Source organism: Arvicola amphibius, chromosome 2 (assembly GCF_903992535.2).
Source record: "Arvicola amphibius chromosome 2, mArvAmp1.2, whole genome shotgun sequence".
In the NCBI taxonomy this organism is placed as follows: Eukaryota; Metazoa; Chordata; class Mammalia; order Rodentia; family Cricetidae; genus Arvicola; species Arvicola amphibius.
In genome coordinates this window covers 76,228,538-76,295,627 of record NC_052048.2, presented here as the reverse complement: position 1 = coordinate 76,295,627, position 67,090 = coordinate 76,228,538, and the positions used below count along the sequence as shown (strand labels likewise).

The following is a 67,090-nucleotide window of genomic DNA, read 5'->3' as shown; positions in this document are numbered from 1 at the left end:
AGAAGAGAAACAGTGAACGGGGACCTGAGATAGCTTCAGGAAGAGGACAGGGAGGAGGGGCAAGGAGCTGGAAGGAAAGCATGGCTCTGAACGGGACAGACGGGGAGCAGAGCAGCGGTGTTCTGAGGTATGACAGAATGTGAGGTGAACGAGGGCCATTGAGACGGCTCAGGAGGTTAGGGCACTGCTGCCCATCCTGAAGACCTGAGTTTCATCCTCAGGATCCATGTGCTGGAAAGTGAACACCAGCTCCAGGATGTCTTCTGACCCCTACACACGCCACATTTGAGCACACAAAATAAATACTGAAAAGGAGAGATGAATGGAAAGGGGAGGTCAGGTGTGGGGTCTGATTATAGTGGAAGGCCCATATTCAGGCACCCTCTCCACTATTGCTGGGAGTCTTAGCTGGGGTCATCCTTGTGGATTCCTGGGAATTTCCTTAGCATCAGGTTTTTCCCTAACCCTGTAATGGCTCCCTCTATCAAGATATCTCTTTCATTGCTCTCCCCCTGCCCCTCCCCCAATTCAGCCTTCTTAATCCCTCACATTCTCATCCCTTCCCTTCTACCCCCCTGCCAGTTTACCCAGGAGATCTTAACTATCTCCCCTTCCTGGGGCCCCCTATCCGTGTCCCTCTTAAGGTCTTCCTTTTTAGCTAGCTTCTCTGGGGTTGTGGATTACAGCCTGGTTATTCTTTGCTTTATGTCTAATATCCACTTATGAGTTTGTCTTTTTGGGTCTGGGTTACCTCACTTAGGATGGTTTTTTCTATTTGCCTGCAAATTTCCTGATGTCATTGTTTTTTTAACCACTGACTAATACTCAAAGATGTAAATATACCACATTTTCTTTATCCATTCTTTGGTTGAGGGGCTTCTAGGCTGTTTCCAGGTTCTAGCTATTACAAATAATGCCGCTATGAACATAGTTGAACAAATGTCCTTGTAGCATGATTGGGCATCATTTGGGTATATGCCCAAAAGTGGTATCACTGGATCTTGAGGTAGATCAATTCCCAGTTTTCTGAGAAACTGCCATATTGGTTTCCAAAGGGGCTGTACAAGTTTACATTCCCACCAGCAATGCAGAAGTGTTCCCTCTACTCCACATCTTCCCCCAGCATAAGCTGTCATCAGTGTTTTTGATCTTAGTCATTCTTACAGGTGTAAGATGGTATCTTGAAGTCATTTTAATTTGCATTTCCCTGATGACTAAGGATGTTAAGAAATTCCTTAAATGTCTTTCAGCCATTGGAGGTTCTTCTATTGAAAATTCTCTGTTTAAATGTGTACCTCATTTTTTAATTGGATTATTTTGTATTTTGGTGTCTAGTTTCTAGAGTTCTTTATATATTTTGGAGATAAGTCCTTTGTCTGATGTGGGATTGGTGACGATCTTTTCCCATTCTGTAGGCTGCCATTTTGCAATATTACCCTTTGTTTTACAGAAGCTTCTCAGTTTCAGGAGGTCCCATTTATTTATTGTTGCTCTCATTGTCTGTGTTACTGGTATTATATTTAGGAAGTGATCTGTGCTCATGTGTTCAAGGCTACTTCCCACTTTCTCTTCAATCAGGTTCAGTGTAACTGGATTTATGTTGGACTTGAGTTTTGTGAATGGCGACAGATATGGATCTATCTACATTCTTCTACATGCTGACATCCAGTTATGCCAGCACCATTTGTTGGAGTTGTTTTCCTTTTTTCCATTGTACAAATTTTGGCTTCTTTGTAAAAAAAAAAAAATCAGGTGTTCATAGGTGTGGGGATTGATATCAGGGTCTTCAATTTGATTCCAATGATCCGTGGGCCATGGCAACTCTTATAAAGAAAAACATTAAATTAGGGCTGGCTTATCATCATGTTGGGAAGCATGGCAGCAAGCAAGTAGGCATGGTGCTGGAGAAGGAGCTGAGAGTTCTGTGTTGAGATACTGGGTTATCTGAAGCATAGGAGACCTCAAAGCCTGCCTCCTCAGTGCTACTCTTCCTCCAACAAGATCACACCTACTCCACCAAGGCCACACCTCCTAATAGTGTCACTCTCTTGAGTTATGGGGGCCAATTACATTCAAACTACCACATTGTCCATTGAAGACAGAAGACAAATTTATCCATCAACTACCCCAGCCCACACCCCATGAGTAAAGAAAGTTTCACTGCACAGTGTGTTAAAGTAGCATTCTTCCATGCTGCAGGTGACAACTCAGTGGAATTCTATAGATTGCACAAAGTATGTCAAAAAATGCTCCTGGTACAAAACAAGAAGCTAGTTCAGATGCTGTCGGACTATCCCACACAGAAGTGCAGCACTGGTTTCTACTTTGGTCACTGTTACAGCAGGCAGTGCTGAGAGCTTTTGAGGTGCTCATGATGGCATCACAAACAGAAAGCTGTGGGAACCCAGGTCAGGAATGTACATTCTTGTTAGGTTTTCAGTTTTGGTTTTGCTTTGTTTTAATGAAGTTGCTTTTAGTAGTTTGAGGTGTGCCCTGGAGAAATACTAAACATAGGTTATATTAGAGTACTCTAGAGGAACAAAATTGACAGAATGGATATGTGTGTGTGTGTGTGTGTGTACACATATATCCATATATATTATCAAATTACATACATGATATAGTCTAGGGAGTCCAACAATGGTTGCCTCACACTGGAGAGTCAGGGAATGCAGTAGCTGCTCAGTCCATGAGGCCAGATGCCTCAGTAGTCCCAGTCTGGTGCCAGAGGAGAGGCCTGGAGGATTCTTGGGTAGCCATTGGAAGCCCAAAGTGGCTGAGTTCTGATGTCTGTGAAGAGTCGTATCAGTTGAAGTTGAGGAAGATGAATCTGCCAGCATTACAAGAAGGCAAGCAGGCAAAAATCCCAAAAGTTTTTTTTCTCTGACTTCCTCTGCTTTTTGGCCTGGGTAGGGGAGAGGGATGTTGCTGCCATATTTAGTGTGTTTCTTTTCACTTCAATGAAAACAACCAAGAAAATCCCCTACTGGCATGCTGAAAGACTATCTGTTGTTGATTTCAGATCCGGTCAAGTTGACAACCAAGATAATCATCACAGAGGTAAACCCCTCAGCCCCAGAGATGGTCCAGGGAGAGAGAGGCTGCCAGAGGAGAGAAACACAAGAGAACAGACCTGGATCAAAGGGAGGGCCACCGGGCTGGGCCCCAAGAACACTACCTGTGGGCACTGCAGGACCAGTCCCAGGCACAGGCAAGAAGGCTGACCTAAGCCACAACCTCTGGTCCCTCCTTCTGGTCTGCCTTTCTGCTTGTGCTGCCTGGTTTTGGAGCACCTCTGTCTGTGGTAGCAGCAGAAAGCCCATCACCATGCCTGACATGGTGGCTCTGCCTTTTCCTATTCTCAGGAAACCAAGTTCAGACTGGTTACTGGGGTCATGGTAGTGGCACCAGGTCTCATCTGCCTCTTTTGTACCCGGGTACCTATTACTCTAGAAGTTGCTAAAGAGACTAAGTAGGAGGGGCTAGTTGGGCAGCAGTAGTGGGGTTCTTTAACCATTTTGTCAAGTGTGCTACATTTTGCAGCCCCTGGACATTATCTCCCCCTCCGCCTCTTCCTCCTTCAGGATCTTGTACATAGATAAGTACCCAACCACTAAGCAACATTGGATTTTTTGAGAGAGGAACCACAATAGCTCAGACTGCTTTTTAGTTCACAATCCTCCTGTCTGCCACATACTAAGTGCTGGGGTTACAGACATGTGCCACCAAACATTACATCTTATATCATGGCAGCAGGACCTGCAAGACTCAGAGAAATCTACCATAGAACCCACAGTCACATGGGAGAGGATCAGATGTCTGCATTTACAAAGCTATTTGGGGTACAGAGTTGGAAGATGCATGAGCATAGTTGGGAGGTTCTTTTGTTAATACTTTCAATCTTGGCAATTTGGAACATTTATACTGTGTCTTGTGTGCCTATCCACTCTCCACTCGCTTAACTCATTAACAGGTCCCCAAGAAACCCAGGACAAATGGCTAACTATGGCGCCTATTAACATGCCAGGGTGGACAGTGGCCACCAGGCTCACTCAGTGTCTGTGGCTCCTCTCAGCACCTCTCACCCCTGCACACTACCCTAAACCTCGCTGACCCAGGGGCTTCCCTTCCCTTCCTCCAGCTTCTTATTCCTGTATAAACCTGTCGCTTCCGCCATGCCTTCTCTTTGTGCTCTTGGTTCTTGTGGACCCCTCTCCTTTGCTCCCTCTGTGTTCTCTTCCTCTTTTCCTCCCTCCCTCTCTCTTCTCTTGGCCAGTTCAGTCTGCTGGCCAAGTTCAGTCTGCCACTTTTCCTCCCTGCACTGGGCTCTTCCAGCTGCCTCTGGCCGTGTTCTCTCTCTTCATAGCTACAGTAACAACCTTCTCCTCAACCAGACCTTGGAGCGGTCACGCCCTCATTTTCATTCACATACCCATCTCCCACTGCTGCTGATGTCCTTCTCCTTCCCAACCACCCCTCCTACCCTCAAGTTTAATATTTATTGTCATTGTATTTGTGGTGCCTGAGAGTCAAAGGAAACATGCCGCAGTTTGCAGGTGGAGACCTAAGGGCAATTTCCACAGAGCTGTTCCTCCAGTCTTCATATTGATTCCAGGGACCGAGCACTGGTCATCAGGCCTTCGTGACAAGTACCCATAACTATTGAGCCATCTTGTCACCCCTCGTGGTTTGTGTGTGTGTGTGTGTGTGTGCGCGCTCACGCGTGCGCGCGAGCAGGCTTTGTGCAGGTATCCTAGCCGCTGTGTGGTCATGGCTGCAATGACGCTGCCTAGAAGACAGTATTCCACAGCCTTCCTCTCCATCCTCCAGCGTTTATAATCTTTTCACTCTCTCTTCCTCAGTGCTGGCCGGCCCTTGGAGCGGGTGATGGAGATTTGGAGGACTAAACACCCACCACCGTGTGTTCGCAGCACTTTGGCCAGTCAGAAGTCTCTCCATTAATTACCTACTCAGAAAGATGCTTCTCCAACCAGATGCTACTCGACGGGGATGAACACCAATATTTAGATGATCATGTGGTTTTTATTTTTCAGTTTGTTTATGTGGTGGATCACACTGACAGATTTTCGTATGTTGAACCATCCCTGCATCTCTGGGATAGAGCCGACTTGGTCATGGTGGATGGTGGTTCTGATGGAGCACCAATGTTTAGAAAGCAGTCTGATTCCACGTCCGTTCAGCAAGACATCAGCAGCACATTCTTCCCTGTGGGCCTCCCCTGCCACACGCACCCCACTCTCAGCTGACTGCTCTCACTTTGACCCTGTCTAAGCAGCCCAAGGCCCCATGGCACCTTCTTCTTCTTTGGTTTCACACAGATCAGCCCCATCGTTTCCCGCTTCCTTCCCCAGCTCCTTGATGAGTGTCTCTTGCCTAATGTATTGTTTTAAACTTTTTATTGTTTCTGAAAACATGAGTTTTGCACGCAGACAGGTCTTGTTTCAATCCTGCTTCTGCTACTTCCTGCTCTGGGTCTCTGGCAGGTCACTTGCCTGATCCACTGTGTGAGAGCAGGCCTTGTTCTGAAACTTACAAACAGCCCCAGGACATTTTGGCTGTCACATCTCCTATCAAAACACAGCTTATTCTTGGTTTGTAGGAGCGGTTTCACTGAGCAGCAGGATGTTTCTGGGCGAATAATTCAGAACCATGAAGCCATTGAGCCAGGTGTTATTGCAGCTGTAGATCAGTGAAGTGGTCAGGTGACAGTCCCACTTGCTAGGGGTTGGCACTCTAGCTATGCACTATTAGACAATTCACACACAGTGAGTGAATTCATTAAAGTTGATAAGTTCGGCGGAAAAAAAAATTGGGACATTAGATTAGTAAGTGGCCTGGGAAAGAGACAGCATAAGAAAAAATCATCTTAAGCCAGAGAGGGGGAAGGTGTCTAGAGGAGGTGACAGAGCTGAGAATGATGGATGAAAGTGAGTTGATGGGTGTATCAGTTACCTACTGCCATGTAACAAATTATCCTGCAATGTGCAGTGATAAATAGCAAACATGATCCCCATGTTCTAGTTTCATTCCTGTTGCTGTAACAAATACCGAGACCAAAAGAGAGTCTGGGGAGAAAAGGTTTATTTGGCTTACATTTCCAGGTTACAGTCCACTATGGAGGGAAGTCAAGACAGGAACTCAAGAAGCTAGTCACATGACGTCCATAGTCAAGAGCAAGAGAAAAGACAGAATAAACACCATTTTGCTTGCTTCATCTAGCTTCCTCCTTTCTTCCATGGGTCATGTCACCCTGCCTAGGGAATGGTGCTACCTACCCACAATGGATTGAGTCCTCCTATGTCAATCACTAACTAAGACAGTCCCTCAAGGTCATGCCCACAGGTTAACAAGATGTAGACAATTCCTCTTGAAGATATCTTCTTAGGAGATTCTAGGTCACGTCAAGTTGACAACAAAAGCCAGTCTGCATCTCTACTGTTTCTGGGAGGCTGTGATCAGGCGTGGTTGAGTTGGGTGCTTCTATGTAGTCTCTCAGGACACTGGATTCCAGGTTCCAGATGAATGTGTGGTCAACGCGAAGAGTAAGAGTGGAGAAACGAGGATGAGTTCTCGTGCTCACCCTGTGGCTGCTGGTCAGAGCTCAGCCCACCTCAGCAGGCTGAAAGCAGAAGGACCACAAGTTCAAGGTCAGATAGGCTATGTAATGAGACCATGTTTCAAAATGAAAATGCTTCTGGGGATGTGATGAGTGGCAGGAAGGAATCCTTACTCATTGTTGCTGGGAACATGAACCAGTGCAACTGCTGCGGGAAACATTACATAGGTTCACACACACACACACACACACACACACACACACACACACACACAGTAAAACAAAAAACAAACAAACAACAACAGAAAGTCAAAACCTAAAACAAGATCCAGCTGTACCTTTCCTGGGATCTACCGAAAGAAATGAAAGCACACACACAATAGAGATAGTGCAGTGCTATTCACAGAATCAGGGTCTCCATTAGTGGATGAATGGATAAAGAAACACAAGATATATATCCTATTTTCATGTACAAAATGAAGAATTATTCAGCCATAAAGAAAAATGAAGTCAGCTGGGCAGTGGTGGTCCACACCTTTAATCCCAGCACTCGGGAGGAAGAGGCAGGTGGATCTCTATGAGTTTGAAGCCAACCTGGTCTACAGAGGGAGTTCCAGTACAGCCAGAACTACATAGAGAAATAGCTTAGGCTTGTTTCTAACTAGCTCCTGTAACTTAAATTAACCTATCTCTATTAATTTGCTTTCTGCTTCAAGACTTTATTATTTCATCTCCATAGTGTCCATCCTGCTTGCACTGTGTCTCATGGTGTCTCTTCTTCTTCCCAGCATCCTCTCTACCCTGAAAATCCTGCTAGCTATTGGCCATTCAGCTCTTTATTAAACCAGTCTGAATGACACATCTTCACAGTGTACAAAACGATTATTCCACAGTACCTGACTGTCCTGAACCTCATCCTTAGACCAGCCTAGCCTCAAACTCAGAGATCAGCTTCCTAAGTGCTGAGATTAAAGATGTATGCCACCAATACCCAGATGTTTTCCTATTTTTTCAGAACATATATAAATGAATATAGAAATAAATTTACATGTCTGAATATGTATTTTCAAATATACTTATATGTCTTAGTTCCATATTGAGAAAAAAAGTAAAAGTCGATGTGAACATGTTCCCAAAGTCAAATCTGAGACTAGATCAACAAAAATAAGACTGGCTGTGAGTTATAGTTCATAGAATAAAAATGAATATCTTTGGGTACATGCTACGATAAGAGCTGAATAAGTAAATAAGTGGAGAAAAATGAATGACTCTTATTTGAAGCAAAATTCTAGATACTAAGTATAGACAAGAAAGATCCATTTGTTAAACACCAAAGTCATAACTATTGGAGGCAAGAAACACGAGAGAATGCTGTAATAATCGTGAAGGAGGCAGGACATCGGTTAGTTTTTAGGTTTCTCTCCACAAGGAATGTATTAATTATCCAGAAAACAATACTAAGTCTCATCAGATATACACTGATCTGTATATATGTATATGTGCATATATACATAGATCAGTCTTTCTATTACATAATTGTATTCCATTTATGGATATGTTACAGCTCATTCATTCACCTGTTAACGGGTAATGAGGTTGTTTCTATTTTCCAGCGGTGACAGTAGCATCTGGGAGAACCTTTGTACAGAAGACTTTGTGTAGTTACAAATTAGCGTAAGTGTCTAGAAGTGGATTGGTGGCTCATGGCTCACTCTGGCTTATTGCGCGTTTAAGCTGCCAAGTTATTCTGCAGGTGGGTTGGGTCATCTGTGTTGTCAGAGAGGCTCACAGGCATCCTGCACCCTCCATGTTCTCACATGTGGGTGGCCAGTCTTACAGATTTTGTTTCCATTATTCTAGTAGATATATCATCTTAAAGGTATGATCCATGGTGGTGAGCAGCTTTGGCATGTTTACTTGCCATCCATGTATTTAAAATAGTTTAAATCTTTTTAAAAATTTTTTATTATTTAAATTTATATATGCATGTCTGTGTGTGGGTATGTGCACATGAATGCAGGTGCCACAAAGGTTAGAGGAGTTGGATGCCCTGGAACTAGAGATACAGATAGTTGTGGGAATCAAACTCAGATCCTCTGGAAGAGCAGTTCATATTTTTAACCACTGGACCATATCTCTGGCCTCTGTTTAAACCCTTTGATTAGTTTTTTTTTTATTGCTTTGCTTGTTAGTTGAGTGTTGAGCTTTGAGGGCATAATTCTGGATTATCAGACATACATTTTGCAAATATTTTTTCCTTTGACATATCTTGTCTCTCATGAGTTTAAGGATGTCTTTTAGGGCCATGAGGTCATACTCAATGAGCAAGCCAGATGACCTGAGCTTAACCTCTAGAACTTGTATAAAGATGGAGGAGGAGGACCAGCCCCACAAAGCTGCCCTCTGGCCTCCATGTGTGTGCAGTGGCACAGACACTGTGGGCACAACCCTACAAACTAAGAATAAAATTTTTAAAGAGTTAATGAATTTTATATTTGTCTTAATTTTTAATGAATATGTTTTAATGTTAATAAAATTATAATTAATTAATTAATTAATTAAAAGATTTTGCTTTGGTGGCATCTAAGAGATATTTGCCTTAAGAATACTGATTTTTCTTTCCATCTTACAACCTGTAAGAATGGCCAAGATCAAAAACACTGATGACAACTTATGCTGGAGAGGATGTGGGGTAAAGGGAACACTTGCACATTTCTGGTGGGAGTGCAAACTGGTACAGACCCTCTGGATGTCAGTATGGTGATTTCTCAGGAAATTAGGAAACAATTTTCCTCAAGACCCAGTAATACCACTTCTGGGTATATAGCCAAAGGATGCTCAATCGTACTACAAGGACATGTGCTCAACTATGTTCATAGCAGCATTGTTTGTCATAGCCAGAACATGGAAACAAACTAAATGTCCCTTGACCGAAGAATAGATAAGGGAAATGTGGTACATTTACACAATGGGGTACTACACAGTTGAACAAAATAATGACATCTTGAAATTTGCAGGTAAATAGATGGATCTAGAAAACAACATATTGAGTGAGGTAACTCAGACCCAGAAAGACAAATATTATATGTACTCACTCATAAGTGGCTTTTAGACATAAAGCAATAAAAACCAGCCTACAATTCACAGTCCCAGAGAACCTAGAAAACAATGAGGACCCTAAGAGAGACATACATGGATCTAATTTACATGGGAAGTAGAAAAAGACAAGATCACCTGAGTAAATTGGGAGCATGGGGACCATGGGAGGGAGTTGAAGGGGAGGTGAGAGGCAGGAAGGGGAGCAGAGAAAAATGTATAGCTCAATAAAATCAATTAAAAAAAAAGAACACTGGTTTTTGCCTATGCTGTCTTCTAAAGGTTTTCTAGAAATGTGACTTCCAAGGTTCTGGGATTCTTTAATTAAATGACTAGTTCTAAGCTGCCTGTATTTTCTTTACTTGGGAAACAGACACAGAAAGCTAGCCTAGGCTACACAATGACTTCCAGGCCAACCCAGGCTACATAGCGAGTTCCAGGCCAGTCAAGGCAGAAAAATAGCCTAAGCTACACAGTGAATTCCAGGCCAGCCCAGGCTGCACAGCGAATTCCAGGCCAACGGAGGCTACACAGTGAGTTCCAGGCCAGCCCAGGCTGCACAGCGAATTCCAGGCCAACGGAGGCTACACAGTGAATTCCAGGCCAGCCCAGGCTGCACAGTGAATTCCAGGCCAGTCCAGGCTGCTCACTAAGTTCTAAGCCAGCCAAGGTGCACAGCGAGGCCATCTCAAAAGAAGTTATTATTTCTAGCACCTTCCCTTTCAGCATTCATATGCAGATGATCATGGCATCTATGAAAACACTTCTCCCTTCTCTTTGTCTTTTCCATGTTAGCCCATTCTTAATTCCTTTGATATTTCTCTACACGATTTAGTTTTCTCTCTGAAACTGTATTCATCAGACTTTATGGGTCTTTTTCTTTGACTATGTGCTTGATTAAAATGAAGGAACATTTTAAATTACTCCAGATTAACAGCCTTGAGATTTAAAAAAAAAAGACTTTCACAGGTTCTCTTGTAACAACACAGTTACATTTGCATTAAATTTCACCTAAAATAGTAGTTCTCAACCTGTGGGTCGTGACCCCAGTGGAGTTAAGACACAGACACTTACATTATGACTCATAACAGTAGCAAAATTACAGTTATAAAGTAGCAACAAAAATAGTTTTATGGTTGGGGTCAGCACAACACGAGGAACTGTATTCAAGAGTGGCAGCTTTAGGAAGACTGAGAACCACTGACCTCAAACATCTGTTAGCCAGACTGACCCTTGAGAGGAAAGGAGAGCTGGCTCTAAGCCTCAGCCGGAGGAAGGTGTTGCCATTCCCATGGACTGTGCCGGCTCTGATGGAGTGCACCAACTACATACTAGCCCTGAACTTCCGTGTGTTTGTGGTGTACAGTGGAAAAGGGAGGAGCTGGCTGCCTCAGCAGGAGGTCTCGTAGTGGAGCAGTCTTAGCCTGTAATTATCCTGGAGGAGGAAGCCGCAGTTGTCAGTTTTTGCCCAAACTGGTCAGTCCTTGGTAATCACTTGCACACCTTGCCAGCATTCACACTCAGACCAGAGGAAGGCTTTGCCGTCCCTCTGAACCTCACCCAAAGGAAGGCTTTGCCATGTCTGTGGGTCTGAGAACTTGATCCTTAACATGGTTCTGCCCATATCAACAGTACACATTCTCTCAGGGCCTCCTCAGCAGCCACACTTGCTCCTACAGGGACCAGCTTCAGGGTACCAGAAAAGCAACTTGCTACCAGTATCATGACATTGGGCAATTCAATGAGGTCATTGCTACATGGCAAGACAGGATAGACATTTCTCACGGTCACAGCAGAATCCATACCTGGAGGAGGCATGCTGAGGCAGCTGGGTTGTTTCTCACAGTAACAATAAACAGTAATAGGTAGCTACTTGCCTAAGGGCTCAATCTAAACTCTTCTTTTTCAGTGACTATAAATATTACATTGAAATCAACTGTACATGTAATTATACCCTGTCTAACGGTAAGATCTCAAATATAAACCAGCTAGTTAGGGTGGCACATGCCTGAAATCTCAGCACATGGTAAAGGCAAGACGATTGTCAAGGCCAGTCTGGGCTACCTATGAGACCTCCTATCAAAAACAAAGTTATTTTGTCTAACTATTGGACAGCTTCCCTCAGAAAGAGGGCTGATGGGAGAATCCAGGTGAGTGTCACAGGGATTGATGTGTATTCTTTACTGGTACCATTTCATGGCAGAGGTTTTCTTGGCAAAGATCTCTCAGGGCAACCTGTTGAGAGGGAGTGCCTCTATATGAAGGGCTCCCACTCTGTTATTTTTAGTATTTGTTATTAAATTAACTCTTATGACTGTAAAAGTTATTTTTCCTATTGCTGTGTTAAACAGCACAGCAAAAAGTAACCTGGGGAAAAAAGGGTTTATTTAACGTAAAGATATAGTCCATCCTCGAGGTAAAGAGGACTCTGGGGGCAGGAACTGAGGCAGTTTACTGCTTCCTGGCATGCTCAGTTTGCTTTCGTTTTTGTTCTTGTTTTGTTTTGTTTATTTTTTGTTTTTCAAGACAGGGTTTTTCTGTAGCTTCGGAGCCTGTCCTGGAACTAGCTCTTGTAGACCAGGTTAGCCTGGAACTCACAGAGATCCGCCTGCTTCTGCCTCCCGAGTGCTGGGATTAAAGGCGTGCTAACCTGGTGGAGGCAATTCCCCAGTCGAGGTTTCCTCTTCTCAAGTAACTTAAGTTTGTGTCAAGGTGGCAAAAACCAACCAGCACAATAACTCAGAGGGGAATATAGCTCTGTGGTAGAGCATGTACTTAACACACAATGACTTTGTCGTTCCAGACCCAGCACCACACACACACACACACACACACACGCATGTACATGCATGTACACAAGCATGCACACACGCATGCCCGTCCCAGAAGTGAGAAATATTAAATATGCTAGTATTCTGGGCTATATGCTAAATACAGACTTAAAACTGTTCTCTTGCCCATGTCAAATCGTACTGCCAGACACAAGATGATAACATTTAGACAATCTAAGTAGAACTTAGATCTCTGTCTGCTTTCCTTGTCTCCCCAGAAGGAAAATCACGTTGGCATTATTTTATTTTATCTTATGTTTTGAGACACGGCCTCACCATGCAGCCAAGCTGGCAGCAGCACTTCTGTCTGTGCCTCCCAGCGCGGAAACTACATCTGTGCACCATCAGCAACAGCAGAGATTCTTTGACTTCTATCTGCTGTCTACCATTTTCAGGTTGCTACAAACCCCATTATTACATCACTGACTCTTTGCAACTGATTGTGTCTTAGATAAACAGAGAATTGTGATAATAGAAAACAAGACAACTCCTCCACAAAAAAGAAAAAATAGGTATACGGACTGTCAAGTTGGGTCAGCAAGTAAAGGCGCTTTCCACCAAGCATGATGACCTGAGTTTGATGCCTAGAAGCCACAGAGTAGAAGTTCTCGCAAGTGGCCCTCTGGCCTACACATGGGCCCCATGGCACACACACATCTGCACACAATAATTAAATAAAAATGTAACGATTTTGGATGACTTAAAAAAAATAGACACGGAAGCTGAGAACAAAGCTCAGGTCCTGGGGCCTCGTTGTTTAACCTACAGTTCCGGTACAGTGCAGACGTTTAGGACTGGTGGGATTCCACTCCCTTTCCTGGCCACCCACCCTGGTGAGAGATAGAGACTGGCCTACGTGGAGTGTGTATCACTTCTACTAGTCTCCCATTAACCACAATTCAGTCACTTACCCAGCCTAACAGCCAGAAAGGGCACAGATTATGGTCTGTCCAGGCTTCTAGGAAGAAACAGTGGCATAGGAGTCTGGCTGCCACAGAACTCAAGTAAAGTTCAGAATTTGGGAGCACAACACTTCGAAAGCCTAATGAGGAGTATGGGGTTGAAAACTAGAGGTTTGCTCCAAGTTCTGTGAACTTATTCTTACTTATGAATGTCTGGCCTTAGCTTGGCTTGTTTCCAGTCAGATTTTCTAAATTAAATTATCCTGCTTCTCTTTAACTACAATTACCTCTCTTTATTCTGTAGATGAAATTTTCTGTCCTGCCCAGTCCCACAGCCGTTCAGTCCCAAAGAAACACACAGAGGCTTATATTAATTATAAACTATTTGACCTATTAGCTCAGGCTTATTGTTAACTATTTTACAATTTAAATTAACCCATAATTCTTGTCTGTGTTTGGTCACAGTAAGGCATTTTCATCTTGCTTCCTAGGAGCCTGGCTGGTGACTGACTCGTTCTTTTCCTTTCATCTTCCCAAAATTCTAGTCTGGTCGCCCTCCCTCATACTTCATACTTAGCTACTAGACAACCAACATTTTATTAAACCAATATGAGGAACAAATCTTTACAGTACACAAGAGCACTATCCCACAGCATTATTCTATATATCTTGCTTTCCTTCTTACTCCATGGCTGATTGTGTGGCTGTGTAGCTGGCCCCTAGCATCCTCCTCTCCTTCTCCTCTTCTTGCTCCTTCTCAAGCCTAGACTTCTCTTCCTATTTATCCGCTCTGCCTGGAAGCCCTACCTATCCCTTCTCCTGCCTAGGTATTGACCATTCAGCTCTTTATGAGACCAATCAGGTGTTTTAGGCAGGCAAAGTAATACAACTTTACAGAGTTAAAACAACATAAAGAAATGCAACACATCTTTGCATCATTTAAAGAAATGTTCCATAGCATAAAAGAATGTAACATGTCTTAGAATTATAATCTACAACATTTCCCCTTTTTGTCTAAATAAAAATGAAAGGTCTTAACTTCAACCTAGTAAAACTATATACAACAAAAACAGTTACCAAGTAAGAATTACATTTACAATATTCAGTCCATTTGTATTTAGCAAATTCAGAGAAAATACTCCACTATCTATCTTATCTTAGTGATTCCATCTATCATAATTAACAATAAGTCTATTTTCTTTTTAACTCCATCAAAGACCCCAGAAGGATATAATATTACCTAACAACAGAGACATCTGGTTGCCTGGACAGTCACCCAAAATTCCTCTGCAATCTTGAGGCTTCCATCTTCACTTACAGGCCCAGAGTATCTAGCAAACTATTCTGTGAAACAGGAATCTTGAAGGAGTGCTCTACCTTTCTTGTCAAAGTTTAAAAGTCTTTTTCTTGTGTCCTGCTTGTCCAGTCTGTACAATATATTGTCAGCAGTCAAGGCAAGTGGAGTTTCCTGTCCAAACACGTTGAAGGCAAATTTCTATGGAGTTTCTTTGATGCCCATCATTCTTTTATGAAGTAAATTAGTACTGCCAGGAACAGATGTGTATTATTGTCATGAGAAACCTTAGGTTATTAAAAAATCTTAAATGCCATATTCTGTAAATCTTTGAAATGTTTGAAAATCATCTATGTCTAAAATATATGTTTAAAAAAAAATAAAATATATGTTTAACCTTGAAAAGCTACCTAATGTGACTACAAGTTTGATTATTACATATTAACTACCAACCTCACTTCTTAATTATGCATTACATTTTAAGTGAGCTGCATAGGTACAATACCTCAAACAAGAATATATATATATATATATATATATATATATATATACATACATACATATATACAGTATAGCAAAGATAACTTTAAATTTGTATCAGTATACCAAAACCTATACCAATGTAAAATATTTTAGGTTAGTAGTTGTATTTTATCCTATATGCTTACATTCCACTAAATATAGCAATATCCATAACCCACCAAGTAACCAAACATCAACCACTCCATTTCTTGGTGATGTGGGTGTCATCTTCTCTAGACTGTTTCCTGTTGTCTATGGGTGAAGGCAGCTTTAAGGGTACCTGAGAAAACTGAGATATTGGCCAAGTCCTGGGAAGACCAGCTGTAAACTTTGTTGATACATCCTGTCATGATTCAGGAGGTCTCCCTGATCAAATCTGATCCATATTAACCTGGAACAAATAAATTCACAGTCTCTCATTCCCTATAGAAACAAAAGCAAAACCTCTTCCCCAGAGAAACATATTTTTGACTTTATTTTTAAAGTTAATTAGTCCTAAGTATCTAGGTTGGTTCAACTTAGCAGTCCAGTTCACAATCCCTTGTCTGTCAGCAGCTCTCGTTCACTCATTAGCATTCACAAATTTCAAGGTCAGTACAGCAATGTACAGGATCCACACTCCCTGTGTATTTTCCATCTCTATGTAGCTTATTATTTTTATATATTACTTTACTTCTCTCTTTAAAGACTTTATTATTTTTAAACTGTTTTTTACTGTAACTGCCTATATCCTTTCTCTTTTCTTTCTTAAGCCTACACACATTGTTAAATGCACTGTAACCTGTTTAGAGGTATTTCTGTCTAGATCTGTCTTTATTGTGTATCTCTGTCCCTTTCTGACTGTATGAGCCTTTAAAATATTAAGCAGTATGGCTAGGACCCTCCACTGTGGCTTTGACAACTGGCCCTGCCTGCTTCTCCAGTCAGAGGTAGGTGACCAAGAACTGCATTCACCCCCCAGATCTGGATACCAGTGCCCTGCACTGTAGCAGGCAGCTTCATTTAATTTTTTGTCTCTACTTAGCATGTTTAAATGCTCTGCTGACAGCAGAACTTCTTAAAAGAGACATACCTATTTTTTATTTTTTGTTTTCTAAGCTTTCTCAGGCCCTATGAGAATTTGAGCTGCATGTTGGAATGCCAAAATGTAGTTGCTTTTTTTTTTAAACTCTTCAGGGGCCCACCACCAAGCTCTCAAATAAACACGCAGAGACTTATTCTTACTTATGAGTAACTGACCTTAGCTTGCCTTGTTTCTAGCCAGCTTTTCTAACTTAAATTATCCCATTTCCCTGTAACTACATTTAACTCTTGGCTTTTTATCTCTTTATTTTATATATCTTGCTTTCCTTCCTCTGTGGCTATGTGACTGGGTAGCTGGCCCCTGGTATCCTCCCCTTCTCCTTTTCTTGCTCCTCCTCTCCTCTTGAACCAAGATTTCTCCTCCTATTTCTCTGCCTGGCAGCCCCACTTATTTCTCTTCTGCCTTGCTATTGGCCATTCATTGGTCTTTTAGACCAATCAGGTGTTTTAGACAGGAAAAGTAACACAGCCTTACTGAGTTAAACAAATGTAACATAGAAGAATGCAACAAATCTTTGCATCATTAAACAAATGTTCCACAGCATAAACGAATGTAACACATCTTAAACTAACATTCCATAACAGTTTAATTTTCTTGTGGCTGGGACAAAGTGCCTGACAAAACATTTAGTGAAGGTAGCTGGAGAGATGGCTCAGCGGTTAAGAGCATTACCTGCTCTTCCAAAGGTCCTGAATTCAATTCCCGGCAACCACATGGTGGCTCATAACCATCTATAATGAGGTCTGGTGCCCTCTTCTGGTCTTCAGACAGAATATTGTATACATATACATAATAAGTAAATAAATAAATATTTTAAAAAGATATTTAGTGAAGGGCAGATGTGTTGTGGCTCACAGCATGGAGGTACAGTTCATCACGGCAGACCACAGCTCGTTTACCACCAGAAAGCAGAGACAGAAGAATAATGGAACTCAGCTCACTTTCCTCTTTTTATCCAGCCTAGGAACCCAGCCCAGTGGTATCTGGAACTAGTCACTCTACCTCCGTTACCCTAATCTAGCATGCTGCCCCAACTCATAGTGCTTAGAGTCTCTTAGTGCTGTGGGACAATGGTCTGTACCCTGTCAATTGTATTTTAATAAATTGCCAATTGGCCAGTTGTCATGCAGGGGAATGAGAAAAGGAGGATTCTGAGAAGAGAAAAGATTCAGTCTGCAGTTGTCATCCAGACACAGAGGAAGCAAGAAGAGACTGCCTCGCTGATAAAGGTACCAAGCCACGTGGCTAACACAGACAAGAATAATGGGTTAATATAAATTATAAGAGCTAATAAGAAGCCTGAGCTAATGGGCCAATCATTTTACATCTAATGTAGACTCTCTGTGTGATTTTCTCTGGGACTAAATGGCTGGGGACCGGGCAGACAGAAATCCCAACAAGCAGGCCCTGCATGTTACAATATTCCATTGTGTGAATGTACTACATTTTCTTTATTAATTTGTCAGCTGAGGATCATCTAGGTTGCTTCCAGATTCTAACTACTATAAATAATGATGCTATGAACATCGTTGAGCAAGTGTTTTTGTGGTATGAATGAGCATCCTTTGGGTATATGCCCAAGAGTGGTATTGCTGGGTCTTAAGGTAGATATATTCCTAATTTTCTGAGAAACCACCATACTGATTTCCAAAGTTTGCACTCCCACCAGCAATGGACTCCTAGCAATAATGGATAGGTAGCCTGAACTGGCTGGTCATCTCCTATAATCAGATCGGTGACTACCCTAATTGTCATCAGAGAGCCTTCGTGCACTAACTGATGGAAGCAGATGCAGAGATCCACAGCCAAGCACTGAGCCAAGCTCCGGGAATCCTGTTGAAGAGAGGGAGGAAGGATTGTATGAGCCAGGGGGTCAAGGTCATCACAAGGGAACGCAGAGAGCTAAGGAGCCCCCATGGGACTGACCTAGGTCCTCTACATATGAGACAGTTGTATAACTTGGTCTACTTGTGGGACTCCTAGCAGTAGGAGCAGGGCCTGTCCTTGATGCTTTGGCAGGCTTTTGGGAACCTAGTCCTCATACTGGGTTGCCTACCAAGCCTTAAAGCAAGGGGAGGAGTTTAGTCCTACCCCAACTTGTTAGGCCATGCTTTGTTGATACCCACAGGAGGCCTGCCCCTTTCTGAACAGAAACAAAGGAGGAGTGGATGGGGGGCCAGGAAGAAGAGAAGAGGGGAGTAGGAGGAGAGGAGGGAGGAGAATCTGTGGCTGGGATGTAAAATAAAAGAATAAATTTAATTAATTTTAAGTGGGGGGATGCCTCCATAAGATCGGGCTGTAGGAAAGCTTGTAGGGTATTTTCTTAATTAGTCATTGGTGGGAGAGGGCCCAGACCATTGTGGGCCTGAGTTAGTGGTTCTGGGTTTTATAAGTAGACTGGCCAAGCCATTTGGAGCAAGCCAGTAAGCAATGTTCTTCCATGGATTCTGTATTAGCTGCTGCCTCCAGGTTTCTGCCCCGCTTAAGCTTCCTTTAATGACAAACTGTGATGGGGAAGATTAGCCTTATAAACCCTTTCCTCCCCAACTTGCTTTTTGGTCATGGTGTTTCACTGTAGCAATAGAAACCCCAAGACACACCCTATAAGAATCCTCAGTACTAAGGACAAGCCGAATAGCTGAGCCTTGCTGTGTCCTGCTGTTTCTCTAGGTCCCAGACTGCTGGGCACAATATCTGATCACCCTTTGAAGAAGGCAAGCAGATGGGAGAAAGAGAGGTGCTCAGCTCTGCTTCTCATCCTTTAGGGGCCCCACCCACTCTCAGGTAACTAACTGTCTTTGAGTTGTTTGGCTTCTCACATTTGTGAGCATGTGAACTGAGAACCAAGAATCTCTAAGTAATTAAAACAACTCTCCAATGGGAGAGACAAAACCCAAAATGAACAAATAGAAAATGATTTCAAGTGGCACAAACTTGTGGTCCCAACACTAGGGAGTCAGGACTCCTTGGCAGGAAGATACCCACAAATCCAGGATCTCATAGCAAACTCCAGGTCAGCCAGAGAACAGAGACCCATTCTCATAAAGAACAAGATGAAACAAGCACACGTGGTAATGAGACTACATCAAAGAGACGGTGCAAATGGTTACAGAAACTTTAGGGGGAACTGCTATAATTAACATTTTCAGAGTGATCGCCCCAAAATGCCATGTCCCAGATGTACTAGTACATGGGGGATAGAAACAGAAGAATATAATGTCACAATAGTAAGAGGGAAGCCAGCCCAAACTACAAGAGAAACAAGGCAAAATGGCAATCAAAATGATGCCAGCCTTCCAATAGAAATAATAGCAGATAAATGTTTTACAATTTTTTGAGGGAAAATTATTGCCAATTTATGATTCTGTCCTTAATAATTACAATAATATCATTTAAACATCAGAGGGATCTCAGCTAATTCTCAAATGGTTCAAGTAAAAATACATGTGTATGTCCGCTTGTTGGCTCAGGTGAAGTGTAAACAAAAGATGTGATTGGGAAATTAGAGTAGACTATAACAATTAGTTCTGTTTGAAAAAAGTAAGGGAAGATAGAATAGATTTTTTTAATTTTTTATGGTTTATTTTTTATATTTAAAAATTTCCATCACCTCCCCTCCTCCTCCCTCTTCCCTCCCCTCCCCTCCACCAATACCCCCCTCCCTCCCTTTCCAGGCCAAGGAGCCATCAGGGTTCCCTACTCTATGTTAAGACCAAGGTCCTCCCAACTCCCTCCAGGTCCAGGAAGGTGATCAACCAAGCTGAGAAGGCTCCCACAGAGCCCATCCAGGCAGAAGAATCAAAGCCCAGCGCCATTGTCCTTGGCTTCTCAGTCAGCCTCCACCGTCGGCCACATTCAGAGAGTCCAGTTTGGTCTCATGTTCCATCAGTCCCATTCCAACTGGAGTTGGTGATCTCCCGTTAGTTCTGTCCCACCGTCTCCATGGGTGAATGCACCCCTCACGGTCCTGACTTTCTTTCTCATGTTCTCTCTCCTTCTGCTCCTCATCAGGACCTTGGGAGCTCAGTCTGGTGCTCCAATGTGGGGCTCAGTCATTTTCTTCATCTATCGCCAGGTGGAGGTTCAGTCCAGATGGAACTCCACTGCCAGAATAGATTTGTTTTATTTGTTTGTTTGTGTTTGCTTGCTTTTTCAAGACAGGGACTGAGTGTCCCTGGCTGTCCTGGAACTTACTCCAGACCAAGCTGCCCTGGTCCTCAGAGATCTTCCTGCCTCTTCCTCTCAAGTGCTAGGATTAAAGATGTGTGCCACCAGGCTCAGCCTGAGAGTTAATTATTAACTCTAGGGGAAATAAATAATTACACTAGAAAAGAAATATACATTTTGTGGTTCAACCATGAACAAGGTTTATATGATTATAAAAATGAGTAATGTAATATTGGGAAAGAAGGGAGGGAAGTGGTGCAAGAACAGAAGATGTGGAAGAGTTCATTCTACAGTAAGAAATTCATACGTAATTTAGCTAGGCGGTGGTGGCGCACAACTTTAATCCTAGCACCAGGAGGCAGAGGCAGGCAGATTTCTGTGTGTTCGGGGCCACCCTGGTCTACAAGAGCTAGTTCTCAAGCTACAGAGAAACCCGGTCTCGAGAAAAAAACAAAACAAAAGAAAAAATTAATATGCAATTTATAAAAATAGACAAACCAAGAAAAGCAATAGAAAATTATTCTTTGAAAATATAGAGGTAGACATACAAAAGAACTGCCAAACACAGGCATGGGGAGAGAGCTCAGTGAGAGAAGTGCCTGCTGTATGAGAAAGAGGACTTGAGTTTGAGCCCCAGCACCCAAGTCAAGACACTCATGGGACCCCAGTTATCCTGGAGACAGGTCTGGGCTTGTTACCTAGTCTAGTCCAGTCGGCGAGCTCCTCCTACCCACACTCTGCCTCAACAGATAAGGAGGTGATTGAGAAACACATCAGTATCAACCTCTGACCTCCACATGCACACATGCGCTCACACATGCATACACACACACACAAAGAAGGAAGCAAGGGAGAAAGAGGGGAAAGAAGGCAGGCCGGCTGTCTACTGGCTAGATTGGAAGGAGTCATCTCTGAGAAACGGGATGGCGTCAGTTAGGATGAGTGGGGATGTGTTTTTCCTAAGAGGATTTGTCTTGGGAAACTCTGCTTTAGATATATCAGCTTGGTACAATTTTATTAACATTCCCTTCTCTCTCAAAATTGTTCAAGTTTGAGTAAAATGTTGACTTGCTTCCTACCTTTGTCAACTGTGTGTGTATGATGCCTTCTTGAAAGAAAAACAGAATCTACAGACTCTAAGTAGAACCACTCTCTTTCATCGAGCTCAGCCAAATATTTTTATTTTTTCTCTTCCTCTCCTTTGCCCTCCACCCTCCCCCACCCCTGTCATCATGAGACAGAGTCTCTCACTCTGTAGCTCAGATGGCCTCTAACCCAGAGTCCTCTGACCTCAGCTTCCCTAGTGCTGGGGCCACAGATTTGGGGGTCAGCACACTTGGCTACCTTTGATTGACATTTTCCCCAAAATTAGTTCAGTTAACATAAGCAATGTGTCAGAAATATGAATGATGTCTGCCTTTGAACATTGTTTCTTTTACTGTCTCACCTTTTTGTTATGTTTTGTATTTTTCAAAACAGGGTTTCTCTGTGTAACTCTGGCTGTCCTGAAACTCACTCTGTAGACCAGATCTCTGGCCATGAATTCAGAGATCCGCCTGCCTCTGCCTCTCTGAGTGCTGAGAAGAAAGGTGTGCGCCACTGCCTGCACACTCCTTTAACCTTGTCAACAACTCTAAGAGTGGACAACTTTTACTAGCAGTGAGAATGAGGTCAAGAGCGGTCCTCTGACTGACAAGATGGTAAGGACAGTAGACATTAACCCTCACTGGACAGGATTCTAGTTATGTTTCCCATGCTCTGTGACAATATCAAGTCCTGAAGCATTTGAGCTATCCCCCAAATGAGCAGAATTTAAGATGTAAAACCAAGGACCCAGATTAATAGCCTAGCTACTAGAAAAATAGACCATGCAAAACAATGGATCACTCAAACATCATTTCATAAGCCTGCCCTTTGAAGGAAGTTCTCATCCGTTTGTTGTATGGATTGGATTTGCACCCGAACTTCATGTGTTGAAAAATTAAATCCAAACACCACTGTGTTGAAAGGTGGACTTTTCACTGTTCTTTTGTTTTAGTGATACAGCCTGATTATGTAACCCAGGCTGACCTGGGAGTCACTATGTAGCCCAGGCTGGCCTAGTGCTGGGATCCTAACCATATGTGGCTATGAAGTGGAAACTTTTAATAGTGTTTGTTGTGTAAAGGAGTTCACCCACCCCAAACCCCCATCTTCAACAGGGGGTTCTACAGCAGGAAGCCTCTCTCCAAGTTCTGGGTTTCCCAGCCTTCAGTGTTGTGATCCAAACAAACTTCTGCTCATCATAAATTGCTTAGTCTGTGGCACTCTGCTCTACCAGCGTCATGGGGCTGAGCCACATGCCCAGCCAGGTTTAAGGGAAACTAACCCCCTCCCACACCTAGGGCGAGGACAGCCCTCCTACCAATCCCCCAACCCTTGGAGTTCAAAGAATAAATTGTTCCTGCGAAATCTCCAAATAGAGACATTCTGGTTGCTGCTCTCCAAAATCACACTTTAAGATTAGAAAGGTGGGTGGGGGTGCACACCTTTAAATCTCAGCCCTTGGGAAGCAGAGACAGGTGGATCTCTGAGTTCGAGGCCAGCCTGGTCTACAGAGTGAGTTTCAGGACAGCCAGGACTATTCCAAGAAATCAACCAACTAACAAAACAAACAAATGAATCTCTCTCTTTCTCTCTCTCTCTCTCTCTCTCTCTCTCTCTCTCTCTCTCTCTCTCTCTCTCTCTTTTTCTTTCTTTCTTCTTTGTTTTTCAAGACAGGGTTTCTCTATAGCTATGGAGCCTGTCCTAGAACTCCCTATGTAGATCAGGCTGGCCTCGAACTCACAGAGATCTGCCTGCCTCTGCCTCCTGAGTGTTGGGATTAAAGGTGTGCGCCACCACCACCTGGCAACAAATAATATTTTAAAATGAAAGTTATACATGATTTACTTAAAAAAAAGGTAAACCAGAGCTCCAGTTTCACAATGACTACAGAGGCCACGGGATGTGTAGACTTTGGATCAAGTTAATTTTGCTGCATGATTTTTTTTTTATTTACAAGTCCTTTATAAGAAAGTTTTAATACATTAAGAAAAAAGGTAAAGGACAAAAGGAAAAAAAAATCTGAATCCCAGTATCACATAAACAATAAATTGACATTTTAGGGAATGCTGTGTGTGTGTGTGTGTGTGTGTGTGTGTGTGTGTGTATGTGTGTGTACGTGCATGTGGAGGCCAGAGGCCAATTTAGGGTGTTCCTGTCTATCTCTCTTTATCTTATTATTTATTAATGTTGTTTTTTAGAAACGGTTGTATTATATAGTCCTGGCTAGCCTGAAACTTGCTATGGTGACCAGACTGGCTTGCAGACTTACAGAGATTCACCTGCTTCTGTCTCCCAAGTTCTGGAATTAAAAGGGTGTGCCACCATGTCTGGCTCTACTTTAGTTTTTGAGACAGGGTCTCTCACTATCGTGTAGCTCACTGATTGGATAGACTGGCTTGTCGTAGATCAGGAGCCCCCTGTGTCCACCCCTCAGCACTAGACTTGGAGGCACATACTTCTACATGGACTCTGGGGGTTCAAACTCAGGTTCTCAGGCCTGTACAGCAAGCACATTACCTTCTGAGCCACCTCCCAAGTCCCTTTCTAACACAAATCTAAAATTAGGAGCGTCATGTAAACTTCTGAGTTAGCTGTTTTGTTCGTTCATTTGTTTGTGTTTTGTAAATACTACTTTGGACAGGAGTCCATGTCTGTAACCACCTGACCATCCTTTCCTTCCATTAGCTGTGTAATGTAACTCATTTTCTTTCTATTAACTCTGCCCTTAAAGAAAAATGCTATACATATCTGTACTTGGTTTGTTTTTTGTTTTGTTCTGTTTTTTTTTTTTTTTTTTTTTGCTCTCTGCTCTTTGGGGGCCCAACACCCAGCTCTCAAATAAGTACACAGAGGCTTATTCTTTCTTATGAATGCCCAGCCTTAGCTTGACTTATTTCTAGCTAGCTTTTTCTTAGCTTAAATTATCCCATCTACCTTTTACTTCTGGGATTTTACCTTTCTTTCTTCTATATACTTTTTTTTTTAAACTTCTTACTCTGTAGTTGGCTATGTGGCTGGTCCCTGACATCTTCTCTCCTCCTTTCCTTGCTCCTCAATCTCCTCTTCCCAGATTTCTCCTCCTATTTATTCTCTCTGCCTGCCAGCCCACCTATCCTTTCTCCTGCCTTGCTATTGGTCATTTGTGTCTCTATCAGACCAATCAGGTATTTTAGACAGGCAAAGTAACACAGTTTTACAGAGTTAAACAAATGCAACATAAAAGAATGCAATGCATTGTATCATTAAGTAAATCCTCCACAGCACACATGACTGTAAGACATCTTAAACTATACTCCACAGCACACATCTTTTTTATCTGTATCCAATGATTTCCTCAAGATAATTTTCCTGAAGAAAGATTCCTGTACCAAAGAGCACGTTGTAGATTATCCTTCTCGAAGGTTGTTACCTCTACCAATAGAGGGCATGCGTCCATAGGCCCTCATCCAGCCAATATGTGTCTACTTTCATTGGTATGTCTGTCTTTCCTAAGGGTTAAACCACTGAGGAAACAAGGCAAAGGGCTGGGGATTGAGGCAATGAGGACAAACAAATGAAGCCAAACTTGTTGCTTAATGTCTTTCTCTAGTCCTCCCACATGATTTATTTTGTCACTTTCGAACTCTGTCCTTGGTTCATCTTCCCAGCTTTCCCTACATCTTTTCTATTATTGACTCTGTGACAATCTGTTATTATTAAAATGCATTCCTTTGAGGCAAGGGATATCATTTATGTATTTAGATTTGAATAGCAATGCCACCATATAACAGTGCTACCATGAAATCAAGGAAGCACAAATTACAGCCTCAAGCCTGTCAGAGTGAACTGTTTAATACAATCTCCTACAGGGTCTGCTGCCCTGGAAACAAAACCACACTGAATGAAGGTAGTTAAGACAGAAGGGTGAAGCTGTACATTCCTATATCCCTCCACTCCCCACCCTACCTCACCCCCTCCCACTCCTGGCCCTGTCCCCTCCTAACTCCTCCACTAGGTAGACACTGAAATTTCTGTTAGCCACGTTTTTAAAGGTATACCATTCTTTGGCTGCATTCTCATGCTCCATTCTTTGCTTCCCACGACTCATTTATTCTTGGGTGGAGGGCCATACTCTCTGTCCCTAAAATTTCCACCCCTAGTTTAGGGTTGTTTATGGTTTTGCATGCTGGCTAACATCTCCCCTAGAATTTCTGCTTTTTCTACTAATCAAGGGGCTCATGGAAGCCTTGTTCAGTTCATGAATCCAACTATGCTCTACCTCAAGACTGACACAGAAAATTAAATAAAGAGTATGCCTCTGCTAGAGTTAAACAAACACGGAACCAGGTACCTTGTGCTTGTCTGTCAAACTTGTGTTATATAAGCTCCTCCGGCTGGCTAAAACACACAGACCTTTGCACCCGGACCTATCCACACCTAACAACGTTTGTCCTCAGAACTCAGGAGGACACTGTAACAGCTAGTCACAACTGGGTCTTATACTAACATTCTTCTTGGGTAAACCTCCAACACACGTGTGAAAACCATATTCTAACGTAAAGATAGACAATGAACTGTTTTCTGTTTTCGGAGTTTCACCTTAAGCACCTCAAGCCAGTTATGCTAATAATAAAATAATAATAGTCCCCACTTAACCGGGACTGGTCTTAAAACATAGGCTCATATTTTTTTCAGATCTTGATTTGGGGTGGGCGTGGTGGTACACGTCTTCAATCACAGCGCTCCAGCGATCTCTGCGAGTTCTGATGCTAGCTTGGTCTACAGAGTGGTTTCCAGGCCAGCCAGGACCACCAAATGAGACCGTCTCAAAACAAAACAAAAACCACGAACAAAAGCAAAGCTCCTTAGCTGCCTTTATTTTCACACACAGCCACAAACTTGCACAACGCCGCAGGGTCCAATGTCCAATTCCAGGACTGAAATCAGTGACTAAACATCTGCGGATACGAAGGGTGGGAACGCCAGAGCTCACGAACCTAGGTAGCCGCCGCCCGCCCAGTCCCGGTGGCAGCCCCTCTCCCTCGGCACCCTGCAGCTAACCCCGCCCCTCCCGAGGCCCCGCCCCGATGCCGACGTCAGTTGTTGTGTCTTGACTCCAGCCCGGGCTGCTGCGGGTCCAGTGCTCCGGGGGCGGCGGCTGTGGCCTGTGGAGGTGGCCGGAGGGCGGCCGCGGTTGGCGCGGCGTATCCGCTCGGGGTGGGCGCCACGCTGCGACGCAGCTGACAGGAAGCCGCCCGGGAGAGCCGCGTCCGGGCCTAGCGTTATTTGCTTTTATTTATTTATTTATTTCCTTTTTTTTTCCCTTCACGACAGTCGCTTCGCGCACTGGAGCCTCCTCTGCAGGAGCCGCCGCGACGCCCCCTCGCGGGCCACGGGCCTAAGAGGCGCCGCCTGGGAACCCGGAGTCCCTGACGGGCCTGGGCGGCCGCCGGGGCCTGAAGCCTGGGCGTTCGGCGCGCCTCTGCGGCGTCCGCTCCTCCCCGCTCTGGGCGCGCCGGGCCTCGGCCTGGCCCAGCCGAGCGCCGCGCCCTCCCGACCGGGGCCACGCAGCCCGGCCCCAACCGCCCTCCGCCCGCCCGCAGTCTCTCGGAGCCGCCGCCGGCTCGGGCCCCGCCGCCGGGGTCACCCCTGGTTGGCTCCTGCCCGCTCCCAGCCGTCCGCTGCTCGATGGGTGGGGTGGTTTTGAGCGTCCCCCCTGCTCCTTTTCTCAGCTCTTGACCGCAAGGACAGCGCCCGTGCCCTGCCGGTCCCCTCAGCCGCACGCACGCACGCCGCCATCCACCTGCCTCCCCGCGGGGATGGCCCGCCGGTGACCGCCACCGCCGCGCGCCCGAGCTGCCCTCGTCCCGGCTGCGCTGCGTTGTCCCGCGCTCGACCCCCTCCCCTGTCCACGGCGTCCCGGCTCCCGGCGACGCCAAGAGGGCGAAGATGTGGCTGAAGCTGTTTTTCTTGCTCCTGTATTTCCTGGTTCTGTTCGTCCTGGCCAGGTTTTTTGAGGCCATTGTGTGGTATGAGACCGGCATCTTTGCTACCCAGCTGGTGGATCCAGTGGCATTGAGCTTCAAGAAGCTGAAGACCATTCTGGAGTGTCGAGGTTTGGGATACTCCGGGTTGCCCGAGAAGAAAGATGTTCGGGAGCTGGTGGAGAAGTCAGGCAAGTGCCGGGCTCCTCGAGGTCGCCTCCACTGTCCTGGCTCTTCCCCCCCCCCCCCCTCCCCGCCATGAGGCGGCCCCCGGAATGGTCAAGCACACTGCTCCTGAGAGCTGCCCAGGTCTTCTTTGACCACGTTTTCTACGAATATGTAAATCCGGGTTTTGAAAAGGGGGCCTACTAGGTGTTTTGGTGTGTTTGTAAGGTTCTTTGGAAATGACAGTTTGAAAATGTAGCTTGTAAAAAAAGAAAGTGTTAAATTGATTTATTCCAGGATTCAGGAACGTCAGTTGAAATTGATTAAAATATAGGGAAAGGAAAAACTCCAAAATGTAGCTGTACATAGCAGCATCTGCCTCCATAGTAAAAACAAGCTACCAGGAGGGTAAAACATCATTAAAATAATAACAAAGAGGCACGTGGACCTAAGATTTACATGTAAATGATGTGTTGGCTAAGGTGTGCAAGGTGCAGATTTTCTCTTTATGCTTTAAATGAAGTGAACATTTTGTGTGACTGCCGGCCTTCTTTGGAGTTCATATTTTCTTTCAGGATTGCAATTTTTATTTTTGAATTTTGAATGTACACCTTTCTTGTCATGTGTCACAGGCGTCCCTGCGTCATGTAATGGGTTGAGGAAGAGAACTGATAAAAACGCTGAAAGAATATTTAATGCCTTAACAAATATATTTCCATTAACCATTAATTTGAGGTTTAGGATTGGGTAGGGAAATACAGTTAATTTGATTCACTGCTGTACAAAGAAAAATGCCTCTTTGTTTAGGTAGTAATCCTGAGAGAGGCATGTCAGTTGAGAGAGGCATTCTGAATTGCTGTAGGAAGCCTTTGAAACTGCTGATTATCTTTTTCGTCGTTTCAAGAGTATCTGTCAGCTGGGCCTTTTACAAGATTTTTTTTCCTTATTTAGTACTGTCTAGACCTATAGTGTGATAGGCAAGAATGCAGACTACAGCAGGCCAACACTTGTGGATTATAGCATAAGAGTTACAGGACTCAGCTCACCGACGGGGTAGAGGAAAGGAATCCTTTCCATAAGGGCCGCATTTTCCAACTTGTGTATTAGTATCGCCATGTTCACTGCCTCTGTGCTGCCATTGGTTGTTGGGGGAGGGAAGTGGGTTGGCTAAAGTGAAAGTTATTATCTCTCATAGGGTTATTTGAGCACACTTGGAGCTTTATGTTAGGTATTTGCTGCCTTTTGAACTTGTAATTGTGATGTGGAATGTACAAGGAATCCACATCTAGCCTAAAGAATAAACAGCTGAAGTATGATTCAGATCACACATTTTACAGCATAGCAACAAAAAGTCTTGGGATGGCGATTCACCTGTAAACCCAAATGTCTGTTGTGGATGCTTTGTTTCTGGAGTGAAATGGGGTTACTGACTCACGACAGCATATTTACGGTGAAAGTTAAATAATGTGACGTGAGTGGTTTGGTTTTTATATTTTATGATACAGGATCCAAGTTTACACAGTAAACTTGTATATGAATGTGGGGTTTGTTCTGATAGGTAAACACTCTATCTCCCACTCACATAAAAACCTTGTTGCTATTTTAGGCAGGCTGATGGTAAGTTCTGTCAACCTATTTCTAAGTCTTTTGAGTCAGAACACATAAACCAGGCTGTTGAAAAATGCAGGCTTATATAAAATTACATGATTACTAGTTTGATTTTTTTCTGGATTGGTATAAATTGGTAATTTATTAACAGGCTATGTGATGACCCCAGTAGAGAGAGTATAAACTGTACTATAAGAGATGGTCTTCACTCTTTGCTGATGAATGAATCTTGTATTCAGGTGCTATTCTTTTTTCCCATAGAATAAGCATATTATAATATGGCTATTTAAGATATAAAATGAAGTTGGGAACATGGGATTTTTTAAATCTTACCAAGTTTTTTGTTTCATTCAGGTGACCTGATGGAGGGTGAACTCTATTCTGCTCTTAAGGAAGAAGAGGCATCTGAGTCAGTTTCTAGTACCAATTTCAGTGGTGAAATGCACTTCTATGAGCTTGTGGAAGACACGAAAGATGGCATCTGGCTTGTTCAGGTAAAAAGAGCAATAATACTTGAGCACCGCATTTCTACTAAACTAGTATTTACCACTGACTGGCACTCTGTTGTGTCATGCTTCTTAGGCAAAACTCAGTTCTCATAGGGTTTTTCAAACCATAATAATGAAAACCAGGGCAGGAGGTGCAGCTCATTTGGTAGTGTACTCCTGTGTGTGATGCCCTGCCTGACACCACTTAGACCAGGCGTAGTGGTACATGCCTGAAACGCCAGCGTGCAGGAGGTGGAAGCAGGAGACCCAGAAGTTCAAGGTCCTCAGCTGCTTAGTGAATTCAAGGCCACTCTAGGATACACAAGACCCTATCTTTGAAAAGCAGTAAAAATTCAAGAGTGGAATAGGAAAGAGTGGAGAAAGGGGGTTGTTTTGAGAACCAGCAAAAAGAAATGTATAGAAACACATGTGTTCCTTTTAAAAAAAAAAATTTAAATGATTTATTTAGTTAGTTTTTCCAGACAGGGTTTCTCTCTGTAGCTTTGGAACCTGTCCTGGAACTTGCACTGTAGACCAGGCTGACCTCAAATCCACAGAGATCCGCCTGCCTCTGCCTCCCAAGTGCTGGGATTAAAGATATGTGCCACTGCCACCTGGCTATTTATTTTTATTTTATGTGCATTGTGGTTTGCCTGCATGTCTTGTGAGTGTGTCAGATACCCTGGAATTGGAACTACTAAAGGGTTTGAAAATTATCTTTTATGCTTTTCATGGCATGGTTTAGGGTAAGTGGATGCACATTGATGTAACCATGTAAATAGAATAATTATGTGATATTGAGCATGCAATGTTATCCTAAATGTTGCTTAGAAGAAAGCACCATTTAATTTTTAAAATCTGCATTTACTTACAATAACACAACAAGTAGACTAGAGGCCTGAATGTGGCATGAAGGAAGAACGTAGTGTGGATGGCTGAAACTCAGAAGTCCTGGCCGTCTAACCCTTTCTGAAGCACTAAGATGGGACGTGATTTCTTAAAGTCCTGGGACTTGAACTAGACTCAGATCTCAGACCCTCTGGTTTTTATTTAGCCACCGACAGCTCATAGAGGTCCCTCCCCCGTCTTCAGTGCATTTGAGCTTTCACTTTGCTGTGGACAAATTTTGATTTAGGGTGTAAAAATGAAATTAGCTTCTTCATATTGCTTTCTGAGAACAAAGACTGCAAGGTTTGGTTTTAAAATAAGGTTTAAATTCCGAAACCTTAATTGGAGGCCCAGTGTTGTCATTGGCTTGCAGTATGGTTGGAAATAGCTAGGTTTTCTCTGTGTCTGGCCTCAAGTACATAGGCATTTAAAGAGGATGGAATGACGCTGCCATCCAGTGCACCGAAAAGGTGAGCTGTGGTAATTGTGGAGATTTCGCTGGAAGCCCCTGGCCTTCCCTGTATAGTACATTCCTACTGCACTAACATTTTGCCTTCTCATAATCAGCAGAGGTGGAGCCTGAGAGGGTCCCTACACTGTGCAGTCAATTCTAGTTTACTTCTGTCTTACTTCATTAACTTAAGAAATATGAAAGACTTGAGAACATAGCTCAGTGGTAGAACATGTGCTTAGCATGCAGGAAGCCCTGGATATGATGTCCAATATTAAAAGAAAAAAAATCATCTCTTTAAAGCTTTAAGAAATTGTTATTCTGCCAGGCGGTGGTGGCGCACGCCTTTAATCCCAGCACTCGGGAGGCAGAGGCAGGTGGATCTCTGTGAGTTCGAGGCCAGCCTGGTCTACAAGAGCTAGTTCTAGGACAGGCTCTAGAAACTGCAGGGAAACCCTGTCTCAAAAAAACAAAAAAACAAAAAAAAGAAATTGTTATTCTATTTCTTCCCCCAGTACTTATTCCTAACAGGTTAAGGAAGATTTATTGGTTTTGATAATTTTAGATCTTTTAACAAGATAGAATTGAATAGCCAGTCCCATCACTGTGTATTTATAGCCTAAATGCTTATCACTCACATGAATTGATTCTCTGCAAATGAATGGAGAAGAAGGCACTATATACCTGACAGGGGCCTAGGAATTGCTTTGAAATCCAGGATCCGCCTGTAAATCAAGGGTATATCTGATTGACTAGTTAGCAATCTATTCTTCACTTTTAAGTTATCTTTTTCAAAAAATATTTATTTTTATTTTATGTATATCGGTGTTTTGCCCCATCTATATCTGTGCACCATATCCGTGCCTGATGCTCACAGAGGCCAGAAGAGGTGTCAGAGCCCCTGGAGCTAGTGTTATAGGTGGTTGTTAACTGCCATGTGGTGCTGGGAATCAACACAGGTAGAGCAGCCAATACTCTTACCCACGGACCCATTTTTCCAGCCCCAATTATCTGCTTTTTGATGTCTTTCTGAAGATATATATACACACACACACACATACATATATATACTTTATATATATGTATGTGTATATATATATGTGTGTATATATATATGTATATATATATATAAAAATCTCTTAGTATATGACAAAGTTAGCCCCTTTATTCAGTATAAATGGCTATGCAAGGCCCTGTTCTAGGACATGGAGATACAGCAGGAAGATACCGAGGGCTATGCTCATAGACAGCTCACATTCCAGCTGTGAGAATCAGACACCAAATAAATTAATATTTAATACAACACCAGTAAGTTGAAAGTTATAAAAAGGAAAAGAAGCAGGCTAAAGAGACAGAATAATGAGGAATTTTTTTTTACAAGGTGGCCATTATGGCTTCTAGTCTCTGCCTTGCCTTCTCCCAAAGTGTTTTAAAGGCATATTCACAGTTGAAAAGCACCTCCTAAGAACAATGGGATGTGTTTATATGGGTTCTTCATAAAGAAACAGGGCAATAGGACACAGTTGTCTAGCAGTCAAATCAAACTTTGCACTGATTTCCAGTGTCTGACTTGTTCTTTGTGGCCAGTGACTGACGTCTGTCAGATGGCTCATCTGGCTGTTAGGACAGCTGAGACCTGCCCTTGGCACTGGGAGCTGACCTGCTAAGCTTATTGGCTGGGCACCTCCTGTAAGCTTCGTAGTTATTTTTGGGTTTTGATTTCTTTAGTGTTTTAAACTATACTTAAAAAATTTAAAGTATCTTCTAGGAAGAGAAATAAAGTATTCTCTTGGTTGGTTGTCATTCTTCTGCCAGATCATATTAATCCAGTCTTTTGCAAAGGATAGCTTTCAGGAATATGTTTTCTACAGTTTGTATTGTGATTCTTTTCTACTTCTTTGTTTTCTGTTGTTGTCTGTTTTGAGGCAGGTTCTCACTTTGTAGTCCAAGCATTAGCAGTCTTCCTGCCTCATCTTTCTGAGTGCTGGATTATAAGTGTCAGCCATCATGTTAGTCTCTGTGTTGGTATTGTAAAAGACGCTTGTGTTTGTGTGCTTGTTCTTTTCCTTTTTTAATGAGGAGTATTTTCATAGACTGTACTGCATTGACCCTGGCCACTTCTGTCTTCAGCTTGTTAAGCTCGATTCCATGTGCTTCCTCAATCCTCGAGCATGTGTGGAGACTGGAACTGTATTGCTTTTCCTGTTGCCAGGCCAGGATACCTGGTGGCAGCAGTGTGGGAAGGAAAGGTCTAGCTGGGCTCCCAGTGTGAAGATATATCCATCATGGAGGAAAAGCATGGCAGCAGCAGTGTGGGAGGGAATGCCCACTGTGTGACCACCAAAGGACAACTTTGCAGCGTTGATTCTCCCTTCCTTTATGTGGATCTGGCAATAAAACTCAGGTCACCAGGCTGCCAGATAAATGCTTTTACCCACTAAGCCATTTGATCCCATCTTCTCCCACTTTTTAAAATTACATCTATCTTTTGTGATGAGAAGCACTTACTGAGATCGAGGGCAACTTGTAGGAGTTGGTTCTCTCCTTCCACCAACCATCACAAGAACTAATTTTCATTTTTAAATGTAGCAAAATCTATATGACAACTTTACCAATAATACGTACTATGTAATGCACACAGAATCAAGTCCTTTCTTTGTGGCACAATTGATACAAAGTTATAATTTCCTGCTTTGTCCCTAACCTAAATTCCTGTCTCTCATTAGCCATTTATTTCCCAATTTTGTGGATTATTTGATTCTACAACTAGCTAGTCTTCTTGGCACCAAAATTAGAAGATGATTATTTTGTTTCAAAATGTTGCTGGTCAGAGACACAAATGGCAAAGGCTTTTGAAATGGAAAAGTTACATAGTGAGTGGCTTTTATGGAGTTGTTCTCTAACATTTTCATTTCTTTGTTTTGACTTTTGTCATGATTCAAAAAGGGATATAGCTGCTTGTTCCCTATTGGATGTCCCACTTAATGAGCTTAAAGTCATTGAAGCTGCACAGTAGTGAAAAAATTCTTTATGACTTAGAGTACTGGAAAGCTTTGGACACTATTTACTGAAGTATTATGTTAATGCATTTTCTGTTTGGCTGGAAGCTGATTTTAAATTTGTTTATCTTTGCTCTTAGATAAGAGTTTTGTTTAGGGCATTTCTAATTTATTCATCCTTTTATTGGGCTACTACAGAGCAAAATATAAGCATAAACATAATACAAGCAAGCCACTTGTGTTTTATGTTGGTGAAAAAGTCTTGTCTACCGATAATGTAAGCCAATGAGAACAGTACACGTGATTTTAGCCAGAAATTAGAGGAATGGTAACAGGGTGAATACTTAAAAATTAGTTAATTAAAATGCTATTCCGTTTCAGCTTTTGTCCATCACTGACCCTCCTTTAAAGTTAATGTATGCAAAACTTTCAGTTGACTAACATAACTGTATAGGATTTTAGCAAAGTAATTTCTAATTGTATAGCTGTAGTGACAGAGTTATATAAAATGATTTCATTAAAAGCTTAGATGACTTCACATTTTTGTACCTCTCTCAGTTGGGGATCCTTAAACACTTCCAGAGCAGATGCTAGAACAGATTGCTGAGTAAATAAGGCCCCAGGGTTGAACATTGTCATGTAGCTCATCAGCTGTGTTCCCTACTCTCCTCACTCACTCCTGCTTTCCTTGCCAGAGCCTAGATGTGTCCGGGAACAGCCCTCTCTCACTCCTAACCCAAGAATGCTTGTCATGAGTCTACATGGTACTTCTACAGTGAGCAACTGGGTCTTCTCTCGAGGCTGCCCGGAGACTTAGAGCTGCGCTACATTGACAGAAGCAAGCTCTCAGCTCCTGGGAGTGATGTTGTTGCCAGCACAGGCTTAAAGTGCCTCGGTTATTTTATAGCTTTAGTCAAGAAATGGAAAAATGTTGGGAAAGAGTTATTTTAAAAGGGAGAGAAAAGGAGGAGGAGAGAAAAAGGGGAGTGCAAAATCCAGAGAGTAAGCGAGAACACAAAGAATAAGAGAGTATACTCTAGACTCACAGAGACCTGCCTGTCTCCTGAGAAATCTGAAAATTACATTCCGGGGTCAAGAGAACTACTATTCACTCTTGAGAAGTGTAAGGAAAGAAAATAACACTTGCCTTTGGCTGGGTATGCAACTGAGTGGTGGAACATTTGCCTGATATGTCCTTAGCGTCCTATGTTCCACCTCCTGAGCCCCACCACACACACACAAAAGGAATCAGGAAGTATACATACCATGCCTGACTGCCCTGATTCACCAGGTAAACCTTTGCATATAGCTTTGGACCAGAGAAAAGGTAAATATTAAATATCATCTTGGGTAATGTGATTAACCTGAACCTCCTTAAAATGCCCCTGTCCTCAATCATCTAAGAGTGGGTAAACTCACCTCTCCCTCATTAAGACCATCTATTTTCATTAAAAACACTATCAAACCATTTGCTTAATTCTCTAATCTGTATGTGTATTGAGTATCAAATGTATGTTATATAATGTTACATATACATGTACATTTCCATAGGGTTAGAACAGCAGTGTCCATGATATTGTGGAGGTACTGGAGTGATCTGGTAGCACAGAAAGGAAACTTCCATTTTTACTTCATGTACCCCCAGTTTGTGATGCCCCTGATACTTTAGACTTCCCAGGAAAAAGGCCACGTTTTAGGTAGCTGTACCACCCCTTGCCTCTCCCAGGGAGTTGACTGCTGGTACTAAGTTCAAACACATGCCTGGAGTTTCACTTCCTGGAGGATTTTTGAATATGGAATTGGTTCTTCCTGCCAGAAAGATTAGAGGTCCCAGAGTATTGTGCTGTAATATTAAATTGAGTAGTGTTAGTAAAGGTGGCATTTATGAAAACAGCTTAGGCCTATATATATGCTGTACTTAAATTTAGATGGTCTCATAAAAACTTTAGATTATTTTTGGTTTTCCAATTAATTGTATTTTCTTCTATATTTATTGCTATCTTCAGTAAGACTCTGCCTCTATTAAGTCAGGAAGATCAAAGGATAAAGAGAAGAAATACTACTAAACTGACATAAATAGAGAAGCTATTAACGTTTTGAAAGTCAATTTAGATTTTTTTCCTTTAAAAAAATGATCTATTTCTCTGAGACCTAATTGTGTTTGAGGAGTATTTACACAGTTGTAGAAGTTTATGATTGTCAAGTTCATTATGACTTCCTTTTCCTAGAGCCTTTCAAAGTTGCTGAGGGAAAAGTCCTAAGAGTAGCATTGATTTAGTCAAAGCACAGTTAAATAGAAAACATGTTTGATTCTTGGCTATAAAAGTAAACTTGGAAAAATGTGAAGTTTGAACTGGTTAAGTTCACATATGATAATTTTTATAAGCTTTATTTGTTTTTTTAAAACATTATTTTCAAGGAGAAATTGATTTTAGGGCCATTTTCTATCTGTGTAACATAATCCTAGAGACTAGGTCACGTGGTAGAGAATATGGCTAGATTTTTCACAACCTTTTGACTTCTATTACTCCTAGAGCTTGGGGTTTAACACCCCGCACTTGTGTTTCTTTTCTAGTTGGACAGTTTTAGCTCTGTAAGTGAGAGCCAGTAAGGTGGCTCAGCAGGTAAAGGTGCTTGCTGCACAAGCCTGCTGACCTGAGTTCCGTCCCCAGGACCAACACAGGAGAGAACTGACTGCCGAGAGCTGTGCTCTGCTCTCCACACGGGTGCTGTGGCACTCATGCGTATATACACAAGTAACAGTAAATTAAAATTTAAAGGGAATTGTAGTAATAATGAAGTAATTCAGTTAAACCAGAACTAGAAAGAGGATTTTTGCTGTAGATATGAATGATTGGGTTTAGCTAATTAAAGTTTCACTTTTTCCCCTTTCTTTCTCTTGTGGGAAATAGGTCATAGCAAATGACAGAAGTCCTTTGGTGGGAAAAATCCACTGGGAGAAAATGGTAAAAAAGGTGTCAAGATTTGGAATACGAACAGGCACTTTTAACTGTTCTAGTGACCCCAGGTAAGTGGATTGGAATCTTTCTTGCTTAATAAAGACAATACTACCAGAAACCCACCTGAACAGAAAGCTAATTTTATGTTTAGTGTAAGGCTAGTTACTAAGATGTCTGTAGTTTTGCATAAGCTGCTGTTTGTTGACTTTCTGAGCGGTCCCTTAAAATGGTCTATAGTCCTTTTGTTTCAGTGTTCTCTTGCAGATAGACGGCGTGGGTGACGTCACTCTTCTCATCTGCAGCTTAGACTGACTTTGAACTCACTGTAGCCCTTCCTCAGTCAAGGGCTGGGACTGCAGGCATACACTACCACTTTCGTACTTCTGACCTTGAGTTTGCATTTCCTCAGTCACTTTCCTTCTCTTCTACAACTGTCCCTAGGCATGCCCTTCTCCCTAATGGCAAAGTCAGACTTAGCATTTTATTTACTTTCCCACCCTTCACTGTTTTCTTCTTCTTCTTCACATTTTCTTAGATGAGGTGGTTTGGTTTGTCATCATCTTTAATATTCAGTGTATTATTACATTCATTCTTGTCCTGTTACTCCATTTTTTTTAATTTAAAAAATTTAGATTATAGCCGGGCGGTGGTGGCGCACGCCTTTAATCCCAGCACTCGGGAGGCAGAGGCAGGCGGATCTCTGTGAGTTCGAGACCAGCCTGGTCTACAAGAGCTAGTTCCAGGACAGGCTCCAAAGCCACAGAGAAACCCTGTCTCGAAAAACCAAAAAAAAAAAAAAAAAAAAAAATTTAGATTATATATGTCTGTATAGAGGAACATATATGTGGGTATAGAGGAACGTGTGTTTTGTGTGTGTGTGTAGAGGAACATATATGCATGTATGAGTGCAGGTGCTGTTGGAGTTCAAAAGATGGTGTAGGATCTCCTGAATCTGAAGTAATAGGCAGCTGTGGGCCACATTATGTGGGCACTGGTGAAAAAAAATCATTTTTTATATAGCCAAAAGAAGTGACTAATTAAACTGGGCAAAGTGGTATGTGTCTGTATTCCCAGTGGGAGGTAGAAACAGGAGAATCTCAAGTTCTAAGCCAACCTGTGTAGTGAAAAACTGTTGCAAAACAACAGCAACAAAATTGAAGAACGTTTCTGTGATAGTATCACTGAATTTATTCTGACCTTTAAAATGTTCTTTTTGAATTGGGTGTGAAGGGTTTTATGCTGATACATGATAATATAAGATTCTTAAAACAATATATGCATATAGTCTGGTCTTCATTTGGATATCTTTAGTATTTAGAAAAATGAATATTAGTAACCTAGTATTTATAAGTGTTAGAAATTATTACCCAAAGTTGGAAAACATGATTTAATTTTAAAGTTGTGACATAGGGAATATTCTTCTCTTGGGTAGTCTTAAGTTCTCTTCAGAATAACAAAACTTTAAAATATGAGTTCTGAACTGAAAAGAAAATACAAAAGGAAGAAATGAATCAACTCAAACCTTGCCTGCTTTACAAAGAAAGACTTTGTGTCATAAAGATTATCATTTGATATATGACACAAGTCAGAAATGCATGTAGTTATAGGAGAAAAGATAAAAATAATGACCCAGAGTAGAGATGTGGGACTGTTCAGTAGTTAACATTTTTCTCCTCTTGTAGAGGACCTGGAGTCAGTTCCCAGCACCTAGATAGCTTACAGCTGTCTGTCTCTAGTGCCAGAGACTCTGATATATTGTGCACACATGATACACATAAACTCACACAAGCATACACACACACACACACACACATGCATAAAAATAAAGGCAAATTGTAATGAACAGAAATGTGTCATCACAAGTATCTTGCATCTAAAGCTCCTTAGAAAATATCAGAAGGAGGCCGTCACCTACCTGCATTTTACCTGCTGTGCTTTTGGCAAGGGCAAAAACAGATTCTTACCATTGAACTAGTTTGCATTGGATAAATATATAGTTAAGGGGTAGAAATACTTCTAAGGCAGGTTGTTTTTCAAACCATTTCATGTTAATGGAATCTGCATTGTAAGGGAATGAATGAATCAAAGAGTAGGAAGCTGAGAGTCAGGATCCGTGATTCAGAGTTACTGAGATTGCTTCCCAGAGTCCTCAGCGACTTGCTCTTTGAGAGCCAACTTACCATCTTCATTTATCTTTCATTAGACCACAGTGTTCCTAAGATTAATTAGTCATTTTACCATTATAGAGCATAGGCCACACAACTAGACTTTCCTCTATGATCCTATGAATGTGTAACATACTCATTTAACCCTATTAAATATGAACGTGTGCTTAGTAAATGAAATGAGCATCTATGACTTTTGTCAGTTTTCTGAGTAGCAACATAAGAAACCAAGTGGAACCTGTTTTTAAGTCTAATGAAGCATAGCCACGTGGTAGATTTTTTAAAAAATCCTTTATCAAGATAAATTTTGTGTATCATAAAATTCCACATGACAAGTTTGGGGCAAGGAAGGCGTTATTTAAAAAAAAAAGAGGAGGAAAATGTTTCCAACCATAGATTTGTGGAAAATCTATCCACAGTCATGCAGCAGCTGTTTCCTCTTTAGTACTTCTCATCACCTAGTTTTCAGAAGGGACAAAAGTCCTAACAAGAACTTGTTGGGTACCAAAAGGAGTCGAGTCCCCTGCATCTACAGAAAACTGGGAACAAGTGTTGATTGCAGTTATGCTCTTCTGCGGCCACTCCACTGGTAGACGAGGCTCGTTCTTGGGCCACATCTCTTCGTTTGTATACTGTCTTTGCTTCTTAAGTGTTAAACCTTTTCTTTGAGTCTTCATTAAAGAGAGAAGAAAGTTACCTATGGAACTTGGAGTAACTCTTTTGGATTGGCTTATGGGAAGATTAATCACTGTAGTCGATAGTGCTGTTGCCCTGTGGGCATCAGGCCTTGTGGTAGTACTTACGAGAAATCACAAGGCGGGGTTTTTTTCTGCACCACCTCAGGCACTCAGCTTGTAAGAGCATCCGTCCTTCTCTGTCTCTACTTAATGTCCAACCATCTTCCAAGGCTTATTTCATTTCCCAAACCTTTCTTGAGGTCTTCCCCTGCTCAAACCCCTGCTGATATCCCTTTTCTTTGATCTTTCATATTGATTTTGCATCCTTTACAGGATTTTTAAAATTTCATGTGAACAGAAATTACTTTCCATTATCTTTGGTTCTTATTATGTAATGAGTAGCACATAAGAGATGCTAAAGTATTTGCTGATTCCTTGGCTCGGGGATGCTTTTAGGTATATTTTATACAACCTTTTTTTTTTTCCTAGAGACATATTCAGAGCAGACTATAGTAAACTAGCTTGTTCTGACACAAGTACCAAGTATTGGTCTCTCTGGTTATTTGAAGGTTATCTGAGAAGAGGGTAAAAGGGGACTTTTGTTAGGATGTAAGTTGTGCAGTAGCCCAGCTGTTGACTGCAGTTTACTCTCTTACAGGTACTGCAGGAGAAGAGGCTGGGTTCGTTCTACCCTCATTATGTCTGTCCCACAGACAAGTACATCTAAAGGAAAAGTCATGCTTAAAGAGTATAGTGGACGCAAGATTGAAGTGGAACACATTTTTAAGTGGATAACTGCCCATGCAGCTTCTCGAATCAAAACTATATATAGCGTTGAACATTTGAAAGAAGAATGGAATAAAAGTGATCAGTACTGGGTAAAAATATACCTATTTGCAAAGCTTGACCAACCACCAGCTTTCTTCTCTGCATTAAGTATAAAATTTACTGGAAGAGTTGAGTTTATTTTTGTTAATGTGGAAAATTGGGACAATAAGAGTTATATGACAGATATTGGTGTTTATAACATGCCATCATACATACTTAGAACTCCTGAAGGAATTTACAGATACGGTAACCACACAGGTGAATTTATATCCCTCCAGGCCATGGATTCATTTTTGCGCTCATTACAACCTGAAGTAAATGATCTGTTTGTTTTGAGTTTGGTTCTAGTTAATCTTATGGCTTGGATGGACTTATTTATTACACAAGGAGCAACCATCAAGCGGTTTGTGGTTCTCATAAGCACTTTAGGGACATACAATTCCCTATTAATTATTTCCTGGCTACCTGTGTTGGGCTTTCTACAGCTCCCTTACTTAGATAGCTTTTATGAATATAGCTTAAGATTATTGCGATACTCTAATACGACCACACTGGCTTCATGGGTAAGGGCAGACTGGATGTTTTACTCTTCACACCCAGCCCTATTTCTCAGTACGTACCTTGGACATGGTTTGCTAATTGATTACTTTGAGAAGAAGAGACGGCGCAGCAACAATGATGAAGTTAATGCGAATAATTTGGAATGGTTATCAAGTCTGTGGGACTGGTACACCAGCTACCTCTTCCACCCGATTGCTTCTCTTCAGAACTTTCCTGTAGAATCTGACTGGGACGAAGACCCTGACTTATTCTTGGAACGGTTAGCTTTCCCTGACCTTTGGCTTCACCCTCTGATACCAACTGATTATATTAAAAACTTACCAATGTGGCGGTTTAAATATCTTGGGGTGCAATCTGAAGAAGAAATGTCAGAGAGTTCTCAAGACACTGAAAATGACTCAGATAGTGACAACATGGACACTTTTAGTAGTAAGAATGTATTTGAAGATAAACAAAGCATGCACAGTTCTCCAGGAAGAACAAGCCACTGTGATGCTGGAGCTTGTTCATGTGCCAATAAATATTGTCAGACCAGCCCGTGTGAAAGGAAGGGGAGGTCATATGGAGCACACAGCACTAATGAAGATATGGAACCGGACTGGTTAGCTTGGCCTGCTGGTACACTGCACTGTACTGAATGTGTTGTTTGCCTTGAGAATTTTGAAAATGGATGTTTGCTAATGGGGTTACCTTGTGGTCATGTATTTCATCAGAATTGCATTGTTATGTGGTTGGCTGGGGGCCGACACTGCTGCCCTGTTTGCCGTTGGCCTTCGTATAAGAAAAAGCAGCCATATGCACAACAGTTGTTGTCAGATGATGTCCCATCGTAACCATGTGCAATTTGTCCTTAATAAGCTTTGAGTATCTTACAGCTTGCCTTTTTAATGTTAGTCACAAGTGTGTGGTTTGAAGTTTAGTTTAATGTTAGTGCAGTGACAGGAAGTACACATTATGCTGATGTTGATGGCAGAGTTGATCTGGGTGCCTGTGTGTCAGTTGAATGCATACTAAACTGTAAAAATTTATTTCCAGCATTGGAAATTCAGAAGTTAATGTTTTTTTGTAAGCACAAAAGAAGTATAGTAGAAATTTATCCTAGGAAGACTTTACAAGGCAGAGTCAAATCTAGTGGGACTAAGTTGGTTTCTTATTCTAAATGTTTTCTCCCTTTTTACAATCTTTGTCCAGCACCTCTTGGTTAAATAATGTATGCTCTGAGACATGAAATTAAAGCAGATCTATGAAATAAATTATTTTAAAACCAGAAGGTTATAGGTTTTCCAGTGTTAAGCTGTGATACAGCGACTGCTTTTTGTAGGTGTGTTGCTGGTGTGTTAATTTCACGGGAAGTGCAACAGTTTTGAGGAAAGGGCAGGAATCCTGCTGCTGACGCTGGCTGTGAGTAGTGGATCCACCTCACCGCTAGACAGCTTTGACAGGAAAGCATGCCATAGGGGTTTTTAAATAAGTGTTACAATTTGTTGTTTAGCATATTCATCTAAATAAAAGCAACTATGGCTTATTAGTCATACGAGGACTAGCTGTATGTTTAACTTTTTAAAAAATTTTCAGTGCTAGAGGAAAGCTGAGATTATAGATAATATAATAAATATCCATTTCTCTTTAATGCCCCATATTTGTATTTTATTACATCTACTTTATCACTTTTTATTACAATTTTAATATTTTTCCTTTTTTCCCCCTGAACCTGTTGAAAATAAACTGAATCATCGTGCTGCTTTAGCCCTGACCATCACCGTATGTCCCCTATAAGTAAGGGCTTTCTCTGCAGTCACCACATCACTGCCACACCCCTGAAATATAATATTGACTCAGTAACATCTGGTACATGACTTTGTTCCCTATATATGTTTCATCTTTCTTGTGACTGTAGCGAAGAATCATTTATTGGGTTTGGTCTCCTTTCATCCTGTCCTCTAGAGAAATTGCTGTCCTTTTGTTTTTGTTGTTTTGTGTGGTGCTAAGCCTTGAACTCAGGATCTCGACATTATAGGCAAGTACTCTGAGCTGCACCTCAACCCTCTTTATTTTTTAATTGTGAAATAAATTTCACTAGGTTGCCTGGGCTGCTCTCGAACTCAGTATAGCTCAAAGAAGCCTTACGCTCAATCTTCCTGCCTTGGCCTCTGGAGTAGCTAAGATTACAGGCCTGTCCACAGGTCTGGCACCCTTTCTGATACTGATACTGTAACAGCACAAATGAGTGGGCTTATACAGTGTTCCTCGTTTTCTTTCACGGTTGGATATGAGTGTTGCCCATGTACACATCAGCATGCATGTGGTACAGCTTTATTGTTGGTGATGCTAAATTTGTGTAAAGTGGTATCTGTCAAGTCTCCTTCATGGGGCATTTTCTCACTCTGTAGTTTAAGAAGCAGCCTGTGAGTGTATGATCCTTGTCCTCATCCCAGTTGCTTGAACAGCCAGTGACAAGTCTCTGAATCGTTATCAAACAGTTGCAGTATGGGCACTTTATAATTTCACCTTAATGTTACATTTATTAGCTAGAGGTGTGTGTGTGTGTGTGTGTGTGTGTGTGTGAGAGAGAGAGAGAGAGAGAGAGAGAGAGAGAGAGAGAGAGAGAGAGAGGGGGGAACAGAGAGAGCAAGACTTTCCATTTTTCTTCCATGTTTTGAATATCACTGAACTCAGGGTTTTTGTTTTTCTTTTCAGGGTATTAAAACCTCAGGTGTTAGAAGAATGCTTAGTAGTTGCGCGCTGGCTGCTCTTACAGGAGCCCTGGGTTCAGTTCCTAGCATGCATGTGGTAGTTCACCACTTCTGTCTGTAACTACTGTTTCAGGGGATTCAATTCCTTCCTGCCTCTGCAGGCAATGAATGTAATGGTATGCAAGCAAAGCCGCCCACACATACTTAAAAACCATTTTTGGTGCTCAAACAATGTTTTTCTCTCTCCAGAAGACCCACCTATACCTCCTGCCTAGCTATTGGCCATTCCGCTTTTTATTACACCAATCACACAATACATCTTCACACAGTGTACAAATATCCCACAATAGGCACCTCTAAAATCCTTAGTTACATGCAATCCAAATGGCAAGGAAAAAAAAACCTCATACTAAATTGCTCCCAGAGTACTAACATCTTTTTTTTTATGATAAAGTGTGCCTTACTTTCAAATACTAATAGAAAATAGATGCTTTCCCACTGTTAGTGGGATTATGTCATGATAAATCCATCATAAATTGAAAGTATCACAAGTAAAAATTGGATTTCCAAGTCTAAACTACCAACACAGTACACTGTAGAAGAATGTCAGTTGTCTCCCATTCCAGATCCTTTGACTGGCAGTTCCAGCTTGATGCCCCATACAGAATACCGTACTTTTCTAGGTTAGGAAATGCTCAAAATTTCAACTCATTTCTCTAAAGAGATAGACTTCTTTTCTTTTTTTCTTTCTTTCTTTTTTTTTTTTTTGGTTTTTTGAGACAGGGTTTCTCTGCGGCTTTAGAGCCTGTCCTGGAACTAGCTCTTGTAGACCAGGCTGGTCTCAAACTCACAGAAATCCGCCTGCCTCTGCCTCCCGAGTGCTGGGATTAAAGGCGTGCGCCACCACCGCCTGGCTAGACTTCTTTTTCATTGTCATAAAAATCAAGAAATCAAACATCATAAATAGGTATCTGGGGCCATAGCTCAGTCAGGAAAGTGCTTGCTTAGAATTCATGAAGCCCTTAGTTGATCCCCAGCATCATATAAATTGGGCATGGTATAATCCCAGCACTCAGAGGTGGAGTCAGAAGCCTAGTGGCATCCTTAGCTACATAGCAAGTTCAAGGCTTGAGCAACATGAGACATCTGAAAAAAATCAAGAGTAGGCAGCTACCTAGTAGTAAGACCTAGTAGCTATAGAATTTGTATTTCATAAATTTGAGAATTGAAAGTAGCAGCAGCTAGTACTGTAGGCTACTGAACAAAAGCTGCACTCATTTCTTGTAGATGGGTTACACCATTGCTCACCTCTTTCTGCTCATACTTTTAGTAGATGGCTCCAGTCTACCTGCTCTTCAGAGGCTCTTCCCGCATTGCCAGTTTTATATACAGCTGTCTGCTGGACAGCCTCTTCTGGGCCTTCCTGGGCATGCCAGGCAAGCACTCTGCCACTGAGCTCCATCCTCAGCCCTTGTTTTCATGAGCTATAGTGTTCAGTTGTCTCTCTCCATCCCCAGTCACCTTAAAGTTCCAATCTCAGTTAATGGAGATGGGGAGGAATGTGTGTGAGAGAGAAAATATACATGAAAGTGTAGAAATGTTTAGACCAAATTTCTCCAGAGCACACCGTATTTTGGATACCATGGCCCTAAAACAGGTCTTTTAAATCTTTTTCATTCATGATCCCTTTCACCCAAGAAAATAACCTTGGATGTATAGGTATATAAAATAGCAATAAAATCATAAACTCATTTAAAAACAAACCTCTATTATGCATACAGCATTACTGTTCACTAAAGAGGAAGGCAATTTTTCACACTAGTGAGATAGATAGGTGTGCTAAGTTTTACATAATTAAATCTTGGCTGAATATATTATGTTGATCTAGCTTACCACATCTTCGTCCTTTAGAACTAATTAGCATTTTTATTTTTATGATTGTCAGAGCAGAAGATGCCATTTTGCATAAATATGTAATATAAAATGAAAAGCAGAAATATGTTTAGAACCATTTCAGAAATTATTCTGAAAATTATTCTGTCTAATCCTATGTCAAAATTCAACAATTTTTAATAAAACTGAGTCAGCAACTAGCAATTCTTAAAATCAAACAATCTGATGCAATCCAATCCAAAGATATTTAGTAATTTTACTAGTATACTGATATTGGTGATTACATGCTGAGAAATAAGGAAAATATTTAGAGTCTTTGCTTCCTATGGCTAACCCAGTATGTTCTGTAAGAGCAGAAATGTGTGCATGTACTGGAGACTCTTCCGTCAGTCACATATGATGGCCCTGAGTCTGAGCCGAGATGTTTCAGGCCGTATGTATTGGCACTGTGTGGTATCGCTGACATACTGTGTGGTAGGCTGACACAGTGCAGCCTGTGTGTTGTATGTTCAGAAAAACGCTCTAGTGAAGCCACCCTGTGCAACACAGGTGAATGTCAGAAACACCTCAGATTCATCATCTGTGATTTTGTAATACCCTTTGACCTTTTGCAAGTTCAGGAAACTTTGACTGTTATCAAATTTATCCAGACCCCCATATTCATTTACTGGACCCCATATGGGGTCACAAGTGACAGTTTTAAGAAGTTGAGGCCTCGGGCTAGAGAGATGGCTCAGCAGTTAAGAGCACTGCCTACTGTTCCAAAGGTCCTGAGTTCAATTCCCAGCAACCACATGGTGGCTCACAACCATCTGTAGTAAGATCTGGTGTCCTCTTCTAGCCTGCAGAACACTGTGTATATAATGAATAAATAAATCTTTTAAAAAGAAGAAGAGGAAAAAAAAGAAGAGGAGGAGGAGGAGAAGAAGAAGTTGAGGCCTAGACAAGGAATTTTAGCATTGGCCAGCTGTGCCCCTTGTCATACATTCCTAGTTTACTTTCATTAGTGGTCCGCACGTGTACCTCCCATGCTAGAATTTTTCTCTGGGGGGTATTTTGCTATCATCCCCTCTACCTGGTGGTATTGTTTCCACACACAAAAACACATCTTTTGCTTGTTGTTAAACTTATCCTTTATGCTAGTACAAAATTTCATATTGATTTATTGCCAAGTTCTCTTAGTTTGTGTATGATGGGAGAATGGTCTCTTTACATGTTAAAATGGTGCTTGAATTTGCCTTGTTGTTTTGAGGGCCTGTTGTTATTGTTGTTTTAGACAGGGTCTTACTGTGTAGCTCTAGCTGGCCTGGAGCTCACTATGAGCCTCAAACTCACAGGAATCCAACTGTTTCTGCTTTCCAAGTGCTGGCATTAAAGATGTGCATATCTTGTTCCTTGGTACTAGAGACCAGATCCAGGGCTCTGTGTATGTTAGGCAAGCTCTACCACTGACCTCCATCACCAGCCTCTAAAGGCTCTTATTGATAGTCTGTCTTAAAACATACTCAGGCGCCAAAGAGATGGCTCAGTAGTTAAGAACACCTACTGTTCTTGCAGAAGGCCAGCTTCAACTCCCAACATCCCTGTTGGGCAGCCCACGGTTAACTCCAGCTCTAAGGGGATCTGACATACTCACATGCATATATTCTCTGCCATATATACATAATCTAAAATAAAAATATGGAGAATACTTGACTGTGTAGCATATGTATAATGAACAACAAAGGTAACCTTAAAATTAGCACCTAAAGATATGTCAAAATTAGGCATTTGTACCTCTTCATGGGAAGGTGGGTTGAGAAAATGTTTCTCTGTGTAGCCCTGGCTGACAAGTGGAACTTGCTTTGTAGACCAGGCTGGCCTCAAACTCATGTATATCCACCTGCCTCTGCCTCCCGAGTGCAGAGACTGAAGTTAGGTGTCACCATGCCTGGCTGGCATTTGTGTCTCATTTTTTAGTATCTGCTGAACCAATGAAGCCCTGTCCCAGACATTCTCTAGGAACTTAGTTCTGCTCTATGTAGGTTTTGAATGAATTTGATAACCTAGCTTCCTAGTCCCTGTAGCAGGAAATATACACATAGAATCTATGGGTGAAGGCCAAAGGCAGCTGCACCAAAGAAAGACGGCACCTTTTCTCTCCTTGACGAACAAGAGGGGAGAGGAGTTTGAGCTGATTCAGCACTAAAAACCGAGTACTAACGTTGTGAAGATGTCACTAAATCTGACAAAAGAAAATGTTTCTATTTTTTGGACAAGTTATTTGGGAAGATGACGCTGTAAGAAGACAGAGCTTGTGCCTGGAGTCCTTTACAAAATGCTAATGTGACTGGAGAGATGGCTCAGAGAAAAGAGTACCAGGGTTTGAGTCCCAGTACCCATGTCAGGTGGCTCAGCAATCCCCTGTAACTCCAGCTCCAGAGGATCTGAGTCTTCTGGCCTTTTCAGGCACCTGCACACACACACAAGACTGAAGGATAATTCATGACTAGCTCAGTCAGTAATGTATGTGCTTTGCAAGCACAAAGACCTTAGTCTTCTCCAGAACCCTTGTAAAACGTGCTGGACAAGGAATTCTGTCCTTGTTATTCCAGAGGATACCTGGAAGTCAGAAGTGGATGCCTGGGACTGACTGGCCAGCCAGCTGTAGCCTACTTGTAGAGGCCAGTGAGGAACCCAGGCCAGAAACAGAAAGATGGGAGGTACCTGAGAAACTACTCCTGAGATTGTCCAGTGGCCTCTGCATATTATACACACACACACGCACACACACACACGCACACACACTCACACACAATCCTGCACTCACTTAGTTTATCTATAAGCCTGGTGATATAAAATTCATAAATTTCATAGACAGTGTCTATAGTGTATTTATATCCTTGCTATTGCAAAGTTCTGCAAACTCATTTGTGGGCATATTTTTCAGAATGCCTTTTTTGTTGACAAATCAGGGACTGGTGACATTTCTACATGGGTAGCTTACTTGAGTTTTGTGATTTTTTTTAGAACAACTGGTAGGGTGCTTTACAGCCAAGAGCAGTCAGAACACTTGTATCTTCAGGAGGCTCATATTTGTCTTCCATATGTTCTGTTTGTTTTCACTTCATTCCTGAGCCAAGTAGCCAAACAGTAGGTTTCTGAAACAAAACCCAGCAAGCTGATTCCTGCCTTTGTTGCCAGAGGCCTGGGTAGGAGGAACATCTCAAATGCCAGATAGCAATATCCTGGGCTTTTAAAACTGTGTTGTTCAGTTCATTTCCTAGTACTGAATATGGTACACTGTGACCCATCTCAGCGAATGAAGTGTTGCCCTGTGATCCATCTCAGTGAATGAAGTGGTGCATTGTGACCTAGCTCAACGGACACTGCTTTATTTTGAATCCACCTAGCATTGTTCGATGAGGGGTAAAATAGGATGTGACTCTTTACTGTTTTTTCTATTTAACGCCATAGAGCCTGAAAGTCAGAATCATGTGTGATGGCCACTTAGTCTATTCTGCCTTAGTTTAGGTTGCTGATGGCCTTGTTATACCTGGCACGCTTGTCATCTAACAAAAGACACCATACCTTCCAAAATCTGTAAACATTCCACCTGCCAGGACTCACAGAGAAGCATGGGGTAGCTGGCAACCCTGTGGTGTTGAAGATGAACACCTCATTGGATGCTTCCCACGCAACCATCTTTGGGAAGAAAAATGAGTCAGAGTTTGTCTTTTGAAAAATCCAGAAAAATATAATCTGCTCTCCTAGAAATGAGTTTCCATCACTCATCAAAACAACACCTTTCACCAGAAACTTTATTTCAAGAGAGCCCCATGAGCTCCTTCCTGTGCTTTCAAAATCAAACTCCTCCCTTCACCCTGATTATCTCCAAAACCGGGGACGGGGGCCACAGGACCAGCTCCTCACTCTAGGCAGGCAGGTACTGCTGTTCACTGTGGGAGGGCAGATCTGTAGGCTCTGCTGTGTTCTCATGGCTGTGCAAAGGACCGAGGGTAATATGCCGAAACAAAAGGCAGTTTGTAGCCCAATATGCACCAGATGGAGTTGCACAGAAGTTAGAGAAGGGACACTGCCATTTTCTAGGGACTAGAAAAGCACACAGGAACCACTGACTTGCATGCCTCTCCTAAGGAAAGGCATGGAGTTGGAGAACATTAGTTTGAGTTTTCACCAGAGGCAGTCATAGTAAGTATAAATTACATTGTTAACCTGAGGCCGATTCCACAATCTGAGGGCAACACTAGCATTTTCAGAAATAATGTCCCTAGCAGAAGAACTAGAGGTGGGAAGTGGAAATGGTTGTTGATGGTCTGTAGATATATTCATCACCTAACAAGAGAGATGGGACAGGGAAAGGACGGAACCAATGCACAGTGTTCTTGATGTCACTTTATTTAACCACTTCCAGACAGCAAAAGGAAATATAGGGCCAAGGGGATGACTTAGTGGGTAAAGGCAGGTTAAGAAAGACAACCTGGGTTTGGATTTGGAGAACCCACATGACAGCCAGATGCAGCAGCACACATTTGTGACCCCCACATTCCTATAGTCCTGAAGCCCATGGATCAGCAAACTACAGTTACACAGTGTAACAGCATAAACAAAAGAGACCCAGCCTCAGAAAAAGCCAAGCGTGAAAACTGACTTCTGACTATGTCCTGGTTCCCAACATGCACTATGGGATGCTTCTTAGTTACCGCTCCATTGCTGTGAAGAGACACCAAGACCAAGGCATCATATAAAAGAAAGCATCAATTGAGGGCTTGCTTCCAGTGTTAGCAGGGTAGTCCATGACCATGGTCACAGAGAGCATGGTGGCAGGCAGGCATGGCACTACGACAGCATCTGAGAACTTAGATCTTGCCCACAGGCAGCAGGCAGAAAGATAGCAAGACTGGGCTTTTGAAACCTCAGAGCCCATCCTCAGTGACACACTTCCTCCAACAAGGCCACACCTCCTAATCCTTCCTAAACAGTCCACCAACTGGGAACCAAGCATAAAGACTTCTGGGTCTATGGGGATCATTCTTATTCCAACCATCACAGTAATGTTTGTCTGTACAGACACACAGACACACACCAGAACAAAACCCACACCACTCCTGCTCCAAAAAGGAAGGAAAATACATTCATTTTTCTCTCTTTAGTTATTCCTTTGAAAGACAATGTGTTTCCATAAAAATAGAGAAGTGGGGGTCTGGAGAGATGGCAATGACCCAGCAATTAGGCGTACATATTCACTGCTCTTCTAGAAGATCCCAGTTCCGCTCCCAGCAGCCATGTCAGAGGCTCACGACTGCCTGCAACTTGAGCTCAGGAGATGCAACACCCTCTTCTGGCTTCCATAGGCAACTCACACTCACTTGTACAAATCCACACATAGACACACACGCATACACATAACTAAAAATAAATCCTAAAAATATGAATATCAAATATACAAATCTTTATTATAAAGTCAAACCATTCATGTAACCAGATTAGAAAGAGAATGGTTTTAACACCCAGAAGCCTCTTTCTGGTTCCTTCTCCATCAGTACCAAGGCAGGAGATGTTAGGCAGATGTGGAAAAGGATAAGAGCCTTTCACTTCCTAAGCTTGATATTTCTCCTGTTTGCCAAACAGTTTCAGCATAGATCACTGGAGACTGCCCTACGTAGCAGTTACACACAGACATTATAATCCATGCCTAAAGCAAGACCACAAACAAGATTATTAAAAATGACTAATAACTAGTGAACCATGCTCAAAATAAAAATATATGTAGTGGCGTGTAGGCCCATATTTCGGTATGGCACAAGAGCCATAGGCCCGATCTGAGGTGGTCACGTAGCTTTGCAGACAAGCTGTCAGCCTAACAACAGCCTGGATGTGCTGCTCCTATTTTCTTTTGTTATTAATGTAGATCACCTGAAGAGAGGTGTTGGCTGAAGCTGATCAGGATGTTTGGTGCTCCTTCCTTTTGTAATTTGGAGGATGTCTTACAGAGATGCTAATTCATGGCCTACGTGACAGCTAGCATACTCACAAACAGGTGGACGCTGACGTGACAAAGGCCATTCACTTGGTTACCTAGGAGACAGCCTAATGTATTTTCCCGCTCAATTGATGGGATGATATATAAACTGTTTGGAGAATAAACGAGAGATCTTGCCCTTCAAGGATGACCGTGTAAGTTATTCCTTGCGACTCCGTTCCAGTCTAGTTAGGGAAAGATAATCTTATATGTTGGAGCCACACGGGCCTCGACAGTGGGGCTGAAGAGAAGGTACAGGAGCTAAGAGCTGTTCTTCCAGAAGACCTGAGTTTGATTCTCAGCAACCACATGACGACTCACAACTGTCTGCCACTCTCATCCCAGGAGATCTGATACCCTTTTCTGACCTCTCTGGGTACCAGGCATGCATGTGGTGCTCAGACCTATATGCAGGCAAAATACTTAGGAGGCAGAGGCAGGTGAATGTCTGTGAGTTCAAGACCAGAATGCTCTACATAGTGTGTTCTAGCCAGCCAAGGCAACATAATGAAGTCCTGTCTTAAAACAAATTTTTTCAAGTGTGTGTGGGTACATTTTGATAAACACTGTTAGGTAATTTCCCAGAATATTTGTGCAGACTAAGATGGATGCAATATTATTAGGCAGTATAATTTTATGGGAACATCATTGTACATGCCATCCATCATTGGCTGATGTGTCATTTCTTGGCACATGACTGTATTTTGAATGAATGTACCACAATTTAATTATGTATTCCACCATGATAGACATACAGCTTATTTCTGGTGCTTGGCAATGACACATAGTGAGGTTTTGAATATTCTCATATATAATTTAGAGTGGGATTTCTGGATTACTGAGTTTCCCTATGCCCAGTTTTGGCAGACACTGATTGTCTGAAGTCTTATTACAAGACCCAGCAGATATCTAAGGCCTCAGATAATACCAAACCCAGTGACCACAGATTTTTCCCATACATCTTTATGATAAATTTCAATTTACGAATTAGGTATAGCAAGTGATTAACAATAAATAATAAAAAGAATGATTATAAATTATGTTAATATTCTCTCTCAACATCTTGTTTTTTCATTTATAGGAGACATTTTATGATTTTCCCTTGGCATTTCCAAATTACTAACATCATTTTTTTTAAAGTAACATTTTTTATTTGTTCTTTGACAATTCCGAACACCTTGCTCATATGCACCCAGACTTCTTCCCTCAACCACCCCCCTCCCGGAACCTCCAACAAGTCACCCAATAGACACTTATTCTCACTACTTGTACCAGTTGTGACTGTCTGCATTAACTGTTGACTACTGTGAGCTTAGGGCAGCCCCAAGCCGTGGCGCCACCACTCGTACCCTGAGGGCCATTACTCCATAAACAAGTGGTACTTGACTGACAAGCTGGTAACCAAGACAGCGTGTAACATTCACAATGTGCACACTGGACAAAAGGACAGTTCCTGTTCTAGACTGGATGGTAAAAGATTTCATCACTGTACTCTGAATGGGGTGGATCTTAAAACAATGAATGCTTATTTCTAAGATATTCCATTTTATATTTTCAGCTTGCCATTGGCAGCAAATGAATGAAACTGTGTAGACGGTGAAACCACAGTTAAAGAAAGGTGAGTGCACAGGCTATAAGACAGTATGTGCAGGGCTCGCTCCGTGCTGGCTCAGCTCTTACCAGGGCTTTGCGCACCCACCCCATGAGTAAGTAAGTGGTGGACTGTTGCAGTTTGGAAACAGGTTCTTTCATTTCCACTGTTTTCTCTTTTTAATTACTGAGTTCTTTGGGTGAGGAGGGGTGTTTGTTTTGTCTGGTTTTGTTTAAATGGTCTCTCTATGTAGCTAAACTGACCTCAGTACACTCAATACAGGATCCTCCTGCCTCAGCATCCCAAGTGCTGGGATTGCAGGGATGAGCCACAATGCCTGAAGACACTGATCTCTCTCTCTCTCTCTCTCTCTCTCTCTCTCTCTCTCTCTCTCTCTCTCTCTCTGTCTGTCTGTGTCTCTGTCTCTCTCTCTGTCTCTCTCTCTGTCTCTCTCTCTGTCTCTCTCTCTCTCTCTCTCTCTCTCTCTCTCTCTCTCTGTCTCTCTCTCTCCAGGCTGGTCTCTAAGTCATTCTGCAGCAAAGGATAAACCTGGGACATCTAATCTTCAGATTGGGCGAACACCATGAGCCTGGGGTGCTGATTTCTAGCCCCACTGAAATGTGGTCATACAGTGTGCTGTGTACACAGTTAGCTTGTGTTTCATGTATGACAACTTCCTATCTGTGTGTACATGATATGACAGATCAGTAGGTATCATATACTTTATCAAATACGTGTCTTCCTGATCCATGAAGTATCAAAAGAAAACTCTTAGGTTTTCTGTTTGTAATAGTGGAGATTACAGACTGAGTTTTAGCCCCTAAAACTCAGATGCTGAAGCCCCAGCCCCTACTATAACTGTATTTGGCCAGCAGGTGTCTAGGGGGCAGTGAAGGCTAAGCAAGGACATGTGTACAGAGCCCTCTTTTTGAGATAATTGTTACTATTTTTTTCAACATAATACTTTTATTATTGGGAATTTTGTATAATGCATCCCCAGACTCACTTCCCAATCTTCCCAGGTCTACTCCTCTTGTGACCTCTCCCCTCAAAAAAGATGAAAGAAACAAAACAACAATAAATCAATCAAACAAACAAAAGACACAAGTCCAATTTATGTTGCCCATATACTCACTGGAGCATGGTCAAACTCCCAGTGGCCATCCCTGTCAAGGACCATTTTCCTAAGGATAGATTTGTCAGGGACCATCGTCCTTACAGGGATAGCAGAGGTCATTGCCCTAAGGATGTTTACAGAGAACCCACCCCTCATCCCACTATCTTGAGAGCTATCCTTTAACAGAACCCACCCCTTACTCCAATGCTAATGGATCACATCTGTTAATGGAACCCACCCCTTACTCCAATGTTAATGAATCACATGCTTCGGCTTACACCAGGTGCTGGCTGATGACCTTCAGTTACCCCAGCAGAGTTCCTGCCTACCCCTACCTCCACCCCATTCAAGGGTATATAAGCTGTAACTTTCACCCCAATAAACAGAGACCTTGACAATAGAATCTTGCTTGGTCTCCATTTCTCTCTCCAGCCCATGTTCTTGCAGGTTAGCGCCCCTTCAGAGGACCCTGAATAGCTGACCCACCAAGCGGGGGTTACACATCCCCTTAAAGAAAACTGGGTCCTTTCCCACGTGCGTCCTTGCCAGAATCCATCAAGGTGGAGAGCTGCATTCCAGCACCCTTATCATAATTGTTGAGAGTTCTCTGCGATGACTTCCTGGGGGTGGGGGGGTTCTTAAAAGCCATCTATGACTCTCTTTCTCAGCTGTGAGTCTGAAGTCATCAGTGCCACTGCAAAGTAGCTACTTTGTCCTTTACAGTTAGCTAGAGAATGGACCATAGACTTCTACATGGTTACTGGAGACAACATGGACATACATATGGCCTCGGCATCAGTACATGCGACGGACCTCAGCACGGCCTCCATTGGCAGTACAGACCACAGACATCAATGCAGCCCTCTGCTGATACATAGGCTATGAACACCATCAGCCATTGGACATCACTGTGGCTTCAGGCTGCAGTGAGACCACAGACCCCAACATGTCTTCAGGCGGCAGCATGGGCCACTCACTTCAACATGGCCTCTGGCGGCTGCACGGCCCATGGACATCATGACTCCAGGCTGCAGTGGGACCACCGAGCCCAACGTGGCCATCAGCGTGACCTCAGATGGCTGTACCGTTGTTACATGGATTGCTACTATTTTTAAAGGATTGTTAATATTTCTAAAGAACATTCTTTGGGATTTTATTTAGTATTGATCTGTGGTTTATGGGATTCTGTTGGTCTCTTGTTAGGTTTTCTCTCACAAACATTTTATTCCCATCATCAGTCATTTGGAGAGAGTTTCCCAGAATGACTCAGTTCTGGTGTGTTAGAACCAGCTCAGGGTGTTAAGAAACTGAAGAATATCAGACAGGTCTGGAATCTCACAGAGAACAATGTCCTGGTAGCAGCCGGAGCAGAGGCATCCCTGGGACTTGGTTGGAAGAAGAGAGCTTAATGTGGCCTAGACAAAAGTAGCTTTTGCTGAGCTACTGGTCCTTCTCAAATTACCACCAAACTGCCTAGGCACTCCAGCCCCAGGGATGCTTGCTAAACCTTCACAGATTACTCTGCTGGCTGCAGGTGCTTATAACAGACTTGGAAATAACAGGGGAAGAAGCTGGCCAGGGTTACTCCGAGCGACAGTCACAGTGGCTGTCACTACAGCCGCACAGATGGCCATTTGGCAGGGTGCATGGCCATGAATAAGCCAAAGCACTTCAAAGGCATCCTGTCCTTTCTTGCAGTTTCCAGGTTGCTGTCCTTCTGATTGTTGCCCTATGTATGTAGCCGTCTTTTCTCTCGTTATTTTTAAGATTGCCACCATATACTATGAGAAAAAGAAATTAGGAACAATATCCTATTGAGAATACCTTCAAAATGTTAAGTATTTAGGAATACATCTAATCCAAGAAGAGAAAGGGCTCTACAGCGAAAACATCAAGACACTGAAGAAGGAAGTCGCAGAAGACATTAGCAGACACTAGATGATGAGAAGACCTTGTCTCATGATCCTGATTGGCAGAATTAATACTGTGAAAATGAAGACTAAAATTAATTTACAAGATTTGATGCAGTAACTATCGAAATTCTGATGGTATATTTCACAGGCCTAGAAAAAAAAAACAATACAAGAATGCATATAAACTAAAAAGAGCACAGATGGCCAAAACAAGAATCAGGAACACTGCTGGAGGGATTACAACATCCAGCCTCAAATCATACTACAGAGCTCTCGGGATAGAGACAGCCTAGTGCCGCCATAAAAACAGGCAGACCAATGGAATAGAATAAAGAACCCAGCAATAAAACAACACAGCTATGGACGCTTAGTATTTGACAAAAGAGGCAGAAATAAACCTTGGAAAAACAACAAGTGTCATTTATGTCTCCACGGGAAGAAATTCTTATAGCATAAGAAATTCTTAAGGATTGAATTTCATATTCAATCATGGAACTTCCACAATAAGGATCTTACTTAATCCCAATCGTCTCCCAAGGTACTTCATAGTAATTCACAATAGGAACTAAATTCCAACCTGAGTTGTTTTTTTTTTTTAATATGAAGGGGTACTTTTATTATTTTCTTAGATAACATCTTAATGAATACACCAGGTGCATTTTCTCAGCTGGCAAATAAGACACACAACAAAACTTCCTTATGCCTGGGAAGTCAAGAGCCGTCACCTGTCTCTGGGAGGATTCGGTTTCTTACGACGTCTGTGATACTGTCCGTGCGGGTACCAGCGGTGCTTCGTGGTGAAGAACACCTTGCTGAGTTGTTCTATCATGGGGCCTTGCTCAAGCCGCTCACCTTTTATTTCTAATTTGGTGTTCAACACTTGTTCATGTGTTTCTTCATTATTACGCAAAATGTCTGTGTCTGGCTGAGGGATAGGTTTCGTGTGTTCGTACGGGATGTCCACAGAAGGGTGGTAGCACACTATTGTCCGGCCATCCATGTCAAAGCGAGCTCTACCTTGCAGTTGTAGTTGTCTGGAAAGGGAGAGTAGGTAGACTTTCGACAAACACCAGATAAGGCTCCATTTTGGATTGGAAACAAATGTTTCCAGGTAGCCCTGCTTGATGTCACCCATTTCGCTACTGCGGCCATGACCTTTATGAGGTGACGTGAACAAAGATATTGTGAGGAGAAACCGCTTCTCACATCTGTTTCTAGGCACACACATTTTCATTCCGCGGGCCCGACATCTTGCTTCAATGACAACCTGAGTTTTATATGAAAAAATAATATCAAACATAAGAAACACTTATTGGCACTGAAAAAAAAAGAAATTAAAGAAGACCCCAGATGGTGGACTTCCTATACTTAGACTGGCAGAATTAATATTTTGAAAATGGGTATATTACCAAAAGTCATATACAGAGTTAATGAAACTCTCATCAGAATTCATATGGAAACACAAAAGGCCAAATACAGTCAAAGCAATACTAAGCGGGAAACTCTTAGAGGCCTTACAATATTTGACCTCAAATGATACGGAAGAGCTAAAGTGACAAAGACAGCCTGGCACTTGTGCTTTAAGTCAAGTTGACACAAGCTAAGGTAATCTCAGAAGAGGGAACCTCAATTAAGAAAATGCCTACATGAGATCAGGCTGTAGGCAAGCCAGTAAGGCCTTTTAAAATTACTGATTGATAAGGAGGGCCCAGTCTGTTGTGAGTGCTACCATCCCTCGGATGGTGGTCTTAGGTTCCATAAGGAAGAGGTTGGACAAGCCATGGGGAGCAAGGCAGTAAGCAGCGTCCCTCCATGGCCTCTGCGTCAGCCCCTGCCTCCAGTTCCTGCCCTGTTTGCATTCCTATCCTTCCTTCCTTCAACAGTGAGCAGCAACGCAGTGGCAGACACCAAACAAGCCCCTCCCTTCCCAAGCTTCTTCTGGCCGTGGTGTTTCATCACAGCAATAGGAACCCTAACAAAGCTAGCACTGGCACAAAAAAAAAAAGGCATGTACGTGAGTTGAATTGAATAGAATTAAGAACTCAGAAATAAATTCACACGGCTAAAGTCACCTAAATTTTGAAAAAGGCATCAAAATCATATACTGGACAGAGACTATTAAACAGATCGTAGTAAAACCAGATGTCTACGTGTAGAAGAGCGAAGTTAGATACTCATCGCTCACCTTGCACAAAAATCAGTTCAAACTTGATCAAGGACTTTAATTCAAACCATGAACTCTGGAACCTGCCAGAGGAAGACAGAGGGAATACACTTCACGCTACAGAGACTGGCCTAATAACACAGAAACCTTCAGATTCCATGCAGTCCCAAGAACCAATCAATGGGACTGCATGGAATCTGAAAGTTTCTGCACGGCAAAGGAGATCATCAGCAGAGCAAGTAGCCTACAGAACAGGAAAAAATCATTTCCAGCTACTCCTCAGATCTAGAATATATAAAAAATTGTAAAAGCCAAACACCAAGAACAAAACAAACAACAAAAAATAAGCTAATGAAATGACTAGACAGTTCTCAAAAGAAGCACAGATACCATTATAAGTATTTATAATTGTCACCACACTTAGCCATCAGGGAAATGCAAATTAAAACTACAGAGATTCCATCTCACCTCATTTCGAGTAGCTGAGATCAAAAGCAAATGATGGAGCCTAAGAGACAGCAGTGGCTACAAGAGCACTGGATGTTCTTCCAGTCACTGAGGTTTAGCTCCAGCACCCACGTGGTAGCTCACAACCGTCTGAAACTCCCCAGAGACTCAATGTCCTCTTTGACCTCTGCAGGGACCAGCATCCACATGGTGCACAGACATTTGTGTAGGCAAAACATCCATATACATAATAATAAATAAATAATTTTTTAAAAAAGAGGCATGGTGGCACAAACCTTTAGTCCCGGCACTTGGGAGACAGAGACAGGTGGATCTCTGTAAGTCTGAGGCCAGCCTGGTCTACAAAGTGAGTTCTAGGACAGCAAGGGATGCACAGAGAGACACTGTTTCAGAAAGGAAAACTGACAGTGGCAGGGAATGCTGGAGAGGATCCGGGGAAGGAGAGGTTTTTCTTGCTCATTGCTGGTGGGAGTGCAGGCTAGCACAGTCACTACGGAAATCAATATAGAGTTTTCCTCAAAAAATTTAAAAGAAACACCATATGCCCAGCAAAGCCCTCCTGGGCACAGGCCCCAAAGATTCCAACTCTTAACACAGAGTCTGAACACTCCTATTTATTGCTGCTCTGGTCACAATAGCAAGAAAATGGAGTCAGTTTGTTATGTCCATCAACAGAAGAGATGGTGAAAATGTGATATATATATATATATGTATATATATATATTCATATATGGAATTATACTCAACTATAAAAAATAAAATTATGAAACTTGCAGGAAAATAGATGGATCTGGAAGGCATCATATTAAATAGATAACTCAGGCTCAGAAAGACAAAAATCCTGTTCTATCTCATATACAGATCCTAATTTTCAATATGCATATATGTAAATAAAAGTGTAAGTGTTGGTATAGGCTAAGAAACTAAATAGAGGATCATGGGAGGGAAAAACGGGCAAATGGAGACAAATGGGTGAGGAAAGAAGGCTGCTGGGGGTAAGTGGGTACGAACATTTGAAAAATAATTGAGGTTGGAAGGTTGGAAATGGCCAGGAGATGGCTCCAGGGCATGTTCACTTTCTCTTGAGACACATGATGGATAAGAGCCCCTTTAGACCTGAAGACTCATCAGAAACAAACCATTTTGGGCCTTAAGAGATGACTCAGTGGAAAAGGTGCTCACTGCCAAGCCTGATGACCTAAGTTCATCCCCAGAATCTACCTGGCAGAAGAAGAGAACTGACTTCTGAAAGTTATCCTCTGACCTCCACATGCATGGCGTGGCGCAGGCTCCCTGCGCCCATGTGCACACATAAATAAATAAAAGTATGTAAAATGTTAAAGATAAATCCATTTTAAAGTTATTATATGTCATCTAGGAAAATTCTATTCCCCAAGATTGGCTTATACTTAACATACACTAGAATAAAGTCCATCTACAAGGTAGATTTTGGTTTTTATTAGGCAAAAATTCCTACTAGTGGTTAGACTGTGGTGTTCTTGTCCAAAGCATTTCATTAAACAGCTACTTCATAAACAGGGAGACTGTGGGCAAGAAGCTCCGAAGATGGGTATCTTACAAAATGAGCAATGCCAAACTGGGAAGCTAAGGAAAGATGAATCTTTTTTACTTCGCATATTCTCCATTTTCATGTCAAATTCAGAGAAGGATTAAAAGCATAGGCCTTTAAAAGGATTGAAGCATCTCTTGAGTCAGGATACTGATCTATTTGTACCATTTCCAGGGATCGAGAGGGAAGCACAGAGAAAGCCTTTGAAAATGTGTGTGACAAAATGTCTGCGTGAACCTATGGTAAGGGCATGCGAGCCTGCTCAACACGTGCTGTGCTTGGCAGGAGGATGGAGCCAGAATGCCTGCTCACTGAGTTCTTCCCACCCCCTCAGAAGTGAGAGTCTTAGGAAGAACACTGCATGGCATACTTCCTGATGTTCATGCAAGAAGGACAAACTACAGCCACAGCAGTAGCTAGGAACGGGGACAGTATCAGTGCATAAATAGATTGTGTCTTGCTGACAGTGGACTCCAAGACATGCATAGAAGGAAGCAGCATATTTTCCTTTCAGTTGCCAAGGAGCGGGATACTGCTGTGCTCTTGACTCCATTAGTCTTTGTGGTCTTTCCGTTCCATTGAGAGCCAAGTACTAAACTCAGCCTCCTTCCATACCCTCTGCTCTTGATGCCCAACAGGAGTGGGGCTTAAGAATTTGAGATGCCAGAAACGGGAAGGACGTTCCTTTTGCTGGGATGCCCTTCATCTCTCTGCTAGCTCAGGCAGTAGGTCTCAGCTTACATATCAACTGCTCAGGGAAAGGTCACTGATTTCCTTTGTCCCCTATTTATTTATTGTGGAAGTATGCTTAAAAGAAATCTCACACTAGCTCAGAATTGAGAAATAGATGGTTATTTATTTAGGGATAAACTCACAAATCAGAATCCTCTGCTTGAACGGAGATCAGAAACAGAATCCCACAACCAAAAGAGAGAGAGAGAGCGGACACATACTCTACATTGGCATATATAGTATCAGAGGCCATGCCCCAGTGGGCGGGTAACCACTGGCTGTAAGACTTCCCCCAGCAATTTATATTTAGTGTATGTGTGTATAGTCATTATGATGTAGGTGTGGAAATCAGAGGACAGCTTGCAGGAACTGGATCTCTCCTGGCATGTGGATTGAACTCAGGTCATCAGACTTGGCAGCAAGTACCCACTGAGCCATTTTGCTGGCCACAGGGTTCTTACTATAAAAAAAAAAAAAGGCTAGGACTTTGCACATTCTTTACTTATTGTGGCTGTTCGATAGTTTTCCTCATTAGGTTATAAGAGGCTTCTTATGGGTTCACTGTTATTTTCCTGAGGCCATAGGAATGTCTGATGCATAGGATTTGATATGTTTTGTTGACTATTTGGCAATCCTGCTTGAAACATTAATGGTTTATGGTTTTATTTTGTTTTAGAAGGTGGTTTATTCTTTTTTTTTTTTTTTTTTTTTTTTGGTTTTTCGAGACAGGGTTTCTCTGCAGCTTTTTTTTTTTAGAGCCTGTCCTGGAACTAGCTCTTGTAGACCAGGCTGGCCTCGAACTCACAGAGATCCACCTGCCTCTGCCTCCCGAGTGCTGGGATTAAAGGCGTGCGCCACCACCGCCCGGCTGGTGGTTTATTCTTGAAAAAAAGAAAGGGCTACGTGTGTGTATGCGTGTGTGTGTGTGTGTGTGTGTGTGTGTGTTTTAAATAGGTGTGGTGTTATACCCATTTAAATTTATTAAAGAAATTTATTAAAGAAATTCCAGTGGCCAACAATAAGCAAAAAGATGACCATCAGACTAGTAAATAGGGAAATTAAAACTGTAAATAATATTTATGGACTTCTAGGGTAAGATAGCAGACTAGAACCTGCTTTCAAGTGACTCTGTGACAGAATATTGGTGACAAAGGACAGATTATTCCAAATAGAAAGAGAAGATTGGCAGTCTAAGCCATAGGACAAGTTCTGTTTGGTTAGGTCTTCAATCCAGTTGAAGATTTGTGGCAGTGAGTTCCCCTGCATAGCAGGCTATACATCCTGTCTGGACTGACATACTCTGTCACTCTTGGTATCCTGCTTGAGAGGGGGCCAACTGCTGGAGACTTGTGTATTCTGAAGACCTGAAGACAAGGGACAGTTGTAAGGTGGAAGCCTGGGGACACTTCTAGAGGGATTAAGGGACAGACGGTCACACAAGGGAGTGGAGGAAGAGGTATGGCCATCAACATGCTGAGTGTAGTCAACACAACAGTTAGGACTGTAAAGGGCACAGTGGTTGGTGGCCCAGTGGCAAGCAGCAGAACCCTATCACCAGAGGGTAACTATGGAGACTGATGCTAGTGCAGGGCCAGAGGGTAACTATGGAGACTGATGCTAGTGCAGGGCCCATCACTGGAGGGTAACTATGGAGACTGATGCTAGTGCAGGGCCCATTACTGGAGGGTAACTATGGAGACTGATGATAGTGTAGGGCCCATTGCAAGAGGGTAACTATGGAGAGAGACTATAGCAGAGCCCACAGCCAGTATACTACTCAGTATCTCAAGCTGTCTCCCAGTTGCTTGGATAACTGCCTGTGGGACTGACAGCACTTGAAATTCGACTTTCTCTCTCTTTCAGGATGCTTCCCTGCTGGACAGGATCTGTATTACGTACATGAGACTGGCCCCCGAGTAGGGATGGCAGGATTTGGTTTGCTTCCCCAGTTCTCTTGCCTTGGATGTTAGTCACCTCAGGGTACACAAACTGGGAAGTCTCTGAAGTGACTGTGACTTCTGGCATGCTCCAAAACTGGGTGTGGTACTCTAGACTCAATGACACACCACCAAAATCAAAACGTCTGTAGTTACCTGCACTGGCCCTGAACAAGACTGGACCTGTCAACAGGCAGTCATGGGGAAGGAAAGATCTCATAAGGCCTTACTATCCCTTACTGCTGAATTATTGGCTATTGACAGATTAGGGAGGGGGACTCGTTGTCTTCAGTTGTATATTTACTGCTGATCCCATCAGGCTGCAGCAGACAGCTCCAAACCCAAACAATAAATGTGAGAGGTTTGAGGGGAAGGGATCCTGGGAAGATGGGAGTGGGCTGAGAGTGGTCAGTCTGCATTATGTACATGTGTAAAATTAAAGACAAATTAATGAAGTACTTAATTGTGCCTTATTGTATGCTGGTGAAATAAATTCCATTCTCTACAAAAACAAACAAATAAAAACTATAAACAGAGGTCTTCTGTCCCACACTGACCTGCAGCTGCTTCTAAATAATCACTCAGAGACTTATATTTGTTGCAAGGAGAGGGGCCGCTTGTTCATCCCAGCTGCCCAGCTAGCTTAGCACCAAAATAACCACACAGAAACTGTATTAATCAAATTACTGCTTGGCCCATTAGCTCTAGCCTCTTATTGGCTAATTCTCACATCTTGATTTAACCCATTTCTATTAATCTGTATATTGCTATGTGGCAGTAGCTTACCGGGAAAGATTCTAACCAGCGTTTCTCAGGCAGAGGATCCATGGTGTCTCTCTCTTACTCCACCTTTCTTCCTCCCAGCATTCAGTTGTCTTCCCTGCCTGCCTAAGTTCTGGCTTATCAACTAGGCCAAGGCAGTTTTTTTATTCATTAACCAATGAAAGCAACACACAAACAGAAGGAGCTCCTATACCATATATTAATTGTTAAAGCTTGACTAATAGCTCAGGCTTATTACTAGCTAACTCTTACATTTAAATTAACCCATATTTTTTATTTATGATTTGCCACATGACTCAAGGCTTGTTACATCATTTTCTATATATTCTGCTTGTTTAGAGGATGGCTAGGATCTCAACTCCGCCTCTCCTCATCTGAGTTTTCAGTTTGATTGTTCTGCCTAAACTTATCCTGCTTGGGTATTGATCAAAAAGTTTTTATTATTAACCAATGAGAGGAATACATATTTACAATGTATAGGAAGATCATCCCACAGCATTTCCCCTTTCTGTCTAGTCAAAATGGAAGGTTTATCTTTAACATAGTAAAGTTACATACAACAACAGTTATCAAGTAAGAATTACAGTTATAGTATCTAATCTATTTGTATTTAATATAATTAGAGAAAATATTTAAATATCTATTCTATCTTAGTGAGTTTATCTTTCATTATAACTAAGAGAAACTATAACTATAATTATCTAGTCTTCAACTCCATCAATGACCTAGCTTTAAAGTCTCATGTGGTCAAAAAAAAAAGGATTGAGGCTACACAATAAGGACAAATTCAGACAAAAAAGCCTCTAAGAGGGGCTGTAGAGATGGCTCAGCGGTTAAGAGCATTGCCTGCTCTTCCAAAGGTCCTGAGTTCAATTCCCAGCAACCACATGGTGGCTCACAACCATCTGTAATGAGGTCTGGTGCCCTCTTCTGGCCTTCAGGCATACACACAGACACAATATTGTATACATAATAAATAAATAAATAAAGCCTCTAAGAGGGTTACACTCTATTGAGGAATATTACATAGGCTTAGGAGAAAATGGAGAAAGTTACACAGTCACAGATTTAAAAATTATAGTTTATTGTTATTGCTCTTATCTTGATTACATTTTAATTTCAGCGCTTACTCTATATTACTTGTGTCACTTTTCCTCCAGAGTCATTGGTGGCTTTAAGTGGTTTTTGGTTGTATTTCTATAGCTAGTTTTGTTGGATGTGTTGCTATTGCAGTAGTCTATTTTCTCCTTTCTGGTACATTTTTAGGACTTGTTCCTCAAGAGAAGGCCTGTTCCGAAGAAGACTCAAATAAGAACAGAAGAAGCCACATGAGAGTCTGTCTCAAAAATAAAAAATCGAGCTGGGTAGTGGTAAGGCACACCTTTAATCCCAGCAGTCAGGAGGCAGATCTTTGTGAGTTTGAGGCCAGGCTAGTCTACAGAGTGAGTTCCGGGATAGTCTCCAAAGCTACAGAGGAATCCTGTCTCAAAAAACAAAACAAAACAAAACAAAACAAAAATAAAAAATAAAATAAAAAAATTTATTAGCTGAAATTATAGCAGAAAATTCCTCCAATCTAGGGAAATATGGACACTCAATCACAAGAAGCATTTAGAACCACAGATAGACACAACCAGAAAAGAACCTCTCTAGAACACACTATAGCTAAATGCTAAGAATGCTGGGTTTAAGGGGCTGGGCATGGTCGTGCACACCCTTAGTCCCAGCACTCAGGAGGCAAAGGCAGGCAGATCTTTGTAAATTCCAGGCCAGTCTTGTAGTTCCAGGACAGTCATAATTACATAGATAGGCCTTGTCTACACACACACACACACACACACACACACATGCACACACACACACATGCACACACATACACATACACACACAGTGCAGGGTGTGATGGTGCTGTCCCATAATCTCAGCAACTCAAGAAGTGAGAGGACCTCAACTTTAAGGTCAGTTTGGGCTTCGGAGTGATACTCTGTCCTAAAATAAAATAAAAAAAGTAAGAAAGCAGCTCATTTATAGACTACTTTACTAGCATGTGCGAGGCTCTAGAGTATACTGCCCAGTAACCACATAAAACAAAATACAAGATAACATAAAAATGCTAAGAATAAGAGCAGAGAAATGATATTAAAAGCTGTAGTAGGTGGTGTTGAAAACACCAACTCACAGTGGTGAACTCATGAGAAAAATACCAGATCTTTTAGGAGAAACTCTAAATTCAAGGAAGGCATGGAATGATATATTTCAAGCTCATAAAATAACTGCCAAAAATGATCATATTTAGCAAAGTTATCTTTTTAAGTCCATGGAGAAATAAAGACCTTCTAGGATGTCTTAGTTATGGTTTGTATTGCTGTGATAAAATACCATGACCAAAAGCAATTTAAAGAGAAAGGGTTTATTCTATCATCCAGGGAAACCAGGGCAAGAACTCAAGGCAGGTTCTTGGTTTTTGTTGAACTGCTTAATCGACACCCCCACCTCACCCCTGCAATTGCCAACCAGGAGGTTCATTATCTTTAAAAACTCCCTGTAATCTCCATCTATGAGGAGTGTTTCTCTTCAGGCAGTCACTGGATAGCTTAATACAGACTCTCAGTTTGAATTTTGGTCATGCTGAGTGGTCTCTGGGTCTTTACCCTGTGACACCAGCACACAAGATAAGGATAAACTGAAACAAACTATACACCCAGTTATAGAAGATACTTAAAGGATTCCTGAACGCAGTAGAGGAAGAAATCCCAAACACGGGAACTCAGGAAAGAGCAAACCTCATAGGAGACATAGATGAATAAATTAATGCCTGTCCAGCAAACCACCAATAGTATGGACAGAACAAGTAATAGTCAGCCAACCATGAAAACAACCAAAATGACAGGAACC

At 42.2% G+C, this 67,090-nt stretch overlaps 1 protein-coding gene and 1 pseudogene across 1 annotated transcript; one reads left to right on the top strand and one right to left on the bottom strand.

The window, feature by feature from the left end:
- The first annotated feature begins 26,679 nt into the window (after positions 1-26,679).
- Rnf103 (ring finger protein 103) lies at positions 26,680-42,846 on the top strand. The gene is made up of 4 exons (XM_038320821.2): positions 26,680-27,713; positions 29,650-29,789; positions 37,034-37,149; positions 40,582-42,846. Exons 1-4 carry the CDS (start codon positions 27,488-27,490, stop codon positions 42,143-42,145), a joined length of 2,046 nt encoding a protein of 681 aa, XP_038176749.1. The 5' UTR covers positions 26,680-27,487; the 3' UTR covers positions 42,146-42,846.
- Positions 42,847-57,262: 14,416 nt separating this feature from the next.
- LOC119808363 lies at positions 57,263-57,693 on the bottom strand (annotated as a pseudogene).
- Positions 57,694-67,090: the final 9,397 nt, after the last annotated feature.

What these genes read in the sequence shown, in the direction of transcription:
- Rnf103 (XM_038320821.2), top strand. Translation starts at nt 27,488, where the DNA reads ATGTGGCTGAAGCTGTTTTTCTTGCTCCTGTATTTCCTGGTTCTGTTC. An exon ending in GGAGCTGGTGGAGAAGTCAG is followed by an intron (nt 27,714 to 29,649) that starts GCAAGTGCCGGG and finishes TGTTTCATTCAG; the next exon opens with GTGACCTGATGGAGGGTGAA. An exon ending in ATGGCATCTGGCTTGTTCAG is followed by an intron (nt 29,790 to 37,033) that starts GTAAAAAGAGCA and finishes TGTGGGAAATAG; the next exon opens with GTCATAGCAAATGACAGAAG.